Genomic DNA, 72,089 nt, shown 5'->3' with positions numbered 1-72,089 from the left:
AGGCAACTAGATGGCACAGAAGATAAAGCAATCAGCCCTGAAGTTAAGAGAACCTGAGTTCAAATCCAGCCTCAGACACTTAACACTTACTTCCTAGCTGTGTGACCCAGGGCAAGTCACAACCCCAATTGCCTAGCCAAAACAACATAGATGCAACATACTTTTTAGTCTAGTTTGCATTATTAACATTTCCTCCATCACTTTCCTAAGCCTAGAAAATCAACAAAACAATAGATCAAACCCTACTTTTTAGTGTTTGTTGATTTCTGAAGTGTAAATGTTTCCTGAATGTTTCTAATTCCATGGAATATGTATAGATCTCAGTCTGTAGTAACCATCCCATGGAGAATATGCTCAGTTGCCCAGTCTACTTCTGGGAAAATATGTGCTTACCTTTGACAATCAGTCATTTTGGAGTGATGTAGTAAACCCCTTATAATCCTTTGATCCCAAACCCTTGGAGGCCACATCAAAGTTATGCACGAAGACTAACTTATACAGTGGACTTTCAAAAAGAAGTGACTTCAGGGTTTAAAAGTTGTATTCCAAGGAACATGTATTAGAATAGGTTCACTGGGACCATTCCTGGAAGAGTATGCCAGAGTTTCCCTGTAAACTTCCAGGGACATAAGAAACAAGCATTCCTCACTCCTGAAGCGCCTTGTATTTTGAGTTGAAGAAACAATTCCCTTGCTGGCCACTGTGCAAGAAAAGCCTGATTCAATGGGTCTTTTAAAAAGACCCTCTTCCTTCTTTTCTCTTTCTATCAGCAAAACATCAGAATTATCTAAACTTCTTCCACAGGGGGTTGGGGTTGGGTTGGAGGTGATGTCATTACTCCATTTCAGCTACAAGATAGCCATGAGATCATGTCCTTTTTTTAAAAAATAAAACTTTTTATTTTCAAAACATATGCATAGATAATTTTCAACATTCACCCTTTCAAACCTTGTGTTCCAAATTTTTTACTTTCCTTCCTCTTCCCCCTCCCCTAGATGACAAGTAATCTAATATGTTAAACGTGCAATTCTTCTACACATATTTCCACAATTATCATGCTGCACAAGAAAAATCAGATCAAAAAGGAAAAAATTTGAGAAAGAAAACAAAATGCAAGCAAACAACAACAAAAAGAGTGAAAATACTATGTTGTGATCCACACTCAGTCCCCACAGTCCTCTCTCTGGGTGCAGATGGCTCTTTCCATCATAAGATCATTAGAAATGGCCTAAATCACCTTGCTGTTGAAGAGCCAAGTGCATCAGAATTGATGATTGTATAATCTTGTTGTTGCTGTGTACAGTGTTTTCTTGACTCTACTCATTTCACTTAGTATCAGTTCAGATTATGTCCTTCCTCAGCAAGCCTGAGATGAAAGTCCAAAGTCCTAGCTGCCTCCTCTACTTTTTGTTTCTTCGTTTAATCATGGATAGACCCATGCACAGATTCTGGAATGGACATTTTCATCCTTGAGAGACACTCTGTGAGGTTGAGAGGCAGAGAGATGCTTGGTCCTTGGATGGAGAGAAGTTCGAGGAGACAAACTTCTCTCCATCCACTAAGTCCTTCTGGGAGGAAAAGAGACAACCACTGACTCCATGAGCCCAAACCCTGTTCTGTCTTTCCAGGAGAAATGGGCCAGGAGAGAATTGTTTGGACAGTACAAAGTTGAAATGAAATATGCTCTATTTAGCAGTCTTGCAAACTTTTCATATTCTGATATTTCAGTCTCAGTCTCCCAGGAGAATATAATAGTTATGATATTGTGTCTTGTTTTACGTTTCTGTCAATTACTTTGTGCTTTTTAGCATTTTTTTGTGTAGAGAAAATAAATAAGCTGTTTTATACTAGAGTACCTCTTTATTTCCTCCTTTTCTGGGTAGCTCTAGACATGAGTCAACCTTAAGCTTTAAGTAATTTTTCTCTGGACTCCGGGGTGGAGGAACCACATCACAAGAGAAAAACATTAACCCTTCTTTTTGGATTTCAGATTCTCCCAGAACTGAACCTAGTCCATGTGAATGGATCCAAAGTTAAAATGGAGCACTTGGTAAAGAGAATGGCAGTGCTGGAGCCACTAGGTAACCCTGTAGTTGATGAGGTCCTGGATCACTAGGTGGGATTGGCAGAGAAAACTTGAAGCACTGATAAGATTATTCCCTGAGGCAAGCAGGGAAGAGCACTGATGGAGATCAGCTCAATCTTACAATCTCACCCCCTGTGGAGGTCTTGGGTAACTCCCTTGGGTAACTCTCTGATTAGATACAATATCTAATCAGAAAGTCAAGTTATATGAAACCCCTGAGGTTAAATTTTCCCTATAAATCTGTCCATTGCCCTTACCATCTTTGCTAAATCCCTTTTGATATGGCATTCTGCTTTGTAATATCTTTCTTCTCATCCCCTCTTCATAGTGTCATAGTGTCATCTTCTCCCCTTGTCTTTTTTATTCTTATAACTAATTCTTTTTTTTAAAAAATTATTGAAGTTTTTTATTTTTAAAACATTAGAAGGATAATTTTTCACCATTGACCCCTGAAAAACCTTGTGTTCCAATTCCTCCTCTTCCCCTTACCCCCTCCCCTAGATGACAAGTAATCCAATATATGTTAAACATGGTAAAAAAAAAATGTAAATCGAATATAGGCATACATATTTATACAATATTTTGCTGCACAAGAAAAAATCAGCTGAAAAAGGGAAAAAATGAGAAAGAAAATAAAATGCAAGCAAACAATAACAAAAGGAATGAAAATGTTATGTTGTGATCTACATTCAGCTCCCATGGATCTTTCTCTGGGTGTAAATGACTCTCATGATCATAAGATCATTGGAACTGGTCTGAATCATCTTATTTAACTAATTCTTTTAGGGGACTAACTACTCTATGGATTTAGCCTGCCCCTCTGATGAAGTATTCTCTTTCTCACAGTTAATTGTGAGTTCTGCTGGGGAGCTTGTCTTTTCCATTATTAATTGTTAAAATCACTTTCTTTGCTAATAATGTGCTATTTCAATTTATTTCATATTTACCACTGCTGATTTCTATTTTACCTCTTTATTCTGTCTGTATCTTTTTATCATAAATGAGCCTATCTTTTGCCAAAGAGAAAGGCCATTATGAATTTGTCACATAACCAAACCCCAACATTTGTACCGACTCCCCAAATTTGGTGCCAGTTACTCTCCTCAACTTCATTAGTAAGGAGAGCACAAGCCTTGGAGTTAGGAGGACCTGACGTGAGAGAGAAAGACAGACAGACAGACAGACAGACAGACAGGAGAGGTGGGATGGAGGGAGGGAGAAGGAGAGCAAGAGGCAAGGCAATGATTGTCTATGTTCCTTCTCCCTTTACTAAAAGACTGTGATCTCTATTTCTTAGAGTCTGTTTACCCTTCTATTTACTTGAGCTTTTAAGTTAGCAATTGAGATAAATTAAACACTTGTTTGGCTAACCTTGAGTGTATCATTGCTTAACTGCAGCAGAGGGGGCCAATCACTGAATGACTAGGAGAGAAAGAAAGATTTGAAATGAGAGTGCTATTTTGATAACAACCCACTGTCTGGGGGCTCAGAGCTGAAAACTAGAATTACCAATTCATTATACAATTTTCCACAGTAGTAAGAGAATCCAAGGCTCTCTAGATAGGCAAGGAAAGAGCCAATAATGGCTGGAGAAGGTGGGGTTGGATCTTCACTAGCTAGGCTGGTATGGACTGCTATTAGAGGTAAGGCCTTCACTATTTTTCTCTGAGGTTTTAAAAGGGGAGTGAGAAATCTCTTCTTCGGACTGGGATGGAACCAAGGGAGTGACTAGGAGAAAAAGTCATGCCCAAAGGGAAAATCTGAGATTCACAAAAGTGTGGGGCTCTGGAAGAGTGATTAATCTTCTCTCACTATTAAGCCACTGCTAGAAATATAAAGTAAATGCAAAACCATTTGAGGGCAGAGAATTACTAACTCTGGGAATCAAGTTATCCATATGAGGTGCTGCCTGAATGGGGTCTTGAAGAAAGACAAGGATTCCATGATGCAGAGTTGAGAAGAGAGGGCATCCTAGTTGTGAGAAATGGTCCATACAACCCCTGCTCAGAGGTTACGATTTAGACATTTTAAGCTTCCCTGTGGTTCACTCTCAGAGTCTGCTGGACCCATCTCAAGGAAACCCATCTTCTATGAGTTTTTAGGTTGTCTCCAGGAAAAACTGAATGGAGAAGTTGACCACTGGGGACTTAGGGAGAGTAGGGGGCATACCCAAATACCATATGATGGAAAGACTTATTGGCCTTAGAGAGCCAGAGTTGGCACTTGTGGTGAGACTCAGATAGCGAGGTACTGATTGCCTGGGCTCAGCAGCAAGAGTACCTGGGCCTTGCCCTCCCTGAGAAAGGGTTGTTTATCTGGGCACTGGCCCAGAGTAGAATGACCTCTTCTGTATAGGACAGGCTGGAAACATCTGAAGCCCAGACCAAGTCTATCTAGCTGGGGCTAGATAGCTGTCCTGTGGCTACCTGTAACTCTGTGGTAAGATTAATATCTGCTAAGGTTAGACCAGTTATTCCTTGAAAGGTGTTGAAACTTTCATTAAGACTTAATTGGGGGATGGGGCAGCTGGATAGCAGGTGGATAGAGCATTGGCCCTGGAGTCAGGAGGACCTAAGTTCAAATTCTACTACTTACTAGCAGTGTGACCCTAACCAAGACATTTAACCCCAACTGCCCCCTTCCAAATAGGCTCAGGAATTTAAGGATCCAGGTCAATGAGGTAGCTTCCTGGCAATTTAAGGTCTAAAAGATATAAAACCAGGAGTTGGCAGATTTTTCCTGCTACCAACATGGCTGGAAAGCCATAGCTAATTGAATCAATACTGTAACCTTGTTGAGTGTCCTTTCCCAGTTATTAGCTAAGTAGATCTCCTTTTGTTAATGGTTAGATGTTCTATAAGTATCTCATTTCATTGCACTCTTGACTCTGAATTACCAGACCTGTCTTAATTAAGTCTGCCCTACAACATACCTCAGCTACCCCTATCTGCAACTGCTTTCAGGGATTGATAAGCAAATCATTATAATCTTTATTACTGTGAATGGTTAGATAATCTAGTGCCTTACGGTTCTGATCACAATCCCTGTGATTCACAGTCATGAGCTACCAAGGCCAGATTTTCCTTTCCTGACCTCATCAAACCCCATCTCTCAGATGTCATTGTCCTGCTCTTACCTACCCTTCCATTCTACTTTCTGTTATTAACAAATTTCCCTTTATACTGGGCAGTGCTCTCTCTGAAAATATATTTTTTTTACATATTTTCTAATTTTGCATATATATATATATTTCTTTTCAACAGACTATAATCTCCTTGCAAGCATGTTTTATTTTATCTTTGTATTCTTACCATTCAGCAAAGTGCTTGTCACATAGTGCTTAATAAATGCTTGCTGAATTGTTTTCCTACTACCTTCTCAGATCTGCTCACTTCCCTATCACATCTTTGGGACATTTTCCCTGAAGTCTTCTGGAAGAGTTCAGCTGGATCTTACACTAAGCTCCAGTCTGATCTGTATGGAAAGGTTATGATATGATATATGATAGGTTGATCTCATTGCCCATTGAGTTGCTAAGGAAATGAAATTTGTCCCCTCTTGTCAGAACGTCTCTTCTCTTTCCTTCTCTCTCGTCCCCCGAGGCCCAACTGCCCTTTGCAATATATGTGGCTGATTCTAAATTCCTATCTGACAAATTCTCTATTATGCTGATGACATAGTGAATTTAGAACAATGGGCTTGGAGATAGGAAGACCTAAGTTCAAATGTGATCTCAAACATTTACTAGCTGTGTAACTGGGCAAATCACAATCTGTTTGTCTCAGTTCCCTTAATTTTAAAATGGGAATAATGAATCCTATTTCCTAGGGTTGTTGTGAGGAGCAAATGAAATAATATTTATTAAAAAACTATCAGGCACATAGTAGGCACTATATAAATGCATATTCCGTTTCCCTTCCTATTTCAGATTATTTTTGCACCAGCTGATCAGATTCTAACCAGTTGGTAGGGAAAGGATCTAAGAACTGAGAGAAAGAGAAGTAGAAGGTTCCATTTGGTTGGTAGAGTTTCCAAGGTAAGAGTGACTTATACAGGGGGAGAGATCAGGAACTTCTCCTTTGCTGAACTAAGGCATGTCCCCTGAAGCTAAAGAGGTACTGCAGTCTTTTGATGAGGGACATTTGCCTCCTAGGATACCATAGTACCATTCCTGCCTAATCCCATGCCTAAGGGATTGTATTGAAGATAATTAAACACCAAAAGTCAGGAGGATTGTCTGTAGCTCATATAATCTGTGGACTTGTCTCTACATTTTCTCTTTTGAGGATAGCACTTTTCTCCCTATGGACTTCCAATAAGGAGAGGTAGAACATTTCTCTCCCTTTCTCTTCCCAAACCACCTGCTTCCCTCAATAAACCTGAGTCCCTGGTCACTTGCTTCCTCTGTTTTTCTGTTCCACTTCTTAAGCACAGTTCATCAACTATAAATTCTGATAAATGAATATTTCTAGCTATTGCAGCTACTCTGTATATCTGAGAGATCTTGCTTTCCTGAGCTGGGAGTCAAATTCACATCACCACAGCAGCATATGCTTAAAGGAGAAAACAGGCTCCACTTTTCAGGAGGATTCTTCAGGTGAAAGATTAAAGAAAGCCATGCTAAGAGAGCTAGAGCTTGTGAACTTAGTGATTTTAATGCAGGTCCAGGACAAATGTGAATGCAGCATATCTGTTTAGTTTATTCTACAGACTTATTACCTTCCTTGGGAGTATAAGAAACATAATGGGCTATTTGAAATATAGTATGCTTCTGTACATTATATTTCTGTTTGTTGATTCATGTAATATCTACATAATACATATGTGGATATATGTACACATCTATATAACACACATGTGTATATATGTCTACACACATGAATATATCTTTTGCACCTCAAACATTTTCTATGGTGGAAGAAATATATAGATGGCTTATACCTGATATATATATTGATATATATATATATATATATTTCATTAAATATGTTTTTGAGAAAGGATCCTGTTATCCCTATTATGGGGAGATCCTAGATAAAAATCACATTTAAATTTTCTTTTAGAGACGGAGCAAGAGAGGGAGGGAGGAAAGGAAAAAGGGAGGGAGGGAGGGAAGGAGAGAAGAAAAGAGGGAGGAAGAGGGAAGAGAAAGAGAGAGAGGAAAGGGAGGGCAGGAGGGAGAGAGAGAAAGAAGAAGGGAGAGGGAAGGAGACAGAGGGAAGGGGAGTGGAGAAGGAGGGAGAAAGAGAGAGATGGAGAGGGAGAGAGAGGGAGGAGAGATTGGGAAGACTAAATTGCTCTCTTTCTGGTCAGATTCCCCTTCTCTCCTGCAAAATGAATCTGGTTCCTAGTGAATGAGTCTTCACTTTGACTGTCTTGTATATTTAATCAAGGAATATAAAACTCAAACCTGAAACTTGATCAGTTTTCCTTTCCAACTGACTCTATCCCACTCTGTTTGGATCCCAGAGCTCAGGAGTTCCTGGGCAAGGGCATGGGAAGGGCATTCATTAACATATAGCCAAATAGATTTCCTTCCAGCACTTCTCCCTCCTCTTTCTTCCCTCCTCCCTCCTCTCATCCCTTTCCCCTCAGCACAGAACATGTTTAAAATGGAGAATGGGTCCTTAATACAAGTCTGAAAAATGTTAGTCTTTTGGTGTATGTGTGGTTGTGGAGGGAGCCACATCTCTTCTGATCAGTCAACTAAAACCCCTAAGTCATATTTCACATGAATGACTATGAAGCCGTATTTTTCCCATCTTGAAGTTGGACTTCATACTTTATATCTAATATACTTAGAACAGGAAGGAACTTTAGAGGTCATTTAGTACATCATTATATTTTAGTAGACAAGCCAATGTACATATTCAGTGTATACGTAGCTAAGTAGCAGAAATGGTATTCAAGTCTAGTCTTCTGATTCCAGAAATAGTACCCTAAAGCCTGGCTCTGCTGCCTCCTACTTGTATAAACCTGAAAAAGTAACGTGATTTGTAAGCCTCAGTTCCCTCTTTTGTAAATGAAAGCGTTGGATAGATGACCTCTAATGGATTCCTCTTAATGTGTTGTTTAGTGTTTAGTCATCTCAGTGTTGTATGACTCTTAACCCTATTTGGAATTTTCTTGGCTCAGATAATGAAAGGATATGCCATTTCCTTGTCCAATTCATTTTACAGATGAGGAAATTGAGGCAAACAGGGTAAAATGACTTACCTAGGATCACACAATTAGTAGGTATCTGAGACCAGATTCTAGTCCCAACATTCTATCCTCTGTGACACCAGCTTCCCCTTGAAATGTGTAGTCCTTAATTTTAAGGAAAAACAAACATTTTGAAAGATTTAGGAATTCTGATCAATACAATGACCAACAATTCCAGAGGACTCTTGATGAAATACACTCCCTACCTCCTGATAGAAAGTTGGCAAATTCAAAGTATTTAGATATATATACACACATGTATGTGTTTATGCATGTATATACATACATGTACACATATACAGACATATGGGGTAGGGATATGACCGATGTAGGAATTCATTTTGCTTGACTACACACATCTGAAACAATTTTCGTTTTTGTTTTTTCTTTCTTATTTAGGAGTGGGATGAGAGGGAGAGAATGTAGATCTGAAAAACAAGTATGGTTTTTTATGTTCTCTTTAAATAGTTATACATATTAACTTGTGTCTTGTTAAATTGATTTCGTTGTTATAATCTGTCAAGATTTCTTTGGAATCTCATTCTGTCACTGAACATGTTAAACCATCCTTTCCAGCTTTAAAACAGTTGCAAATTTTATAAGCCTGTCTTTTAAGTTTTCATTTAAGTAATTGTTAAAAAACATCAAATAAAGACTAGACCACATATAGACCCCACCATTAGAGATTATTTATTTACCTCTTTCATGTTGACTTTGTTGTTCAGTTGTTTCAGTCATATCTGAGTCTTCATGACCCTATTTGGGATTTTTGGGGTTGAAATACTGAAATGATTTGTCATTTCCTTCTTTGGCTCATTTTCCAGATGAGGTAAATGAGAGTGAAGTGACTTGCCTAGGCTCATACAGTGGCTATCGGGGGCCAGATTTGAACTCAGGAAGCTAAGTCCACATTCAGCATAATATGCAGTGCATGCTGTGCTCCATGTTAACACTACTCCACTAATCATCCCCTTTGGATTATGTCTATAATGTAAGTCTTTATTAGTTGCAAATAAAAGTCAAACTCAAGTCATCCCCAATCCTCCACTTCCTACTGCTGGAGTTGTCAGGGCAGGGATTCAAAACTTAGCTCTGCCACTGAATTATCTAGACCAAGTTACTTAACTTTGATTGTTTTCGTCCTCTGTAAAATGAGGGACCTTTTAAACACACACACACACACACACACACACACACACACACACAATGCATGGATACATATAATACAAATATACTTGTATGTATCATACACATTCAGTTGGAAGGTGTCAGACACAGGACTTGACCCATTTCTTCCTGATATTGAGACTGGCTTTCTATCCAGTAACATTTTATATCTCTTAGTGTTATGCCAAAGTTCCCTTTTAATGTTGTGACCCAGTTTCTCTAATGGTCCTATTTAGTTATTCTGCCTTAGATTATAACCTTTCCCTCTTAATGTTTGAGATAAAGGTTTTATAGACATTTCTTCTTAATGTTTGACAAGATACAGGTTTATCCATTTTAGATGTCATTAGAATATCAGTAACCTCCCATTAGGTTATCCCCACCTAGGTACCTCCATTATGTTATTGTTTTTGTTATTCTATAAAAAACTTGCTGCCCCAATACTCGGGGCTAGACTCTGAGATGATAGTCTCGTCTAGCCCTGGGATCAACCATGGATGCATTGGTCCCAGTATTTCTCTCCATTTAATAAATTACTGAATTGGTCTCTAATCTCTTGTCTTGCTCAATTTCTTCGGCATTACATTTGTCTTTCTCTGTGTATCTCCCTACTCTCCCTCTCTCCTTCTCTCTCCTTTTTTTTCTCAACCTTTCTCTCCCTGTCTTCTCCTTTCTCTCCTTATTTATGCCTGTCTCTTGGCCTGGAAGATTGGAATGTATTTGTCTCTCCCTCTTTCCCTCCCCCCCTTTCTCTCACTTTCTTTCTCCTTCTCTTCCTTTTACTCTTTCCATCCCTCCTCTCTTTCCCTCCTTCCACCCCTCCTTGTCTCTTTCCCTCCTTCCCTCTCTTTCTCCTTGCCTCCCTCCCTCCCTCTCCTTCCCTCCCTTCTCTCTTTCTTCCCCACATACCCATCTACCCATGATCTTTCAATTTTTTGAATCTCTCATGTGTGTGTGTTTGTGAGTGTGTGAAGATTAGCAACTCACACAGACAGTATGCGATATTGTATAGTAGGCCAGACTTAAAACCAAAAAGACTAAGGTTTACTAATGAGATTGACTGAATGACTGTGATTTAATGAGCCTCGGTAAGTCACAACCTTCCAGAAACCCAGAAACTCAGACTCTAAATTATAAACAACTGAGTGACTGCTCTGGATCTCTTTATGAGTGGAGGGATTTTTTACACAAGAATTCCCTCATACTGCCTGCCATCTAGGGGAGGGGATGGAGGGAAGGAAGGGAAAAGTTGGAATAGAAGTGATTGCAAGGGTCAGTGTTGAAAAATTATCTATGCATATGTTCTGTGAATAAAAAGCTATATTTTAAAAAAATTCCCTCATGATGAAATCATTGGGCCAGAATCTTGACCCTCTCTCGCCCCACCAAAGAAGATACTATGCCCTATGGCATATTCCTATTATCTTTCATCTTCCCTCAACCCCTTCAAGTTAGCTATCTCTATCACCTATCTATCCCTGGGAGTGCTAAGTGGATGGAGAGGAATAGGAGAAAACAAGGAAAACAACAATCTTCAGAAAGCAATCTAATCTCTAATAGTCTGTAAGTCAGTGCAGATCATATGCAAACACTTGACGGCCTAGGAAACTGTCTGATCTTGCTGGGAAAACAATAAGTCTATCATGGGACTCCATGACTCCCCAGGCTGGCAGTGACTACTGGTGATGACACATTGGGGAGGTTGCTACAGGGATCTCAGAGTCCAATATGTATCCAGAATGAGAATTCAAACCAAGGACTGTTAACAGAGATGTAACTATCATTGGTTACATTGAGTCTCACTTTGTAACTTACTAACTTTGTGATACTAAGTAGTTCCAGTTCCACTCCCCCAACAAGACCTTCAGTTTCATCATCTATAAAATCAGAGGGCTATACTGGTTTATCTTTTAAGGTTTCTTCCAGCTAGCATTCTGGGAGCTTATCGATGTTATAGAATTGTAACCTCACTGAATGGGCAGCTGGGTAGTACCAAGCCCACTTGGTATCAGGAAAACTCCTCTTCCTAAATTCAAACCTGGCCTCAGATACTTACTAGCTGTATGATCCTAGACATGTCACTTAATTGTCTTTGCCTTGGTTCTCATCTATCAACTGAGAAGAAAATGGCAAATCACTCCAGTATCTTTGCCAATAAAATCCTAAATAGGGTCATAAAGAATCAGATATGATTGAACAACAACCTCACTAATGCTCAGCAATTCTGTCTTATTATATTGTTTCATTTTCCTCCACAAACTCTTCCAAACCTCCTCCTTTTGCCTCAATCCCCAATCTCTCAAAATTATAGCAGATGACCTAACCTCTTTTTTCAGTAAGAAGACTGAAGCCATCTCAAGAGACCTCTCCTATCTTCCTTCCACTCTTCAAAATATATCTCATCACCTCCTCTGCTTTCTTTCCCTCCTTTCTCAGAGAATAAACAATCCTATTCCTTTTTGTTACTCACAAACAGCACTCCATCTCCCTATTTGGGGCATTTTCACTGGTTGTCCTCCATGCCTGGAACTTTCTCCCTCCTCATCTCTATATCCTGGCTTCCTTGAAGTCTCAGCTTCTGAAAGAAGCCTTGTCAATAAGAAAAGGCTTATTTTGAAGAAAAATCAGAATGAGGTTAAAGGGCCGAGATAAGCTTTTAAAAAACGATTGGGGAGATCCTAACATGTACATGAGCTAATGGAATGGATCCAAAAGTCAAGAAAAGATAGGATATATGAAAAGAGGAATGAATTAACAAGGACTTGAAGGACATGGGACCAAGGGCATGGAGCGGGGTTTTCCCCCAGCAAGTTAAGCCAGCAACAAGCACTTATTTAGGACCTGCTCTGTGCCAGGAACTGTACTAAGCTTTCCTTGATTTTAGTATCTTTCCTTTGAGAATGTCTCCAATATATCCTGAATATGTCACTAGATGGGGTTGGCAGAGACAGCCTGGAGTATTGATAAAAGTACTTCCTGAGGCAAGCAGTGAAGGACACTGATGAGGAACAGTAATACCTCTGTGGAGGTCTTGGGTAGCCCCACCTTGCTGTGTTTGTTCAGTTAGAAATTCAAGTTATGTCAAACCCCAGAGGTTAAATTCCCCTTATAAATCTGTCCATGGCCCATACAATTTTTGCTGAATCCCTTTTGGAGTTAGCTAGCCTTGGTGTTTTGCCTTGAGGTATCTTTCTTCTTCCCCTTCTTTTTCCCATGCCATGTGGTATCTTTCTCCTTCTTATAGCTAACTCTTTTAGGGGGCTAAATCCCTCTTTGGATTTAGCCTGCTAGTCAATGGATTATTCCCACTTCATGGAAAATTCCTTTACTGTATTCTTCCCAACTACTTTCCTTGGTAATCCTATTGCTCTCTCAACTCTATTTCATATTTACCAGTCCTGGTATTTATTGCATCTCTTCATTTTGTCTGTAACTTCTCATAAATAAACCTACCTTTTGCCAAAGAGAATGACTATTCATTGTGAATTCTTCAAATGACCAAACCCCAACATTTGATGGCAGTACCCCAAATACATCATTTGTTTGTATGTAGTTGTTTGCCCATGTCTCCCTCATTAGATTGAGTTCCTTGAGAGCCCAAACTGGTTTTTGTTATTGTTTTGCCTTTCTTTGTATTTCCACAACTTACAATAGTTCCTAGCACAGAGTAAACCTAATAAAAAATATTTTTGCTGACTTGAATTTCTAGGAAAAATTCTCCACCCATGCTTTTGGCCCTCTGTCCTCCAGGTCCTTATTATGGTAATTATTCCTGCTTTCAAGCGTTTTATCTCTCCCTTTCCTTTGAATCCTTTCATCAGATTATATGTATGTATGTATGTATGTATGTATGTGTATATATTCTAGAGTCTCCCCAATCATTTTTAAAAAGCTTATCTCCTTCCTAATTTGCCTCAGGAAAAAAATAAAAACTTATCTCAACACTTCAAACTTAACCTGCTTTCTCTTCATCCTCCCTTTCTTATCAACAAACTTCTTGGAAAAGTGGTTTACATCTGATACTTTCAATTCCTCACCACTTTACAATCTGGTTTCTGTGTTTGTTATGCCATTGAAACCACTTTCTCTCCCAATCTAATCATCTTTTTCCAATTTTCTTCCTTCACCTTTACCTCTCTGTAGTATTTCACTCTGTCTAATATCCATTTCTCTATAACTACCTTCCCTTAGTTTCTGAGACCTAAATCTTTTTTTCTATCTTATGAACTATTTCTTCTTTGGTTTTTCTTCTCAACCCCTCAAAGTGGCTGCTCTCTAAGGTGGTATCCTCAGCTCTCTTCTCTTACTTAGAAAACTCATTTTATTACTACAATTTCAACTGTCACCTCTACAAAGATGACTCCCAAGCATATATATCTCTCATTTTGTCCCCAAAACATCAGATTTATATCTCTAGCTGCCTGAATAACATCTCTACATAGATATAGCACCAGCATTTTGAACTCATGTCCCCAACTAAGCTTATATATATACTCACAAACTTGACCTTCCTTCTGATCTTATTTTTCCTGTTAATGGTACCATCAATCACATACCTATCTTCACAATGATTTTTTTTCTGAGTGTTTCCCCTTTTTCTCAACTTTCATATTCAGATACCAGATCTGTTTTTCCTCTCTTCTCGCTTCCATCACCCTATATTAGGGTGCATTACCACATGCCATGAATATTTTTCAAAATTCCCTTTATAGGTCTTCTCATTATCATTCTATTCCCCCTTTGTTCTATTTTTCAGATTATCACAGACTAATCTTCCTTAAGCATTAATCTGGTTATGCTACTCCTCTGTGCAAAATTCTTAAATTCCCCCCCCCCCCCCTCCATTTCCTATTGGACAGAAGCCAGATGTCTAGCATTCAAGACACTCCACAATTGATCACTGCTACTTTCCTTGCTTTATCTCATATTATACTTTGTATTCCAACCAGCAAGAATCTTCAGTTTCCTGGTACTTCTGATCCCCCGTGCTTTTTTTCTTCTGTGCTATTGTTTTTATTGCTCCCTGTGCCTGACTTCCAATCTGTTCAATTTCTAACTTTCATTTAGAGTGCAATTCAAATACCTACTCTCTTCTCCATGGCTTTCCTATGGATAATGGCTCTATCCTCTTCTCAAACTTTGAGTAGCATCTATTTTATGTACTTAATAAGGACTATTTTATAGTTATTTGTGTGTCATATCTCCCCATGAGACTGACGTTGTGAGGGCAGGGATAATTTCTTATCTTAACATTATACTCCCTGAGTGCTTACCATAGTGCTCGGCACAATAGCTGTGTGGTTGAATTGAATAATGGAAAGGACGTGAACAAGCATTTATTAATATTAATATTGTGTTAAGTATTTTAGAAATATCTCATTTGATCCTCACAACCTTGTGGGGTAAGTGCTATTATTTCCATTTTGTAGTTGAGTAAACTCAAGCAGTCAGATTGCTACATCTAGCTCACATTCAGGTAGTGCTTTTCACACAAGCACCCTGTGGGATAGCTCATACAGATGATTATTATCCCCATCTTACAGATGAGAAATCTGAGGTTGCTCATGATTGCATGGCTATCATTACTACCATACAGTTGTGTCCAATTCATTGGCAAAGATCTTGGAATGTTTTGCTATTTCTTCTCCATTTCCATCTGCCATTTTACAGATGAGAAACTGAGATAAATAGGGTTAAGTGACCTTGCCTAGGATTACCCAGCTAATCAATGTCTGAGGTCAGATTTGAACTCAGGAGGCTGTCTTCCAACTCAATCTACTGCCACCTAGCTGTCTTCTTGCATAGCTAGCAAGGGATAAAACTGGGGCTCAAAGTCCAGCTATCTGACTTCAAGCCCAGCTCTTTTTACATTATTATCACCCTGCACAGGTGCTTGCTGTCCCTTCCCACTCCACTCACCATTTTAATATAGCAGCACAATGCAGTGAAGAATACTAGATTTGGAACTGAAGGACTTGGTTTTGAATTCCAGTTCTGCCATTTACTACTTGTATGGCTTTGGGTTAGCCCCCGGCTCAAGTAGGTGACTTCTCTACTTCTTCAAACTCAGATCTAGGATCCTATCATTTCTTCTGCTCCCTCCCCCAGCATATCCTTTGAACCACAATTCTGACCTCCCTGTAAAATATGGAATAAGACAGTAGACTTGGAAGTAAAGAGGTCCCTTGGGCATTAGAACTATCCCCAGCATCCTTAATCTTTCCCTACCCCAATACCCAGAGAAAACATGCTTGTTCTTGCCTCCCTCTTCTGAATCTCAGTCCCTGAGCCCACTCAAGGAGGATGAGGTCACAGCACTCTGGAGCTGGTGCAAATGCTCAATAATTCATGGGGCTGCTCTTAGAGGGGACAGGTTCCTGAAGGGCAGTGGTGGAGACAGCAGAGTAAGACAATCCAGTCGCGGGCATTCTTGCTTGACCTTGGCATAACCTCTCCCAAACTTTCATATTAATCATTCTTGGGAATGTACCCTTCCTGGCTTCCACTCACAGATAGGACTCCACTCACTTACCAAGACGTTTTGCAGATGATGGAGTCTGTCGTGGAGACATCATTGCTGTCAAAAAATCTTTAGATGAGATTGAGGTGATGGGGGTGAGAAATGGAAAAGAGGCAATAAAGAGATGGTCAACTCTTTACTGGGGAAACCTAACATGTAGTTGTCTGAGTTGTGTCTGACTTTTGGAATTTTCTTGGCAATACTAGTGGTTTGCCCCATCTTTCTCCATCTCATTTTACTGATGAGAAAATGGAGACAAACAGGGCTAAATGACTTGCCCAGAATCATACAGCTAAGTGTCTGAGGTCAGCTTTGATGTCTTTCCAACTCCATGCACTGTGGTGCTACCTAGCAGCCAACCTATGAGTCAAAAGGATTCATTCAGTATGTTAACTTTGGACAAGCTATTTTACTCCTCTGGGTCTGTCTTTTTTTGCTAGAACATCCTAATTTACCTGTGTGACTTTAGACAAGTCATCCTCTAAGCCTTAAATCCCTCATCTTTAAATGAGATTGGTCTATATGAGGTCTGTAAAGTTTTAAAATGTTATTTTTACATAACACACACACACACACAACTGTACTTCAATATAGTGTGCTTCCTTTGTAAACTTACATATTTTATTTTACAAATTTAAACATCTGAATAGTCCAAAGGCTTTATCAGACTATTAAGGGGTCCAAGGACAGAAAAGGTTGGTAACCCATGGTCAAGATAAGTCATGTCAAATTCAAATAGAAATTGTTCAATCTGTATACAAGTCTTCAACCTGGGATTTTCTTGCCAAAGATATTGGAATAGTTTGCCATTTCCTTCTAACCAGCTCATTTTTCAGATGAGGAAACTGAGGCAGAATTAAATGACTCATCCAGAGTCACATAGCTAATGTCTGAGGCTGTATTTCAACTCAAATTTTCTTAACTCTAGGGTTGGTTCCACTGAGATTATCAATCGGTACAAAGGGATCCTTGTAGCTGCTTGACTTAGTCAAAAATGTTATCTATGTTTTATTGTATTAATTTATTTTGTTAAATATTTTCCAGTTACATTTTAATCTGATTCAGAGTGTGCTAGGGAATTTTCTATGGCCTTACACCATGACTGATACCTCTGGTCTACATAACCTCTGAGGTCCCTGGTGACTCTATATGGATGATCTTCCCATTCCAGTCTTATCTCAAAGTTGTTGTGAAGATAATAGGTGGGGAAATGCTTTAATTTTTCTTAAAACCCTGGGGACAAATGCAGCTCCACAGCTCTCATTCTGTTCCCAGAGAACTATTTCCAATCTTATTCTGTAAGCAACAATAGCCTCTGGGGTACTGTTGGTTAAGAGCTCAGCCAACAATGGAGGCCATGACCTCTAGAAATCATCAACCAAGAACCAAGAACTATACCTGAACAAAGCTAGACTGCATTATTAGTAAGCAGGACACTGCTGTTCTAACTCTGTGACCCCATTTGGGGTTTTCTTGGCAAATACTGGAATGGCCCAGCTCATATGATAAGTAGGGAAACTGAGGCAAACAGGGTGACCTGACCAGGGTCACATACTAAATGTCTGAAGTCAGATTTGAACTCACAAAAATCAATCTCCCTATCTGGCACTTAATTCCTACTATACCAGGCCCAATGAATGGTCATCCAAACTATGTTGGAAAAACTCCAGTCAGGATCAACTCACTAATTCCTAAGACAGCCAGCCCATTTTACTTCTAGGCCTACTTGGTAGAGAGCTTAGCACAGTGTTTGGAACATAGTAAGTGTTCAATAAATGCTTGTTGACTGAGGGCATTCTTTTCTTGATGTCAAAAGCCTTAACTGGCCTCTTAAAACATTTCACTTATTGTTCTTTAATTCAATTCTCTGGGACTCAGAACATGGCCAGTCCCTATCCCACCATATACCCTTCAAATATTTGAAGACAGATTACATCATGTTTCCTCAACCAATCCTCATCTAGCATGATCTCTGTACTGGTGAGACCACAAAGTACTTTGGGCCATTCTGGGCATAATTTTTTGAAGAGGAACATTAGTAAGCTAGAATGCTTCAGAGGGAGACCAAAGCAGACAATGAAAGGTCTAGAAACCATTTTATTTAAGGAGTGGCTAAAGACTGATTGTGTTTAACTTGGAGATTTACATAATAGTCTCAAACATCTAGAGAGGTTGTATAGAACAAGTAATAGATTTGTTCTGTGTTGATTATAATGGAACCAATTAGTGAAAGTCAACAAGACTTTATTAAATATGTGGTAACCACTGTGCTAAGTGCTGGTTTCAAAACAGCAGATTTCAATTCACCATAATTACTAGACCTGTCCGTTTGTGACATACTTTACTACAGAGCAAATAATGACAATTAAACAGATCATAAGTTCATTGGGGGCTAGCATGGTATTAATTTTGTAATCAAAGGTTCAAACCTTAGCTCTGCCACCTGGGCAAATTACTTGGTCTCTCTGGAGCTACAAAGAGGGGAGTAAGGCCTTTAATGTCCAATTCTAAAACTATGACCCCAAGCATTTTTACATTGTAGTTTTTTCTCTGTGCAGCCAAGGTCTACCATCAAGAGTGTCTTTCTCTTTCTTCTCAAAGAGTAACTTCATTTTCTCCGTTTGCTCAAACTGTCTTGTCTAAAGTATTTATGAACCCAGAGCAGGTGATTTGGGTTACATATACTGTCAATCACATCCCACCTGTTGACATATCCCAGGCAATCATTCTGAGACCCTCCAGGAGAGCTATATCCCCAACCCAGCCTTGTGGCTAGTGAACCCATCTACTCTGCCAAAATGTCAGATACAAACATGAATTATACAAAACATAGTAAAACTTTATTCACTCAAGGGGATCTTTGGGCCACTAACCAAGATCAAGGAAAATTTAGGGATGGATGGGGCTTTCAAACCCACATCTACCCCTTCCTATAGAGAAGAATTAATACTTGGGTCCACCTATATATAAAACCCAGGGTACAGGTAAAATAAAGGGGTGAAGGGAGAGTGGGTCACATCCAGCAGACAAAGATTCAATACACAGACTTCTTCTTGTGTTCTTGATCCATCCACCCTTCCCCCACCTCCCTGATCCCCTTCTCCATATATTAGAGTTCTTTAAGCTAGCCCCAGAAAAATACTGTTTGCAAAGAAAAGCACTTAAGTGCTGGAGGCAAGAGAATATAATGTGGAGATATTCACTGTACCTAGTAGGATAGCTGAATCTCAATGTGGGCACCTGAGGCCTAGTGGGGGTAGGGGACCTACGGATACAAACTCCTTAGGTTTCACAGGAAAACCTTTACCAGCAGCAAGAACCAGCTGCCAGGGAGCAAGGATCACTCCTTCCTTATTTTTGGATTGATGATACCATTTCCTAGGTGACCAGATGACAGTAAGCTCCCCACCCCACTCATTTTTCTAGGTGGATCCTATTTGAGAAGTTATTCCTTTTACTTCAAAATAACTGGCTCCTTCCTATTCCCCCAGTGGAGACTCAACCCAGAGAAAAGTTGAAAAGGGTATGGACCTTTGATATCTGACAAGTAAGAAGTAACAAAGTGTATTCCCAGACTTTACAAGTACAAAGAGTCCATGCCCTAAGCCCGAGTTCTGATTCCTCTCCTGCCTTTGTCCAGAGAATATATTTAATTCATTCTCCCATCTTGTGTGTATTTACAGACCCTTTTAGTCTTAGCCCGAGATGTCCAATCATTCAAGCCTTCCTACTGCTTCCTGTCCCATGTGTTCCAGTTGGAGCTGGCCACTTATACTGACCAGGATTCCAGAAGAAAGTGAAGAGGGGCATATGGGAATAGACTTCACAGGAAAAAAACTGAGCCTCCAAACAGCAGCTCTGCATCTCCCAAGTAGCCAAGCCCTGCAAATTTCCTACCCCTCTTGGCCAAGTTTCTCACGAAGAACGAGAGGGGGCTGCTTCCAAGTAAGACAGTCCATGTCGTCAACACCTTCTGATGGAGCAGAGAGCAGAGGGCCAGACAGTACAAAAGCCTCATGGCCCAGGGGTGTGAATCTGATCCAGAAGACTAGTGGCAAAGGAAGATGGGGGAGTGAACGAAGCGGTGAAGTGGCTCAGATCCAGGAACCATGGCTCAGGGAGCATCAATGTGAATCTTACAGTAGAAGCTGTTACTTTTCCAGAAGAATGTTAGCTATGAGCCCTTGCTTCCTGCCCATCATCCCTGGTCATTTGCTTCCTTCCCTTCAAATGACAACCATTCACCCTCATTGAGTACACTAAACCCAGGGGAGCAGGGTTGGAACTATTTGCCTGGAGGGTCACTCCCAGTTCAAATCAGTTCCAGAAGCCTAACACTGCCCTCCCCACTCCCACTCCCCAGAGAAAACAAATGAAAGAAAGGAATTACACGGTTTGTTGAAGGGGAGAGGGTTGGAGTGGGCAGCCAGGGACATGATTACATTAATAAGGTCCCATGATATTGGCTAAAGAACAATGAGGCACCTGAGATGTCAGCTCACAGTGGATAAGGTAACCTAGAGGAAAACACAACCACAGGAACCCTTCCTTCATCCTGAAGAGCTGGGGATGGCTCCAGAAGGTGTTTTTTGGATGGGAGAGGGAAGACATCAGGTTGGATGGGTAGGAACTGATCCTTATGTCCCCCAGCTTCCTGAGAGACAGAAAAGCTCAGGGACAGGTAAAAAAAGGGTTCAAGGGAAGGTGAGTCCTGCTCTTCCCAGATTAGACATCCATTGCAGGCAGGCAATCTGCCTAAGTCCACTGCTTCAGATCTGCTGAATCCGGGTTCCCTCATAGTTTGCATTACAATGCCTGGAAAGGTGTTGGGTTCTGCACAGCCTGTGTAAGGAGAATTGAGGACATCAGAGTGGCTTGCAGTCCAGGGGAAGGAGGGAGTCTACCATCTTGTTTTATTGTAGGGGGAGTGATCCTAAAGTAACCGAAAGAAAGAACAATAATCAAAGGGGGCCAATCTGAATCACCCTGGCTCTTACCCCTAATCCCTAAGGGGGGAAAAATTAAAAAAAGAAAGGCCCCATGAGATTTGTGCAATCTCACAATCACAAGAAAATACAAGATGTTTTGGAAAAGTTTCCTTATTTACTTCCCTGATCTTTCCCACACTTTTAATCAAAACATTTCCCTGGAAATGAATGCCAGAACCACACAGCATTTTGCTAGCAAGGAAGGGACATTTCTAAGTATAGGGTGACATGGCTTGCCTCAAGCAGATGGAACAAATATCCAGGATAGGATACCAGCCAGACCCCCAGCTAGAATCTTGAGGCAGCTCTGGCTATTCCTACCCTTCATGTGTAAATGACTTGAAGAAAGGCACTTCCACACTGTGGGTCCATTTCCTTCTCTATAATGAAGATACTGAATCACATAATAATTGCTTTTATTAATTTCTTTTAAGCTCTGACATTCTATGTTATATTCTCAGTGTTAAAAAGACTGGGATCACAGAACAGGTAATCAGATCAAAGGCCAGCTATTTCCCTAAGAGTCCCACCTTTCTCAGGAATTTTCAGAAATTATTTCAGGAATGAAATAAAGTAGAAACTAATTTTTTAAAAATCCAGCTAGCTTTATTTTCTCCCAAACCCCAGGAGCTGTAAGAAATGATTTCCTTTATGTTTTGAGCCTTCATCCCCCATAAATTAAATGTCTGATCTCCAGTTCCAATGTTATCCCAGAAGATTTTTATCACAAGCTTTTCTCAAAGAGAAGTTACACTCAATCACTTTTTAACAGATACTTTGCTTTGGACTACCTGTCTATTATCTTCTTCAAATCCCTTCAGCATTTAGAGTTTACTGTGAGGGGTCCTGTGTATATAAAGAGATGAATGTAGATAGGGAAATAGCAGCTGCTCCCTCCAAGAAGCTCAGATCAGGGGTTCGATAATACACAGTGTACTATTGTATGTGTAAGTTTTATTCTTAGGAAATTCTCCCAGGGGGCAACTGGGCTTTGATTCCAATCAACTGTGCAATGACCCCAATGGGTTTTTTTTTTTTTTTAACACAACTGTAGAATGTCAAAGCTAAAGAGACCAACCATAGCGATTACCTGATCCAATCCCCTCATTTTAGAAAGAGGGATGCTGAGACCCAACTAGAAGTTACTTGCTCAAAGTCAAATCCTTTTGGGTGTCTTTGGGGAAGAGAAACAGAAATAACCCTTCAAGCTGTAATACATAGTATTGTTAAAACTAATTAAATTTTCTCTAAGATGTGTAAGCTACTTCTGCTACATGGTAGTGCAGACTAAAAGGGGGGATCATATCTCCAAAGAGTGAACCTTAAACACTGTACAACTTCAAACAGATTTAAATGAGCCGGGAGGGAGCCGATGCCAAGCTGCTGAGCAAACCATTTGACTTCTGTAAAATGAGTAAAGAAATCCTAAGGTTCCTTTTGGCTCTCAATCTAAGATCCTATGATCAGAAGCACAATTTAGAAGAGAAAGTATGGTGGTAGAGAGGGAACTGGTGATACAAGTGTATAAGAAAGGGAAAGGGATGGTGTAGAGGAAAGAAAATGAAAAGAGTTAGGGTCTCCAGAAACAACATGGCCAGAAGAAGGAATAATAAAGCAGAGATATATTTATTAGATGCCCTTGTTCCTCACAGAGGAGCAAGGAATGGGACAGAAGTGTTCATAAAAGCTCCTGAGCCTACAGGGATCTCTCTAAGCAGATCCAAAAAATGGGAGGCCCAAATCCAGCGGCCAAACAATGAAAGAATACTATATGGCTGGCACACAGGCTTGGCTCTTCTATTCTCCAAACACTGATGAGGTGGGTGAGAGGTGCAGGGGAAAACCAAATCAATCTTGGCAGGAGGGTCAGGAGGGAGCTGAGTCAGAGGTTGCCTGCTCAGTCAGTGGTGGGGAGAGGGCTTCCTTCATAATCCCCACTTGAGAGCCCCAAGTCAGAGGGCACATCTGCCCACTCCCCTTTCTAAAACTTTCCCATCCCTTCGGTTATGGGGCTCAATCCCACAAATAGGGGTTTCTAAAGACCTGCGCGTTCTTGCCATCCTTCTGTGATGCTGCCTGATGGCTCTGGGTGGCGTACATATCTTCAGCTCGCAGAGTTGAGTTGGCACTGCCCATCACCTGACTGCTATTGGCAGTGGCGCGTGGGAGGATGACATCATAGGGCCCTTCAGACTGGAGGGAAAAGAACAAAAGACCTCATGGTCAGGGATAAAGAATGATCATAGAAGTGAACGAAATAGGACTTGGGTTCCCACTGGGCAAAAGGATCTGTGTTAGTCAGACCCTTTTTGCTTATTGCAAGGATATACCAGAATGGCCAGCCCACAACCTGACAAGATTGCAATTTATTTCTAGATTGATTTGAAAGAAAGGAACTGACTTCTGGACCCCTATTCTTGGACTAGATCACTGGAGCCTGTGATATGATGGCTGGCTTTTTCTGAACTAGTTGAGGGGATGGTACAAGTCTTTTCAGAGTATTTATCTGAAAACTACCTCAGAGGGACAAATAGATTTCCAAGAAAGCCCATAATTCCAGGATAAGCTCAAAGGCAAGCCATCGGAGGATGATACTGTTTGTCTGCCTGCCACCTCTCATCCCCAGCTTCAGAGCCTCCTGAGAGTCACCAGAACATTCTCAGTTACCATAAACCATCCCCGATGATTACACATTATCTTGAGACTCCCACTTCCTCATTATGTGTACACCTGTCCCTTGCCTCTGGGTTGGTCCTGGGCTTTCAGTGATTTCAATATTTACAAGCAATTGTGTACTCTATAATGATTTATTGTTTGGTCGTTTCAGCTGTGAGAACCGAGACAGTATTATTATAATGTCTTTAGAGGACTATGTAAATGTACCTGTAAGCATATTTACCAGGGTCCTCAGAACAGCTAATTCAAGTGTCTTGCCAACAATGCAAGCCTTGGACCAAGGAGAAGAAGTGTAGATAAAGGTGATCACTTAAGGAAAGGATTGTGATGTCCTATTTCCATGGAGGATAAGAAGTAGCACTGTGGCTAGAGTGAAAGACTCGACTTTAAATTCAGCTTCATACTTACTAGCTGTGTGACCCTGATCAAACCACTTTATCCTCTGTGTACCTCTGTTTCCTCATCTGTAAAATTAAGATAATAATAGTACCCACCTCCTAAGAGGGCTGTGAGAATCAAATGAGATATCTGTAAAGCTTTTAGCATAGTACCTGGCACATAGCAGGCATTTCATAAATGTTTGTTCCCTTCTTTTTTATTTTTTTAGTTGTTGTTCATCTGTTTTACTCATGTGTGACTCTTCAAAGTGACTCATGTGTGACCTCTTTGGGGTTTTCTTGGCAGACATACTGGAATTGCTTGCCATTTCCTTCTCTAACTCATTTGATAGATGAATAAACTGAGGTAAACAAAGTGAAATGACTTGTCCAGGGTCACACAGCTAGTAAGTGTGACTGAATTTAAACTCAGTTTTTCCTGACTCCAGGATCAGTGTTTTATTCACTTGTACCACCAAACTGCCCTCCCTTCCTTCCTGTCCTTAGGGGGGAGGGGGGGTTCCTCAAACTTTTATTCTCAGTGGATTTATACTATTAAAAATTATTGAGGAATTGTCCAAAGAGATTTTGTTTATGTGGTTTCTGATAAGACTAATTTTAAATTTGTACACCCTCTAAAATGGTTTCAGAGACACCTGCCTCCAACCTCCCCCCCCCCAAAAAAAAAATTTCTCTGGACTCCATTTTTGAGAACCACTGCTTTAGACTAGGGTATGGGGAAGATAGGCTTGGGGAATGAAAGGAAAGGAGAAGTGAAAGTACAAGAAGGGAAAGCTGTTTTGGTATGAGGCATTCTCCAAAGTCCCCTTTTTCATCCTTCCTCCCAACACAGGGACTGAAAAGAAGGTGAGCTTAACCGGAGGAACCTCCCTTTGCTTCCTGTTCTGAGTTTTCTGCCAAAGCAGGTCACTGACCTTTCCTTACAGATTCTGCCAACTCTAGGAAGAGCTGAACCTCCACAGTTTGTGGGAACCAAATCCACTTCAGTCTTTTGCCCCATTCCTCTGCCCCCCACTCAGCTGGTCTACGGGACAATCTTTTGGGCTATAAGCAGTAAGTCTGAAGACTATAGGAGGAAGAGTGTCTCTGGAACCTTTTTGGGGCAACTATTGCTAAAGAGCAACAACGCTGAAATCCTGAGAGTTGTTCCCATTAATGTTTGCCCTTTTCCTGGATACTTAGATACTATAGAAGAGCAGAAAAGGTGTTAGATAATTGGTTGTGACCCTTTCCTGGCACTATAACCTGGTCAGGATATTGCTATAGAGCTACTAAGAGCAAAGGATCTGCAATTTGGAGACCTGGATTCAAATCCTGGCTTTCACACAATGCTGTATTACCAAGGAGAATAAAGGCACTTCTTTGTTTTTTTTTTTTTTTTTTTTTAATTTAATAGCCTTTTATTTACAGGATATATACATGGGTAACTTTACAGCATTAACAATTGTAAAGGCACTTCTTTGAGGCATATTTTTAAATCTATCAAATAGGGATAGTAATACCCTTTCAGTGGATTTCTATGAAAGAAGCAGTTTATATTCTTCAGGCATATATCAAATTAAGTTGTTATGATACCACCTGTGTCACTGGGTTTTTGGAAGGCTCAAAAGAGCTGATTTACATAAAGTATTTTACAAACTTTAAAATGCTATTTAAATGAAATGAAACTTCTTCTAATTAGTATTAGAGCTGGCTACCTGGATACAACTTACTTGTGAGGGATTTTCTTTGCCCACAGCATATGCCCTATCTTTCCCAGTACTGTCAACATCTCTACCAAAGATTACATTAGTGGAGATGACTATCATGGGTTACTCCAAAAGAATAATATACATTCTCACCCTCCCCCCAGTGCAGTGGGATTCATTCAGGCCCAACAGTTCATGAAGCCAAAGGGTATTAATACATCATTGCTGGAAAGAGGAAATTTCAGGATGAGAGGAATGTGTTAGGAATGTTAATTTCCCAAACTGAATTTACTGTTTAAGGAAGAGAACTCAATCCATCCCATTCCCACCCTTACTCCTCAAAGATCCCACCCTGCCTGTATAAAGTCCAAGCATGCAGGTTTTATATGGGAGAGGGTTTTCCACAACAAGCAATAGTGTCTCCCTTTAGAAGTCTGAAAAAGAAGGAGGAGGAATGTGTTAGGAATGTTAATTTCCCAAATTGAATTTACTGTTTAAGGAAGCGTATTTAATCCATCCCAGCCCTACCCTCACTCCTCAAAGATCCCACCCTGCCTATATAAAGTCCAAGTACTCAGGTTTTATATGGGAGAGGGTTTCCCAGAACAGGCAATACTGTCTCCCTTTATTAGTCTGAAAAAGAAGGAAGAGGAAAGTTAAAGAATTGATTTGAAATTTCAGGCAAGGTGGAACTTTGTTTTGCTCGATTATTCAACAACAACCTTTATGAGGCCCTGGAACCAGTCCCAAGGAACATCACTCACCAAGCCTTTGTGCATCAGGGCCATCTCAGTGGGCTGGTACACACTCGTCAGCAGCTGACCATTGTACCCGCTGTATGGTGACACAGGTCTTTTGGCTGCCAGAGAGAAATGAAGAGGGTAGGTGAAGAATCAATGAGTGAAGTTCCTCTATCTTCTTAGGGATCAAGTGGGAGTGCCCTGAAGGCAGGGGGTGAACTTGGAGGACAGCTTGGGTGAGATGCAGAATGCTCTCAGAAAAAACTGGAAAATCCTCCATGAATTCTAACAAAATGAAATGTAACACAGTAATAGCACAATTGTGCTAAAAATGTGTGAATTGATTTTGTTATTCTCAGCAATACAATGGTCCACGACGACTCGGAAGGACTTAGGATGAAAAATGCTATCCAGACCCGGAAAAAGAATTGATTATGTCTGAATACATATTCAAGAATAGTCTTTTTTTTTTTTTTTTTTTAACTTTATCTTTCTTGAGGTTTTTTTTTGGGGGGGAGGGGAAATCTATGTTTTTTTTCCACACAAAAAAAACTTTTATAGAAATGTTTTACATAACTTCACATATACATTTTTAAAGGGGGTGGGAGTGGGGAGGAAAGGAGAGAATCTAGAATTCAAAGTTTTAAAAACAAGTGTGAAAAAAAATTTTTATATATAACTGGAAAAAAATAAAAACATTAAATACAAATACCTGATTTAAGGGGGAAAAAAAAGACGAGCCTTTCAATCAGTAAAAATACTGAAAAATCACAATGTGAGTGGGTAATAGCATAGGGACACATGAATGTATCTTATGGTAGATTTCCACTTTTTCTGGAGCTAGGGATATTCTTCTAACCTCTTTGTTATCTCTCTCTGGAGGTTCTGTGGCAATTTCATGCAACACTGTTTATCAGTGGTTCACTTTGCTTCCCATTAGCCCCACAGCCCAGATGGCTATCTCCTGCAGGGGCTATTTATCCACAAAGAGCCCCTGGGATTCCATTTCTCTAAAGCCACCTCCTTTGTCCCCTCAGTAACAATGGCTGAGAAGAGGAAATGGGCTGATTTCCATTTGCAGCTTTCTTACCATCTGCCAATCCAATAAAATATCCCCTGGCCCAGAAGTAAGGGCTAACTAAACTTATATGTGTGGACCCAAGAGATTTGTCAATAATGAATAGAACACTAGCAGACCTGAGTTCAAATCCTATCTCATATACTTAGCCACAGTACTCTGGACAATTTACTTAAACCATTCTCTGTGTCTCCATTTCTTGATTTCTGGTATTGTAAGGATCAAATAAGACTTAACAAATATAAAGTGCTTTGCAAACCTGTAGAGCATTATTATATTTGCCTTCTAGTCCAAAGCCCTTTGGCAAGTCTCTGGCATTGCATTCAAGCATAAGAATGCTTCTCTCTGCCAGTGGGAGTTGGTTGCCCTGGTTTCCCTTGCCCCAAGTTGGACATTTACCTGTTTGTTTGGGTAGGAAGGCTCAGAAACCCCTGGAGCTTTACAAGAGACTGTGTTGAAAGGCCCACAGCTCAGATGGCTGGCTCCTGAGAGAACTGTCTGTCCACAGGACGAGGGACCACAACCTATATATGGCTTCCTAAGTGCTAGGCTCAGTCTATTGATTTTTCCATTTTGAAAAACAAACATATGCACAAAACCCCAACAAGCTTCATTTCCTGAAGTGTTTACTTTGGGAGAACAAAAGCACAGAGCTATTTAGCCTTGGCAAACAGGTACAGGGGCTGAACGTGGGAGTACTGGAAGGGCCAGAGGCTCTTCTCTAATCACTCCATAGCATTTCCCATCATTCCTGCCAACTTCCAATCACCAACTTTATCTATTCCACATTCTACATTCAAAGCTGAGACACATGAACTTCCCAAGAGCCTGTACAGCAGCCTAAGGAAACAAGGGTTAAAGATCAAATAGTGGACATGATGGATCAAGGATTATTCCTTTTGCCAATTATAGAAAATGATAGGTGAAGGGGCAGAAAAGATCTATGAAATTTGGGCTTTCTTCTGTCCATTACTCTAACCTTCAGGAATTCATAAGAGGTCCTTTGGCCAAAAAAGGCAGTGCTAATTGTAAGGATATATAGTAAGGAAGTTCAATCTTTGGGTCTCAAGGGCTATTCCATTTGGCTTTCTTGGGGCAAAAGGTTAAAACTATATGAGGTAAATCAAGCTCACTCTTTTTTGGGGGAGGAACCCTTCCTGATCAAGTCTCTAAGAAGATACTGCCTACCCCTTACCTACCAAGAACTTGATTGGGATTTGCTGGATCTCCTTTATTCTCCCCAAACTCTTCTAAACTCTAATCTCTCCCTCCTCTCCTTACAAACTAGTAGAAACCCAGTGTGAACAAAGAACTTTAGGGATTGATCAGGGATAATGGCCAGCGTGGACAAAAGATGGGCCACCATTTTTTCCTTAACTGAATTGATTTATTTTTAATTTATGTTTAAAAGGAAGTAAAATACCAAACAAATTCTGTCTCTACAGTCCCAAAGTTGGAATGTTAGATGTCTAGGCTTTAGATCTACATTTCTTTCTTCTCCCATAAAATAGCATCATAGGTATGGGAAGTATACAGCCACAGGGATTTTATTCTTTAATAGGCCTATTAATTAATAGACTTATTCTTTAAGAGTCCAGTACCCCAAATCTGTTGGGAGTGATTAACCCCACCACCGCTATGGCTTATAACAACAACAAAACAAAAAACAAAACAAGCAAGCACTAACTAAAAAGGAGAATGCACTTCTCCATTTCATTTTTGTATGCCTTGTATCTACAGGCACACTGCTTGCCAAGTAGCCAGCAATATACTGAATTACACAGAATTTCTTATTTTCAGCAAAGCAGTATACTCAGTTTGTCTTACTCACACGCATACACCATTTCCTTCCTCCCTCCAATGATAGGTGCTAATCAAAAGGAAATATCCTCCCTACCTACCTGAGGATGGCTCATCCATAGAGAAAGCCTTGTTTTCCACAAACATGCTCTGTCCCTTCTTCTCCTTCAGGATGGTTTCGTAGCCCACACCCCGGGTAGGATAGATGTCCCCCTGGTAGCTCTGCTCTGGGCTGGCCTTGGTCACCTGGGAGGCTTCAGGGATTATGTAAAAAAGGACAAAAGCCCAAGCATTGGCAGCCAAGGCTATGGCCAGGGTGGGGTCATCCCAGGTAGGGCTGTTCTGCTGCTCATTACCATAGGTGTACATAACAATCCATACTACCCAAATGGCAATGGAGGTAGCTGTCGTAAGCAGGACAAAGATCCCATGTTTCTGCCAACGCTTGAATCGGCCACACAAGATGGGCCAGGCTCCCACAAAGGCAGCCACTAGCAAGAGCATGACATAAATGAGGGCCATGACGAAGTCCATGTTGGCAATGGCACAGGGGGCCATTTCCCAGCTGGCACTGCTGTTGCCATTAAGACCACCCCATTCTCCATGCTTGCCCCTGACCAGTGTGATGATCAGCCACTCTGTATTGATGATGACCTCTACTAGAGCCAAGAGCAGGGCCACAGTAAATATGACCCAGCCCCGAGGAGCCTGGTTCTTCCGGGCCAAGAAGTTGAGGGCAAAGACATGGGCACTCAGACAGGAGAAACAGATGCCAAAAAGCACCCCAAAGAGAAAACGCCGTGAGGCACAGGTGGAGAAGTCAGGCTTGACCACACAAGCAAATACAAGGCAGAAGAGACCAAGTGTCCCCAGCAGGAAAAACACTTGGGTCCCTAACAGACTCCGCTTCTTGCTGTCCTGTACAAAAGGAAGGCTGGCCACCAGGATGATGGTGAGGACGAAGGTAGAGATAACACCAGCCCCAGCCAAAGCCTCCAAGACAATGCCCCAAGCCCCTGAGCGATCACACAAATTGTAGTAGAGGGGGTTGAGATCTGGGCTGCATCCAGGTGGAGCATGGATCTGGGCCTGATTCCTAGGGATGAGTAGCAGTAGGATGCCCAGGCAGGTCAGGAGGGCCTGGGGAATAGTCATGTTGGCTCCAGAGCCAGTCCAGTCTGGGTTCCTGAAGGAGCCTAGAAAGGGAAGAAAGAATAAATTTCTCAAAGGTCATTGACATATACATTCATATATATGTAGAATTAATCACGTTTATGGGCAATTTTTTGCCCATATACCTACTTCTTTACAAGGGTCTCCATCTCCCTACCCCCAGGGGAGAGATAAGGAAGGAGAGAAAATAGATTTCTTCTTTTGTCAGGCAGGTTGATAACAGTGGACAGAGCACTGGCCCTTTGGGGATGATAACCTGAATTCAAATCAGATCTCAGATACTTATTAGTTGTGTGACCCTAGGTGAGCCACTTAATCCAGACTGTCTCAAAACCCTCCAAAAACCCCCAAAGAAAACCACACAACCCACAAAAATAAATGCTTGTAAACTGGTATTAATTTTTTTTAAAATAAAAGATATACATAAAACAACATAGTAGCTCCTAATAGGTAATGAACTAAACAACTTATTATTCCCTACATTCAATGTAAAAAAATTGCAAAAACAATAAACAAAAATTGTCTTCTATTTCCACTCAGCAGAAAGTTTTCAATTTAAATTTATTTCCATTAAAAAAAATTCCCTAAGGCTGGATATAGTTTCCAAGTCAGTAGTCAAACTTTTTTGATCAATATACTTCTATCTAGAAAAAAGTTTTGAGTATACACTCCCCAAAAAGGAACATTCATATGAAGTTTATGCATGAGCTCTTGTACTAACATAATATGTATGTAATATGCAATTGTCCTACTAACAGTATATAAACCATATGCAAAAGAAACTAGAATGTGAATGATGAAATTTATGTATTTTAATATAAATTTTCATTTTATTTTAGTGATACAAAAATGCTTTCACTGAAAATATCATGCTGAGGCAGCTAGTTGGTGCAGTGGATGGAGAACCAGCCCTGAAGTCAGGAGGACCTGAGTTCAAATCTGAACTCAGACACTTAACACTTCCTAGCTGTGTGCCCCTGGGCAAGTCACTTAACCCCAATTGCCTCAGCAAAAAAAAAAAAAAAAAAAAAGAAAAAGAACATGCTATATGTCTTAATGAGAGTAATGTGATTGAATAGACTTCATTTTTTTTTTTCTGAAACTCTTGGTTTAGTGCCTAATAATAAAGAATACAGTGACTTTGAAGATCTGGATCTGAGTCCAAATTACTGCAAAGCTTCAAAACTTCTAGAGAAAAGAGGTTTCTCATGAAAATATAGGATCCAAATGGAAGAAGCTAAAGGGCACAATGGAGAAAGTGCTGTCGGGATAATTTTGGGCTTGAAGTTAGGAAGATCTTAATTCAAATCTAGACTCAGACACTTACTAGCTGTGTGACCCTGGCAAATGATGTAACTGGTCTGTCTTTGTTTCCTCAACTGTATAATGGAGGTAGTAATAGCACTTACATCTCAGGATTGTTGTGAGGATCAAATGAGATCAAATTTGTAAAGCATTTAGCACAGTGTATGACATATGGTAGGTGTTATATGTAAGTTGTTATTATTATTATAATGGCAAAGCACTCCAGTATCTTTACAAAGAAAACCCCAAATAAGCTCATAAAGCACCCAACATGACTGAACAATAATTATTGGTCTTATTTAAAAGATTATCAGGGCAACAAGATAATTTAGTGGATAGAGCACTGGCTCTGGAGTTAGGAGGACCTGAGTTGAAATCCAGCCTTAGAAACTAAACACTTGCTAGCTGTGTGACTCTGGATAAGTCACTCAAATCCCTATTGCCTCTCTCTTGCCCAATAAATAAATAAAGATAAAAAGATTATTACAATATCACCCACCAATTTTTTGTTGAAATTCACCAAGCCTAGGGATTCTTAGGTTTTTTTTTAAATATTGTGATCCCCGTTGGCATCTACCCTTGATCCTATCAGGCTTCTTGCCATCTATTTCTCCTCCCCTTTCCTCTTCCATTCCCCACCCCGCATTTTACAATGGTTTGAACCTTCCCTGTTTTCTTGTTAAAGATTCTGTTCAGGCCCAGGGCATTTTCCTCACTTTCTGGCTACCTGGACTCATAGAATCTCTCTTTATTCATTATGATGTATCCCCTCCTGTCCCAGATAATCCCATCTATCTCAGACAAAGTGCCTTGCCTAGAATTAAGTGCTATATAAATGTTAGTTATTATTTTTTACCATCATCATTATCACCACCACCACCCTCTACAGGTGAAGCCCGGGAAAGGAGTCCCTGCTTTTGGGAAAGCAGGATCTGCTTCTTTCCATGAAAGTCTTGAGCATCCTGGGTATCCCAGCAATATACAGAACTTGCTACTGGCTTTGGTTTTAGCTGCATTGGGGGTGGGGCAGCAAAGACAGGGGCATTCAGTGAATGCAATTCTCCTTCCCTCTTCCCTGCTCAAGTGGGAGCCATCATTGCTGATCACATAGTACAGCCCAGACTAGATGCAGATTCACTAACCTCAGTCAAGCTGGAGACATTATCGACAACCAAATTGTTCACTCAGCATTTTTTCTTTCCACTCAGATTCTTTCAGAGAACTCCTTTGGCACTAGTACTAAGAACTACCCTAAACCCCCTTCCTGTAAAGCCTTCAACCTATAAGCAATCATTCTTCAAATATTTATTAAGCAATTATAGTGGGCAAAAATGGGGTCAGGCTATAGAGAAATCCTATTAGACAAGATGGTCTTTACTGGCCCCCTTAGCATCTCCTTTTGGATGCCTGTCACCTTCCTAGGCATCTAATATTCTTACATTCTCACTATCAATTACAGAATGTATGGAATAAATCAATTCACACTGAGATATTGATGACTTTGTGGAAGATGCTTAGAGGGCAGCATGGGATTGTGGAAAAAGCCCTGGCTTTAAAGTCCTAGGACTAGAATTTGAATCCTAATTCTCACTTATTACTAAGTATGACCTTGGTCAAATCACAGTTTTTGTTTCGTCATCTACATAATGACAGGTGTGCAGAACCTCTAGGCTTTAGTTTCCTTAGCTATAAAATGAGAGGGCTACTTAACCTCTCTGGGCTAGCATTTTCTTCTCCAGGATGACAGGGCTCCATTAGATGATCCAATGTATGTGACAACTCTAACAGGAGAATTTCAGACAGGATAGAATATTAGTGAAATATTTTTCAGGCCTTCTTAGCAAACAGCCTCACTCTCAAATTAAATTATTCTACCATGTATCTGGCCAGCTTTGTGTTCAGTACTGTCTAATGTGGCTACAATGACATAGAACAAAAAATAATTCAAATACAAAATACTTTTTTTTGACATTTACACTGAGGCCACACTATTTGACATTAATAGACACAAGAAATCAAGCCTTGGGAATTCAACTAGAAAACTTACAGTCTAATTAGGGAAACAGAACCCACACATAGAAAAGATTTAAGCATAATCACAATGCAACATAAAATTTCTAATAAACTTTCTTTGGGCATGAACAATCTACCTTGCAAACAACCCCCAAAATGAATGATGAGATCAGTTGCATATTGCCTCACCTTTAAACCCTCACCATTACTAAGGGGACTCTGCTCAATGCCTCCCCACAAAAATCTCTTCACTTACCCATTCTAGAGAACACCTAAACAGCCCTGGACAGCTCTGGTTTCCCATCTCAACCAGTCCTTCTTTCTCAGTATTCTTTGCTGGGTCTTTTTTCTGACCCCTAACTATGGACATGCCTTCAAGGTTTTCCCTTGGGCCCTCTTCTCTTTATCTCTGTTTTGATGACCTCATCAATCCCCCTTGGGTTCATTTATCACATCTCTGCAGATGAGTCCCAAATCTGTATGTTTAGTCCTAATCTCTCTAGGACCTATGTTATTATCAACTCCTCCCTGGCTATCAGTACTAGGATGTATCACAGGCACTTCAAACTCAACATTTTTTAAAGTGAACTCTGATCTTCCAAACTTCCAAAATCCTTTCAAACTTTGGTTTCTGTTTAGGGTACCAAATTTTGTCAATCTTCCACTTTCTCAACCTCAGACTTATCCTTGACTTTCCCTTGTTCTACACTCACCACATCCAATCAGTTACCAAGTTGTGTCAACTTTGTATTTGTGCTCTTCTCTTCGCCTTCACTAGACATGTGATCCTGGGCAAGTCACTTAATCAATTTTGCCTCAAGTTTTCTCATCAGTAAAATGAGCTAGAGAAAGAAATGGTGAACCTCTCTAGTATCTTTGTGAAGAAAATTCCAAATGGGATCATGAAACTCATTTCTCACAGCTTTTACCTTAAGCTATTCCCATTTTTCCTTTCTTCTAAACCAATGGTTCTAAATGTTATTTGTTACAGAAATTCTTTTCAATAATGACAAAATGTGTTGTAAACCTTCACGAAAACTTAGTATACTACTCATAATATTCTGTAATGAGCTACTGCTTAAAATTCATTCAGAGAATTTATAGGGTGAACCCCTTGGACTATGGCTGCATTAAATGGGAATAACTGACCTAAACTATTGCAAAAGCTTCCTAATTGGTTCCCAACCCAGTTCCACACTCAGCAAGTTAGTATTTCTCAAACATAGATTGACTCAAACATCTGCAGTGAACACTTACACCTGTTACTTATTAAACACAAAATCTTCAGTCTGACATTTAAAGCCATCTCCAATCCACCCAGGTCTCTAGTCTTTTCAGAGAACTCCCTTTCTTGCACTCTCCTCTCTAATCAAAATGTTGTATTCACGATGTACAACATTAAAGCTTAAAGTCTTTGCAGAGCTAATCACCTACATTTGAAATACATTACTTTCTTACTTCCTTCCACATCTCATAACTCTAAGCTTCCTCCAACGCATTGTTTAGTGATGCTTCCTACATAAGACCCTTCCTGATTTATGACACAAGTTAGCTGGGTCTCCTCGAAATTCCATTGTATATATCTATCCTATCCACAAAATGTTAAAAGATTTAGCAGGACTTTGGCAGTCTCAGATAGAATACTTAAGGGAGAACACATAGATAATAAATAGCTGCACATAATGAAAAGCTGTGATCTAGGATCATGGAGGGAGAGAATCCACAGTGATGGACTAACAGCCAACAAAGTAAGTTTATTACTAGCACTGCTAAACTGTTATCTATACACGTACACTATTTAACTACACTGTTGTTGTTTGTCCTTTGTTTATGAAGAGAACCATCCCACATCATGGGATGTCATGTCTTGAGTGAATTGGATTTAAGTGAAGTAGAGTTGCACAAAGTCAGTCTCACTCTCTGTTCCAGAGTCACTGCAAATTCAGCAGTAAGACAAAAATCAAGATACCTGGTGATGGGTGGGAATGCAGTGAATGACCTTGACATCTTCCATGCCATAAGCACTCCACAGTGCTGCTTTAGCCACTTTGTGGCCACTGGAACAAATTGTTTCCTTCTGTTCATTCCATTGGGGGAAGTCTTCACATGTTTGGAATAGATCCCCAAACTAACCAGTTAGCTGCATTACAAGATAAATGGAGGTAGTGTGATGTATTGGCTAGAAACTTGTACTCTGTAACAGAAAGAATTGGATTCAAATTGTGCTTCTGAGATCCAAAAAAAAGGAAAAGAATCCATGTGTGTACAAAAATATTTAGAGCGGATCTTTTGGTGGTGGCAAAGAATTAGAAATTGATGGGGATACCCATCAACTGGAGAATGGTTAAACCAATTGTGGTATCTGAATGTAATGGAATACTGCTGGTCTAAAAGAAATGATGAGCAGGCAGATTTCAGAAAACCTGGAAAAACTAACATAATGCTAAGTGAAGTGAGCAGAACCAGGAGAACATTGTGCATAGCGTGAGCAACATATGATCAACCTATAATAGACTTAATTCTTTTCAGCAATGAAATGATTTAAGATAATTCCAAACGAATTATGATGAAAAAAAGCTATCCATCTTCAGAAAAAGGAAGTATGGAGTCTGAATGCAGATGGAAGCACACTATTTTCACCTTTTTTCCCCCCTTTCTCATGGTTTTTCCCTTTTGCTCCAAGTCTTCTTTCACAACATGACTAATGTGGAAATATGTGTAATAGGACTGTACATGTATAACCTAAATCAGATTGCTGGATGTCTTGAGGAGAGGGGAGGGAAGGGAGAAAGGGAGAAAAATTTAGAGCTCAAAATCTTACAAAGATAAATACTTAAAACTATCTTTACATGTAATCTGGGAAAAAAATACTATTAATTAAAAATAAACCAATTGTGCCTTTGACAATTACAAACTGTGATCACAGATAAAGCATTCAATGTATTAAACCTTAGGAAACTAAAATAATAAGTTAAAAATAGTGCTGTTGGGGGCAACTAAATGGCACAGCCCTGAAGTCAGGAGGACCTGAGTTCAAATTGAGTCTCAGACATTTAATACTTATTAGCTGTGTGACCCCAGACAAGTCACTTAACCCCAATGATTTTGTCAAAAAAAAAAAAAAAAAAAAAAAGAATAGTGCTGTTTAGTTATTTCAGTCCTGTCAGATTCTTCACAATGCTATCTGGGGTTTTCTGGGGAACAGGAGTCTTCCTGACTAAGTATATCTATAAAGAACAGTGGTAACTAACCTTCATATAGGTACCTACAGAGTCCCATCAGTCAAGAAGCATTTATTAAACAATTCTCATATACCAGGCATTGTGGGAAATATTAAGGGCCAAGTACACAAAGGGAAAAACAGTCCCTGTCCTCAGGGATTTTACTTTCTAATAAAGGGAAACAAACAGGTACTTTAAGTAACAGTAAAAAGCCACAGATAGAACATAACTACAAGTATATAATAATTATGATAACTCAGATTTATCCAGAGTTTAAGGATTTACAAAGTGCTTTCCTTGTGATTGAGATCCGATATTCCCATTTTACAAGTGAGGAAACTAAATCTCAGAGCTAGTCAAATGTCAAAACTTATTCTCAAATATAAGTTTCTAGACTTCCAGTCCAGTGCTCAGTCTACTCAACCAAATCATGGGAAAATATACTTCGAGTTTCAGCCAATAAGATACAAGATATTTACTGTTCAGTTGTATCCAACTCTTTGTGACCCCACTTAGGATTTTCTTGGCAAAAAAACAGGGTAGCTTGCCATTTCCTATTCCAGCTCATCTGACAGATGAGGAAACTGAGGCGAATAGGGATTAAGTGATTTGTCAAGTGTAACACATACATTAAGTACATGAGGACATATCTGAGCCAGGAAGATGAGTCTTCCAGACTCCAGGCCAGACACTATCTTCTGTACCCCCTCGTTATAAAGTAGGGACTTTCTACAGAGAATAAATCAATATAGTCCAAATTAAGATTGAATAAAAAGTTATCTGGGTGAAGGTAATGTGTAAAGGAGTCACCATTAATCAATACTGGACTAATAATCCAAGGATTCCTTATGTTATAAGATACAAGATTTGTGCAAGAATATATAGCTAAAAATTAACTGAATGGATGAAAAGATGAGGATGATGAGCTCTGATCTACAGTCATGAAGGGAGAATCCCCCATAGACCGATAACATTGTATTTATATTTATAATAAAGTTACTTGTAGATTTCTTTATAGCTATCTCTAACAGAGGCTTTTATGAGCAACAGGGAATAGATACCAAGATAGATCTGGGGAAGGTGAGGGGCATGTCAGAAAATGCTACCCTTCCCCACCACATAAAATCTCTGACTGTCTAAATACCTTTATCAATTCTCTCCCACTCCCAGCTTTCTTTGAATATATGGAGTCAGATCACGTCATTCTTTTCTCAATAATGATGAAAGAACTATATTTTAAAAAAGATAATCCGTTCTTTCCTTTTTGTCTTGATGAACCCTTCAGGAAAATACCTGATCGGACCTCAATTCAAGTCTATTTTCTTAACTGCCTGTTGTCAGGTAACCCTTCTGGTCCTCCCTTGACCCTTCTTCCTCTCTATAGGTCTAAGAGCCTTCCCAATCATCTCTCTATTATCTATGGGAGTTTCCAAGAAAGCATAAAGAATAGGGCCATTAAGAAGCACATCAATGTGCTCACCATATCAACTCTATCTTAAGCCTCAGATCAAAAAACTGCCTTGTAACACTGAAATACCTGTTTGGTGAAGACAGGTAGAATGACCAAGGAGAGTTGGCCCTTTTCACAAGCACAAAGAATGAAGGTTTTCTAAGTTCCTATGCTCTAGTTATGCTTGTCTAGAACAGGGGACAGCCTGAAGCTCACGTGCAAATCTGGAAGCTACACATCCCAGACTTCAAGTCTTATTTGTGGTATAAGAGATTGGAATTCAAATTCAGACCTGGCTAACTTATTATCCCTCTCAATAAGAGGTTAAAGGTTGGAGTTTGGGAAAAGAGACCAAAGCAGGCTGTACTCTGCTATCCAAACTGAGGTAGAAGGTGCTTGTTTTCTTTTTATTACGGGCACAATCTGTCTCATCTGTATTATGAAGAGTTTCCAAAGGCTTGATCCTAGAGCTGGTATTCTTAACCATGGTGACAGGGGTTCTGTGAAGTCGGAGGGGGTAAAAATTACATCTTCACAGGCTCCAAGGGACTTCCAGAAGAGCCCAATAGACCAAAAAAGGGGCTAGGAACCCCTACTCTTGAACTGTTGTTTTAGGACTCAGAAAAAAAATACTAGGATTGGCCAATTCAGCTGTCAGAGGAGAAAAGAACAGAAGAAATCTCTTTTGTTCTTCTTTATATCTCCTCCTATTATAGTGTTGAACTAGGATTCCTTCACAAAAACCACTTTTTGTGTCTGTGGCTCCTGACTAACCAAAGTGTTTTTAATCACTTTTAAAATCAAGCTAAACCCAGGCCAAGCCACCTAGCTCCCAGACACTGGTCCTGGTTAGGCCAGTCCAGTCTAGTTCCTTTCTTCCTCTTCTGCTCTCACCTTTCTTGAGGAAAGTAAATGGTCCCAGCAGGGAAATTGGGAGGAGGGTTGGGGGAAGCTGTAATAAAGGAGATGAGAGTCATCTCAAGACTCAAAACCAGACCTGAGCAGCTTAGTTGAGCCATTTTTAGCCTATGAGCTGCAAAGGACACCCACTGTCTTCACTATTCCCTCTTATCACCAATCTTTGGAATTCACAGTACCTACTCATTGGTTCTCAAAGTTTAAGGCATGAGGCATGTGTTATTACACATGCGTCATACTTTAAACTTTGAGAACCAATGGACAAAAGCTGCTATCAGGAACACTAGTCTTTACATAGACCCTAAAGGGGATAGCATGGTATACAGTACTAAAAAATGTTAGATCTGAACTTTGGAGATCCCCAAGTTGGAATCCTGTTTCTTGAAACTGTGTGATTATAAGGAAGTCGCTTAATTTCTCTGTGCTTATTTCCTCATCAAATGATATATGGTACATTACTTCTCACTTTATCTTAATAGCTTAAAATTAAAATTCCAGAGGCAACCCCCAATGCATCAACTCACCCTTTTCCCAAACACAAAAGGGAAAGTGAAGGAAGGGTCTATAAAAACTGGAGGTAAAGCAACCTCCTTCTCCCCTCCAGTCTACTTTTTCCCATTCCTTCTCCCTTTCCTGCACCTCTTAAACAGCCAATCAAATCTATAGATATATCGATGGCTTTGCATTTCCTCCTACTCAAATCCCATTTGTTCTATTGTCTTCCTGTCCCTGGGGTAACCTTTAGGTCCACTTCTCATTCAGGAGGCTTCCAGAGGCTTGTAATGGGTTTTGTAATTGTTTCTCAATACTTCTCCCCCTACCCCAGTAAAAAGCAAAACTAAAAAGGGGCAATCTAGTCAAAAGGAAACATTAATCAGTCTTCAAAGATGGGCATCTAATATTCTCAGAAACGGTTCCCAAACTTTTGAAACCCGCATACTTTTTGCACAGAGCTAGGGAAGTACTAGTTCCTGATATTCTAGCTATTTTGAAGGAAAAGGTTCCGTTCTGTGCCAGTAGTTCCCTGGACAAAGTTGGAAGTGTCTTATTTTGTTTTTGTGTGACTCCTAAATACAAATGTTCGGGGTCAAGAAGATTAAGGGATGGTGGCTGGTGAGGGAATTTGGGAAGCAAAGGCATCAAGGGCTGAGAGAGGAAGGTAGGAAGAAGGTGAAGGCGGATAGCCAGAAAACAAAAAGCCAAATGGCTAGAAGGGCGGTCGGGTGAGGCATACTAGGGTCTGCACCCCAAAGTCTTCCTTGAAGTTAGACACTCCCCCGTCCCTCTGGCTTCTAGCGTCCACTCCTACAGTTCTTAAATTGGAAGTGCTACTGTGTGGCAGCCAGATTTTTCGGGTAGTTCTTTAGCCACGGCAATCTGCCCTTGCCCCAACCCCCTCCGGTAGCGGGCAGCTCGGAGGAATCCGACCCGCAAGAGTCAATATTGACTGAGAGGCTCCCTAGGAGAAGCAGCCAGGGGAGCCGCTGGGAGCGCCTCCCACCCCCCGATGTACCGTAAGAAGGAATCTCCCCTTCTCTCCCTGACCATCCCCTCCTTGGCCCTTCCAACAGACTGCCAGGACTCCAGGAAAATCCTCCAACGAACTTGACTAAACCTCGGGAGAAGGAGTGCCAGCGCCGTCCCACCCGGATTTCTTCCCAGACTCTGCCACCTTCACCCCCTGCCCCGGACTCCCAAGCTGCCCGCCTTCCCTCCTCGCTCCTCTCCAGAAGAGGCTAACTGAAAGGAAGCCATACTTACCTGGGACGCCTCTGCCTCCGGGACGGCAGCGGAGAAATCGGGGGCAGCCGCGGCCCCGGGCTAGGCGCAAGTGTGAAGACTGGAGAGAGGGAGGGGAAGGAGGAGGGACTCCTGGTTGGGCGTGGGCGCAGGTCCCAGCACCGGATCCCCGGGCGGGCAGACCCTGGGGATTTGGGAGGAGGGTGCAGGGCTGGGACGCGTGGGGGTCAGGGTAACTAACCCTTTTTAACCCAGGCCCAGACAGAAAGAAACAGAGAGAGGGGCCGGCTTATCTCCTTCCCTCCCGCTTCCAAGTCTGCCCCACTGCCTTTCTTTCTCTTCCTAGAGGGTGGGCCGGCTTCTGCATCAGCGTGACATCACCTCCATTCAGGGCCCTTATCGAGCACTCCGCAGCGCTCCCAGGTATGTGCAATCAGTTTACGACTAAACCAAACCTCCCTGGAGGGCCCCCCACCTCCTGAATTCATTTCCACTTCTTCCAGTGGTTAGCTTTCGGGCCGATGGGGGGAAATTTGAGTTTCTGGAAAAGCTAGTTTCTGGGTTGTTACAGTTCCCAACCCTCCTTTCTCTCCGCCCCCTCCCCCACCAACACGTGGGCAAACACTATATACTTCCTAGCTGGCACGAGTATTTGTGTATTGGAAGCCCACCCGACCTAGTAAAAGATCTGATCTTCCTTCAGTTACAGTGTCACTAGTGGACACACCTTTTGTCTTCCCTTTAAAGACAGTCTTTGGCTCACATACACCTACTTTTTTTTTTTTTCCAGCAGCTGCACATAAAGGTTTTCTTTGTCGCTTCTGCGAGTCTCTCATCCCACACGCGCCCAAACACTGTCCCCTAGTCTATCCCTTTTCGTCCAGACACCGCTTTCTGAGGAAAGGCTAGAGAAAGCCTAGGTGTTCGCTCCAAACTCGGTGTTTTGCATACGTAGTGATTATGCGTAGGTTTTTTTTTTTTTCCTCAGTCTGAGCTGTTTATCTCCCAAGTTCCTTAGGGTTACTTCTGAAATAAGTCGTAGAGCTCCTCCAATCTCTTTCCTTACTCTTCCCTGTAAAATGGGCTAGATGTCTATCTCGTCCTCAGTTGTTTCCCTTTCTTATCATTCTCATCTGGATTGACTTGCCCTAATGTCTTTATTTATTTATTGCTAAGGTTCTTTTAAAGGGGCCTTCCGAATATTTCAAGGACTTTCTTTGACTCCTTACACCTCTCCCCCTTCCCCTTTGAGCTCGAATATTTTCTCCTGATCCTCCCAGGCACTTTCCCAGAAGTGAGGGGCTTTGGAGGGCGTTTACAAGACACACTCTTCAGGAACCATAGAAAACTAGAGGAAAGGGGAAACGAAATCAAGAGCCAGCCTTCAATTCCACCCTCTTGGACATGTAAACAAGGGGAGATTTTTCCGGCTGCCTTCCCCCATGGAGCTTTGGGGCCCGGCCAGGGAAAGGTGTAGGACACGCAGCCAGTGACGGCGCAAGGAGACCTTGTTAATAAGGAATGAACGACCCAGAGGAGCCCAACTGGTGCTGAGAGGGGAGATGGTGCCGGGACCCATGGGGACAAAAAGGGAACTGGGAGCGGGGAGAGGTCTCTGGGGCGCCAGTTCTCCAGACTCCTGGTTACCCCGGGAATCGCCAGCAAAGCGCGCTAGGAGCCAAAGGGCTGGTGGGGCGTGTTTGCTCAACTCTGACCGCAGGCATAGGGGGAGGGGAGAAAGCAGCTGGTAGCGGGCTGGGGCGGGGAGGGGGGGGGGGACACCAGGAGGGGAGGAGAATGAAGCTGGGGTAAGGAGGTGGAGGAGGGGACGGGGAAGGAGAAGGGTAAGGGGATAGTGTGGCAGCTTGTTTGTTTGCTTGCCCCTATCTATGACAACCAGGAGTCAAAACTCAAATGAATCACTCGGGTTGCCGGAGCGATAAACCTCAGCCCGGCCTCTTCTTTGCACAACCACGTAAGAACTGCTTTGCTGTCTCCTGGAGAGAGGGAATGTTTGCTCAGCGGCCAGAGCCGGGAATAAGGGGCCCAGCCTCCCCAAACCCTATATTGCCCCCAAATTGAATCCTAAAGCAAAGATGGGAAAAAGAAGTTTAGGGGTTTCGGTGGACACTGAATCGTTTTGAAGTTCTTTCTAATCTCCTGGGGGGCGAGGGGATGGAGAGGAATCGTTTCTTTTGCAAAGTGTACTTTAGTCTCTCTATCACATTTGCCCACAAACTGGGGTTCATTATATATGCATGCAAGTATGCACTTTTCTAAACACCCCCAGGAACAGCTGCGTGTATGCAAAAGCAGGCCATACCTACTTACCAATGGAAGAACAGGTAGCAGCTTTAAAAATAATTTGCCCAGTCGAAACAACCCTGAGATTTGACGTCACATCCAGTAAATTGGCAAAGATGTCAAAAGATGAAACTGTTTGGAGGGATTGTGGGAAGATAGGCACAGTAGTGCATTGTTGGAGCAGTGCATCAATAAACCTTTTTTGGAAGGCAATTTGAAATTATTCAAATAAAATGTGTAAAATGTCAATACCCTTTAACTCAGAGATTCTACTACTGGCATTTATCCATACCTCATAGAGGTCGTTGAAAAGAAAAAAATCCCAAATATTTTTGCTTTTTTTTTTTTTTTTTTTTTTTTATGGTAGCAAAAAACTGGTAACAAAGTAGAAGTACATGGTTTGGGGGAATGGCCAAACAAACTTGTGTTTACAGGAATGTAATGGAATATTATTGTACTTTAAGGAAGCAAAGAATTGGAAGGCTGAGAAGCTTGGAGAGTGTTCACAAGCCTTCTGACCTGATGAAATGTGAAGTAAGCAGAGCCAAGCAAACAGTATGCACAATAACTACAACAATGTAAATGGAAAGAACCAACAGAAAACAAATGAAAATGATTGTTGAAAAATTACTAAGAACAAATATGAACTCCAAGGAACTATGAGAAGAATTCTTCATTACTTTCTTTACATTACACATTCTTCATTACTTTGCAGAAGTAGGAGACTCATAGGTTTGGAACATTGTATATATTTTTAGACGTTTTGATGTATTGATTGGTTCCCTCTGCTTCCTTAAAAAAATAAATAAATAAAACTTTGTTAAAGAATTGTTCTTTGAGAAGGGAAAAGGGAGGGATACTAGAAATTTAGGTGTTATATAGCACAAAGCATCAATAAAATTTATTTTAAAAAGTAAATTATCAGGGGAAAAAACTAATTGTGCACTCTGGTCATAGGATTTAGACCCAAAAAGAACTTTGAAGGTAATCTAATCCAACTTCCTTTGATAGATGGAAGGCCAGAGAGGGAAGTAAGTGGCACTATTGAGAAGTAAGGAACAGAGATTATAAAGAAGGGAAAGGGACCTGTATGTGCACGAATGTTTGTGGCAGCCCTTTTTGTAGTGGCTAGAAACTGGAAACTGAATGGATGTCCATCAGTTGGAGAATGGCTGAATAAATTGTGGTATATGAAAATTATGGAATATTACTGTTCTGTAAGAAATGACCAACAGGATGATTTCAGAAAGGCCTGGAGAGACTTACACGAACTGATGCTGAGTGAAATGAGCAGGACCAGGAGATCATTATATACTTCAACAACAATACTAGATGATGACCAGTTCTGATGGACCAGGCCATCCTCAGCAACGAGATCAACCAAATCATTTCTAATGGAGCAGTAATGAACTGAACTAGCTATACCCAGAAAAAGAACTCTGGGAGATGACTAAAAACCATTACATTGAATTCCCAATCCCTATATTTATGCACACCTGCATTTTTGATTTCCTTCACAAGCTAATTGTACAATATTTCAGAGTCTGATTCTTTTTGTACAGCAAAATAACGTTTTGGTCATGTATACTTATTGTGTATCTAATTTATATTTTAATATATTTAACATCTACTGGTCATCCTGCCATTTAGGGGAGGGGGTGGGGGGGTAAGAGGTGAAAAATTGGAACAAGAGGTTTGGCAATTGTTAATGCTGTAAAGTTACCCATGTATATATCCTGTAAATAAAAGGCTATTAAATTAAAAAAAAAAAAAAAAAAAAAAAAAAAGAAGGAATTTTTCACATGGGGCAGCTAGCTGGCCCAGTGGATAGAGTACTGGCCCTAGAGTCAGGAGGACCTGAATTAAAATTTGACCTCAGATAATTACTGTATTGTTAGAATCCTAGTGTTAACTTAGTGGAATTGATACAATGCTTATTGGTTCACACATTAGAGCAAATCCTTACAAGGTGTTAAGTCACTAGTATTGATAGAAACAATACTTAACACCTTTGAGAGTTCACACATTAGCTCACACATTAGTTCATATTTGGGAGATTTCAGGGTTCAGTATGAGATATCCAAATTCACACCTCCCATAATCCCACTCTCAGAGGAGGAATCAACCTTTGAGTTTACACCTCTAAAAGAGCATAAAAACAGCTAAGCTCAGTCAGGTGAGTTCAGTTGAAAAAGGTTGAGAGGGGAGCGTCAGATGGAGATTGAGAAGCCACGAGTTGGAGCTGAGCTAGAGGTAGAAGATGGATGAGCTAAAAGACAAGCTACAAGAGCTCTTGGAACCAAGGAAGGAGAGAGGCCTGTAAGAAAGCTACTCGGGCCCAAGGAAATAGATAAGACTTGGAAGGAGAAAATAAACATTTGGATTTTATCAGCTGGCTGCATTTGAAGTGATTATTACTCTGAACTGAAATTAAGGATGCCTCCAGAAAACCTCCCCAAGAAACCTGCTCCCAAAGAACCATCATATTATACAAAAGAAGAACACCACACTGTGTAACCCTGGGTAAGTCACTTCACCCTGGTTCCCTAAAAAAAATCCCTCACATGTTTTAGAATCCAGCTTAGTTGTTACCATCTACCTGCATGAAACCTTTCCTGATTTTTCTCTCTTGAGAATACTTAGTTTCTTTTTCTTTTTTCTTTCTTTCTTTCTTTTTTTTTTTTTTTTTAACTTGCAATGAGGGCTAAATGACTTGCCTAGTATCATACAACTATTAAGTGTCTGAGACTGGATTTTAACTAAGGCTCTTAATTCCAGGGCAGATATGCTCTATTCACTTTTCCATCTAGCTGATCCATTTGACTATTTTTCTTGAGTAAGCAGAGAATGTGTGGAATAGGGTATAGGGAGCCAGTATTGGAGCCAGGAAGACTTATCTTATGTGTTGCTTCTGACACATACTGCCAGGGCAAATCATTCTTAGTGCTCAAGGGCAACAACTGTTTCAGATTGTGTAAATTGCAGAAAAGGAGCCAATTGGAAACAACTGGAAATCCCTATGCCAATAAAATCACAAGTAAAACTCTTTTGGTACTTCACCACTAGTTCTATCAACTCATTAGAATCTAATCACCTTGAAGGAATTTTTTTTTTTTTTTTGTCTTTATGTCCTCAGTGCTTAATACAGCACCTGGCACATACATAGTAGGTACTTAATAAATACTTACTGAACTGTTAAATTCAAGATCTGGCCTTTTGGAGCTCTGGAATAAGGGAGGAGGATGGGAAGTGGAGTATAAGATTCTTGAGAACATGGATTGTTCCTTTTCTTTATATGCCCCATGCCCAGAATGCTCAGCAAGGCCCTGCACATAGTAGTCTTTAATCAATGTTTACTGAATTAAAGAATCAACTCTTTTTGCTCTGCTCAACTTCTCGGCAGATTCTTGTGAAGTGAACCACAGAAAAATAAGGTAGATGATGATAATAGTTACTTCTTCCTGTTTCTCATCCCTAATTCCACAATTTACTATATCACTTTTGAAAAAGGATTCTGGGGGGTAGCTAGGTGGTGCAGTGGATAGAGCACTAGCCCTGAAGTCAGGAAGACCTGAGTTTAAATCTGGTCTAAGACACTTAACACTTCCTAGCTGTGTGACCCTGGACAAGTTATTTAACCTCAAATGTCTCAGCAAAACAAAACAAAAAACTAAAAGAAAGAAAAAGGATTCTCTTCCAATACAACCATAATCCTTCAATCAGGTCACCTTGAAAGTCTCCATTCTGTTCCTACCCGTTTGACTCATGGCTCAATCAGAATTGAGAATTTAGTGTTTAGAAAATATATTATTGTTATCTATGGGTTTTCTTGGCAAAGATAATTGATTTGCTGTTTCCTTCTCCAGTAGATCCTTTTGCCAGGCAATCAAAGGTTTAAAAGTTGCCCAAAATTAGAAAGTATAAAAAATATTAAAAATGCCATAGTAGGAAGATATATGTTTTCTCTAGCTCTGGACAGATTCTACCAGTGAAATCAAGGGAAATTTCACAAGGACATTTTTATTTTCCTTGATATTGCCTTATAGTTAGGGATATGTTTCCCAAATCTCTAATTTTCTCTCACTAGCTCATTATGAATTTTTCATCCTTAAACTTGCTTAATAATTCTTGAACCAATATCACTTTGTAGGGTTATGAATGTTTGCTAATTTGTTATCCAAAGAAATTCTTCATTGCAAGCAAATATCCTTTTCCTCCTTTCATCCTTCTACTATGTCTACTGTTGGGCCAACTAAGCATTTGGTTCTCCAACCTTTATATGAGGAAACTGAGAATCTAAGCTAAGAAGTGATTTACCTAAGATCTGCTAGTAAGTAATATAGTCAGGAGTCTGCCTTCAGAATTCTGAACAGGAATGTGGTTTTCAAATCCAGCAGACTCTCTGCTTCTACCACGGTGCCTTAGTAATTCACTGTTGGGCTTTTCTTATCTCCTTGGACCTTGCTTTCCTCTGTAAAAAGAGATGCCCAGGCCATGTTTAACATATATTGGACTACTTGTCATGTAGGGGAGGGCATGGCGAAAGGGTGGGGATTGGAACACAAGGTTTTGCAAGGGCTAATGTTGAAGAATTGTGCACGCATATGTTTTGAAAAATAAAAAGTTTTAATAAAAAAAAAGAGAGAGAGAGAGAGAGACCCAGGGACAACTGGTTATGCAATAGATTGAGCACTAGGGCTAGAGTTAGAAGGCCTGTGTTCAATCAAATTTGACTTCATATACTAACTAGCTATATGACCCTGGGAAAGTTCTTAGCCACTATTTGCTTCAATTTCCTCACATTTGAATGAGGAATATAAAATCATCTGATGTGAGAATCAAATGAGATAGTTTTTTTTTGTTTGTTTTTTTAGTGATAAGCACAAAGTGAAATGAACAGAACCAAGAGAACATTGCACATAGCAACAAGATTATGTGATGATCAACTGTGATGGACCTAACTCTTTTCAACAACGAGATGATTCAAGACAGTTCCAATAGACTTGTGACAGAAAGTGCCATACATATCCAGAGAGAAAACTATGGAGTGTGAATGTGGAACAAAGCATAGTATTTCATCTTTTTGTTGTTGTTTGTTTGCTTGCTTTTTTTCCTCATTTTTTTTCCATTTAATCTTGCATAGCATGACAAATATGGAAATATGTTTAGAAGAAGTGTATATGTTTAATCTATATTAAATTGCTCACTGTATTGAGGAGCAGAGGAGGTGGAAAGAGGGAGAAAAAATTGGAACATAAAGTTTTGCAATGGTGAATGTTGAAAACTATCTTTGTATGTATGTGGAAACATAAAACATTATTTAAAAATAAAATAAAAGTGATTACCACAGTGCCTGGTATATAATAAATGCTATAAAAATGTTTATCCTCTTCCTTCCCTTCCTTCCCCCATTATGATGATTGCTACAGATCTTTTTCTATTGCTACCTTCCAGGATTCTATGATTTTAGAATTTAGAAATCCAGGCTTCCTGCTGCTGACTATTAGATGCCCTGGAAGTTAGATTCCACCTGAAAAAAGGTGATAATCTAGTTGGGAGACAAGAATCCTAGGTTACAGTCTCTATTGTGTCACTGATTTCTTGCATAGCTTTATAGATTTCAAATCAGAAGGGACCTTATTATCTTCAGCTAATTCCTCTGTTAAGGGAAGAAACTCTTCTCTGGTGGAGTCCAGGCACTCTAAGTACAGCACTGGCTCAGATACTGACTGACACTGTTGAGCTGAACTGACTAAGCCTGCAGTTCCCAGATACCTTGCTGGACAGCTTGGAACTTTGTGCCAAGCTAAAGCTAAGAGCTGGTCTGGTAAACAGATTTTGCATTTGACCTCTCCTGGCTCCTAGTCACCTGCCTTATCAGCCTTAACCTGTTACTGTCTGGGCTACAGTGCCCTACATAAATAAATGTCCTTGTCCTTAGGCATCACATAACTCTAGGGGCCAGCAAGACTCTTTGAAAGGAGGAACCAGGCCCCGGGCCAACAATAGGAACCTACCTCCTTGGTGTTTACTACCTCCTGGGTGTTCAGCTATTAAGGTGGGCCTTGGCCCCTTAAGAACCAGGAAACCAGGTACCAGGGGCGATTCCAGTTAAACATACATTCAGTTCAGTCGGCAGCCCATGGCCCATACCTTTGGAAATATACTCCAGGGGAGGGTGCTGGGCAGAGCCTGCAAGGAATGTCACCTGATGAGCAGAGCTGAAACCTTTGGCAGAGGCTGTACACTTTCTCCCCTCCTCTCCACTCCAAGCCTCCCCCCCCCCTCCCCCCTTATCTTTCCACCCTTCTGTGCCCACAGCTACAATACATTAAATTATCCCAGGCCACTGGCAATGCAGAGGCAAGAAACTAAACCATTTTGGGTGGAGAGAACCGGGCTTTCCCCCAGATGGCCAGGCTGAAGCTTATTTGGGTGACCTCCATCAAATTGGGCAGGCAGTTCCGTAAGATTCCAGGGCATTGAGAAAAGCATCTGTTAATGTTCATATTATTGCTGCCCTTTCCCTCTTTAGAACAGTATACAACTCATCCTCTTCTCTGGGGCACTTACGTGTCAGGGTGACAAATGTTTTATGTGTAGAACACTGTGATGAGTGATAGTAGTAGAGACAAAGATGGGGAGAAATGGCACAATCCCTGCCCTCTAGCAGTTTATAATCTGTTACAGGGATAAAATGTATCCAAATAAGTAACTTGTTAGAATGTTACTATAGCCAACTTCTTGCCTTTTCTTCCTGGCTTTAGAAAAACTCTAAGATTCTAGGACATAACAGTCTGGGTCTCCCTTGACCTTGCCTTGAGCCTGAGCCTTGACAGTAGAGACATAGCAATTGAATTGACAACTTGAAGGGCTAAGGTTGAAAAGTTCAATATTTTTTCAATCTCCTACCTTTATCTGTAGTATACATTGTTACTCTGCCTAGATTTATTCCCAAATGGTAATTTATTCCTCATCTCAATGATACCACATATAAAACTTGTACCAAAGGATACTCCATTCCCCTAATTCCTCACAAGCTTGGGAAAGCTTTTTTCTGATAAGGGTCATTTATATATATATACATATACACATATGTAAATGTCATTCTTGGGATTATATATATAAAACATCATTCTTGGCCATATAAAATTATCAACTTGTGGAATTCAAGTAGTGGGAGGTTGTTGTACCTAGCTTTTACCTCATCATAGCCTGTGGTTGATTATGCAAATAATGAGGTTCCCTACTCTTCTGCTAAGGGATTTAAGAGTACTAATATAGCCTGGGGAAAAACTGAGGGGTGCCAGCATTGTTGGTCACAGTGAGGACAAAGAACAGTTTTAAAAGAGTAAAGCATAGCAAGAGATAGATTGATAAAAGGTTTTGTTGTACAGTCTTGTCCAACTCTTTGTGACCCCACGGACCGTAGCATGTTAGGACCTTCTGTCCTCCACTATCTCTCAAAGCCTGACCAAGTTGATGTACTATCTACCCATCTCATCCTTTGCTATCTCCTTTTGCCTTCATGAGGGACTTTTCCAATGAGTCCTGGTTTCTCATTATGTGACCAAAATATTTAAGCTTCAGTTTCAATTTTGATCTTCCATTGATCTTAGTTTGAATTCATTTCTTTAAATATTGATTGATTTGATCTCCTTTCTGTCCAAAGGATACCTAAAATTCTCCTCCACCAGTATGATTCCAAACAGATTCCATGATTCTGTGCACTCTGCTTTCCTTATAATCCAACTCTCACAGCCATACATTGCTACTGGGAAAACCATAGCTTTGATTATTCAGAACTTTGTCAGCAAGGTGATGTCTCTGCTTTTTAGTATGCTGTCCAAATTAACCATGGATTTCCTCCCAAGGAGCAAGTGTCTTTTCAATTTCATGGCAGTAGTCAACATCTGCAGTGATCTTTGAGCCCAAGAATATAAAATCTAACATCATTTCCATTAAAATTTCAGAGGTCTTTAAATATTAAAGTGGAACACTTATTTGTGATGGCAAAATTAATGATGTATCCCATGCATGTGGTTGAAGTAGAATGGTAGAGTAGGTAAAAGGCAGTAATATTCCTTCGTGCCTATTTCCTAGAATCTTCCCCCCCCCCCCGTTACTATCCCATTCTAGGTCTTCAGTGTTTGTACCACTGTGTTCTCTGCAACTTCCATTTTATAATGAATAAAGTATTTTTTGTTTCTTCCATTTTCTGGCACTCATGAGACTTGGTACCCCTCAGTCAAGTCCAGCATTTGTATCCCTGCCAGTCCTTTCTAGAAAAGGTAAAACCTTTTCTATTCTTGTTTGGGAACGCCAAAATACTTCTTGCTTCCCATTGTCACATCTAGGCTCTTCTACTACCACCACTCATCATCTCCTTTATCCATATTTATTATCATATCTAGATCATCCTAGCAGTTAGCATCTACCAATCTCCAGGACTTTATCTATCCTTTCTCTGAATTCAGTGTCTGACAGCTCTCCCTCTCCATCTTAACCCCTGGTCTTAGAACAGGAGGCTTCAACATACATAGTGATGTTTTCTCAGATACATATTCAACTCCAGCTACCTCCTGGTCATACACTTGATCTTGTCATCATGGCCAGAACTGAGCAGAGCAAGCCAGGGACAGAAGAACCAGGGAGTAAACAGAGGTTTAATTAATTTTAGAGTAAGAAAAACACTTGCAAGCTGAATCTCCCACCTCCTGAGAAGAGAGCTTTATATGCTGTGACAAAGACAGGAGTATATACCTAAAAAAACCACAAGTAGGCTGGACCATGACACAATCATTCTTAGGTCTTGAGTAACAGCAGGTTCATGTAGGAAAAAAAACGACATTTCTAGGTCTTATGAGAACAGTCTTTAAGCTAATTGTCTTCCGGATCATTGAGTCTTGTGATTGTTCAGTGGGGTATAGAATCAGAATTAGCTTGCTGGGAACAGGAGTACAGTATCTGCTTTGGTTTACTTGGCAACTACAAGAAAAGAATTGTTAGCATGTCAAGAGATGTGATAGATGATTCTTGGGTCCCTGGGAAATAGTGGAAGCTCCAACAAATCTAAGCAGGAATTGAATAAAAGGAAAATCACAAATCTCTCAGTGAATACCTGGTTCTGGTCAAAGCAATATACTTTGCCAAAGGGTGAGATCATTCAGAGCCTCACAGATGGTTGTTAGGCCAAGCTCAAGGGCTAGACTGTTTGTTGAGCCTTAGCTCTAGGAATAATCCTAATAAAATAATCAAATATTTTGACACCCACAAGTGTTCATCAAGTGTTCAACACTTGTGGGTGTTCATCTTCACAAACTCAGAAATTCTTTTATCCAATAATAATATTTTATCATTCCCTCTCTTCTTATATTTTACTCCTAAATCTTTTTTTTTTTTTTTTACCCACTGTATTCTCTAATCCTGCACCTTCCTAGGCGATCACACTGACTCTGGCTATACTTTTCTGTACTTTTTAAAAAAATTATTTTCGAAATTTTTCTGGTTATACATGCACATTAATTTTTTAAATACACATTTCTTTATGAATCATGTTGGGAGAGAAAAATCAGAACAAAAGGGAAAAACCACAAGAGAAGAAAAATAGCAGAAGAAAAAGGGGAAAAAAGAATATATATAGCATGTATTGATTTATATCCATTCTCCATAGTTCTCTCTAGGTGCAGATGGTTTTCTATCCAAAGTTTATTGGCATTGTCTTGGATCACTGACTTGCTGAGAAGAACCAGTCTTCATAGTTGATCACTGTACAAACTTTCTGTTACCGTGTACAATGCATTCCTGGTTATACTTATTTTGCTCAGCATCAGTTCCTGTAAATCTTTCCATTTCCTTTACTCTTAAATCTTGTGCATTCTTCCCTATTGTCACTCACATTTTACCAAATTTCAGCCTTAAGATTACTTCTATCCTCTATCTCCTTTGTTCCCATTCATATATGCTGAATAGAATTAGAAGTTAAGAAATGTAACTGACGGTATCCAATACAAATTTATGTTTTCTAATCTCAAGTGGATCTTCCCTGCAGAAAGACAATCTTTCTATTCTTCCTAAATTTCTCTATTCTACTCAGAAACATGGCTCTTCTAAATCTTTTCTTCAACTCTCAAGACTCCTACTCACCTCTTTACTTAAAGAAAAATGAAGGTCTTTCACTTTGAATTTCCCCTTCTTCACTTCTCATCTCATATACTTATGATATTAACCCCCTCTACTTCCTCCTTCATCTCTGTCTCACATGAAGAGGTGGCCTTTTTCCTTCTTTTCCAAGACCCAATACCTCTACATGTTGATCCTGTCTATATTCCCTCCTCTCTTACCCAACAGGTCATTCCATTATGATCTGTCCACTTCTAAACTTCAGTCTATCTTTCTATTATTCCCTTCCCTCCTTTCTACAGTCTTGAATCAGCCATTCTTAAAACAACCCTCCTTGGATCCCTTCATCTCCTTTTAACTATCATTCTACATCTCTCCTCTCTTTCTTAGCTAAATTCTTTGAAAAAAAATTAAATTTGTCTGTTCTCTCATCCCTTTTAAACAGCACAAAGTCTGACTTCTAACCTCATCCTTCAGCTACAACTATACTTTACAAAGTTACCAGGGATCTGAGTTACTGAGTTGAGTGGCCTTTTCTCAATCCTCATCCAGTTCAGCCTCTCAACATTTGCCACTGTTGACCAACTTCTCCTTTTGAACTCACTCTTCTTTCTGGATTTTAGTGACAGTGTGCTCTCTTGCTTCTCCTAGTAATCTGATCATTCCTTCACACTCTCCATTGCTGAATCATCAGCTATGACACACTCACTAACTGTGAGTGCCTCTCAATGCTCTTTCTTACTCCTCTTTTCCCTCTAAACTTTCTCACATGATAATCTTATGCACTCTCAAGAGGTAATATTGTTGAGGTCTGGACCACATGTTGAGGTGTAGACCACATGTTGAGGTCTACATTTTGGGTACCTAAATGAGATTAGGGTTTAGTTAAGGTCTAGTGGCAGGTTTGGGGTATAGGAAGTCAAACAGAGTTCCCCTGTAACCCCCTTGGATTCGGCGCAAGGATACGGCGGTAGTAGGCGGCGCAGAATTCCCAATAAAAGCATTTATTGGCCCAGAGAGCTAGATTAATAAAAGAGGTTTATTACTGAGTTTAGAAGCAGGAGATAGGTGAAAGGTAGAGATAAGGAGGGCACTGGACAGAGGGTCCAGTGGACGGAGGGTCCTCACATGGCGACCATGTTTGGAATCTCTGCAAAGAGGGGTTCCCAGTGTGGTCCTTTTAAGTCGGAGACTTAGCTCGAGGGGTTTTGGGGTGTAGCCCCAAAGTTGGCTCAGATCCGGGTGGGGCTGGCACAGGTCCGGACCTTCTATTGGAATTCAAAGGGACCAGGATTTGTGAGTCAAAGAGTAATTTACATTAGCTAGGGGGGTTGGGAATCAAAGATTGGAATCTTTCCTGCATCAATATCTCCATACAGATGATTCTTAGATCCGTATATCCAATTAGTCTCCCAAGTTCCAGGATTCCATCACCAGCTACCAATAGGTAGGTGGACATTTCTAACTGGTTTTCCATAGGCTTCTCAAACTCAACATGTCTAAAACGGAATGATTATCTTTCCTCTTAAACTCTCTTTGAACGTCCCTCGAGGGTAAATTGGATAGAATTCCAATCCTGAAGTCAGGAAACTTCCAGTGTTCAGATAAGGCTTCAATTCATTTATCATGGACAAGTCACTTAACCCTGTTCACCTCAGTTTCATTGGAAAATGAGCTAGAGAAGAAAATGATGAACCAGTCCAGAATCTCTGCCTAGAAAACCCTAAACAGGGTCATGAAAAATCAGACATGACTGAAACAACTAAACAACAGCATTACTCTTTAGTATAATACAATCTGTCATTTCTATCTCCAAGTCTCTCATATATATACTTTCTGATTTAGATCTGCTCCTCCTTTCGCCTGGCCTAATACAACAAACTCTTAATTGTCCTCTCTCCGTAGAGTCTCTCCTCACTCTAATTCAACTTTTACCCACAAACCAAGTGATTTTTCTAAGATCCAAGTCAACCATCTACTCAATAAACTCCAGGGCCCCCTTATTGCTTCCTGGATTATATAAACTCCTCTGTTTGGCATTTAAAGCCTGTCACAATCTGGCTCAAGCCTCCTTTTCCAGGCTTACTGTACAATATGTTCCGGTCATACTGGCTTACTTGCTATCCCTCACACAAGACATTCCACCTCTCCTTAGAGGCAGCTAGGCAGGCACAGTAGGTAGAGTGCTGGATCCGGAATCAGGAAGAAGGAATCCAAATCTGACCTCAGACTATGCTTATTAGCTGAATGACTCAGGGCAAAGTCTCCCATTCCCTTTATGCCTCCTTTTCCTCAATTGTAAAACAGGATAACAATAGCACCTATCAGGGTTGCTGTGAAAATAGAATGAGATAACACCAGTCCTCTCTAAGTCCCAGCTATGATTATGGTTGTTTTTTGTGTTTTTGTTAGTATGGGTTTCATTTAGTGCTTTTTTCCCCCTGTCTCCTAAAGCTTAGGGAAAGTGCCCTGGCTTCCTTCAAGACTTGTTCTAGTACCCTGTTCCATAGGAGATCCTTCAGAGTCCACCCAGTTGGTTGTTCTGTCCCCTCTAAGATTCCTTTTTAATCTGCTCTATGGGTACCTATTAAACAGGCATACATGTTCCAATTTGCTTTTCCATTGTGGGGGAGGGGTGGGAACAGGTCTTGTGATTTCATTGGCCTTGGAAATTGCTAGTGAGAAACTTCCTTTACCAATTACTGATAGAACATAACTAATGTGTGATGTTGATCTTCCTGATCTTTGAACCAGCTTTATATTCCCTATGTATAGGAGTCATTTAATAAATATTTCTTTAATTATGTGATGATCAATTGTGATAGACTTGGCTCTTTTCAACAATCAGGTGGCAATTTCAATAGACTTGTGATGGAAAGTACCATCTTCAGAGAGAGAACTATGAAGATCAAAGCATAGTATTCTCATTTTTTTTGTTGTTTGCTTGTCCTCCCCCGCCCCCCACACACACTTCCCCCCACCTCTGGCCGTGTTTTGTTTTGTTTTTTTTTTTTTTGATCTGATTTTTTATTTTTTTAAACGCTGGAATATTAAAATATGTTTAGACCTACATCAGATTGCTGGCTGTTTTGGGGAAGGGAGAGGGGAGTGAGAGGGAAAAAATTTTGGAACACAATGTTTTGCAAAGATGAATGTTGAAAACTATATTTGCCTGTATATGGAAAAATAAAATACTATTAAAATAAAAATAAACAATTTTTCTTGAATCTAGTATATGGGAGAGGCAGTATGATTGAGTGCAAAGAACAATATCTCTGACAGTGCTCGTGGGACTATGGAGAGGTCAATTAACTGCTCTGGGGTTCTAATTTGTAAAATATGAGGGTGGAACTAGATGAGATCTATAAGATCCCTTCCAGCTCTCTGTCCTGTGATCCCATGAATCCAGGGGTTGGATTTGTACTGACAGATGAATAGGATTATATAGCAGGTGTTGATGTGGGGGTGAGGCATTCTGGGTGGGGAATGGTGTAATCAAAAGCTATTCAGGAGGGGGGAATAGTTTGCTAGGCTACCAAAAAGGGAGTGGGGAGGTAAGGGAGAGAGAGAGGACTGGAAGCCAAAAGTCAGACAGGTTGGAATCAGATCTTGGAGAACCTTGGATGTCAGGCTGAGGAATTTTTACTTAATTCACAATGAGAAGCCAGGGAAGATTTTGGGGCCTTAGGGGAGGAAGAGGTGGGCAAGCATGGAATCATACAAATTGTCCTTTTAGGAAAATTAAGCTGGCAGCAGTATATAGGTTGGATTAGAAGGAAGGCAAGTATGAGAGAGGACTTGAACTAGAATGGTTTTGGAAGAAAGGAGAGGGGAAGAGGGATACAAGATGGATAAAATTAGTAATACTTGATAATTGAATATGGAGCAAAGGAGAAGATGATAGTTTTATTTTCATGTATATGTAGCTTGTCTCTTCAATTAGACTTTAAATCTCTGAAAGGCAAGAATTCTGTCTCATACTTCTCTCATCCTTATATTATAATAATAACTCACAATTATGTAGAATTTTTAGATTTACAAAGCACTTTTCTTACAACCAACCGGTGAAGGAGGTAGGACAATAATGATAAGAACTATAATTTACCTAGCATTTTGAGGCTTTTGGAGAGTGTTCATTTTCTCCCAACAGCCCTCTAAGGCTTAGACTTAGGGTCCTCAAACTTTTAAAATGGGGAGCCAGTTCACTGTCCCTCAGACTGTTGGAGGGCTGGACTATAATAAAAACAAAAACTTTGTGGGCCTTTAAATAAAAGAAATTTCATAGCTCTGGGTGAGGAGGATAATTGTCCTCAGCTGCCGAATCTGGCTTGCGGGCGGTAGTTTGAGGACCCCTGACCTTAGATGGTTTAATTTAGATTTAGAGTCACTCTAAAGTATATGCTATTACCATTTTACAGATAAGCTAATTGACTTGCCCAGGGTCACACAACGAAGTAAATCTCTGAGCCTGGATTTGAGTCTGTAATGAATCCCTATTTACTATAAGACACAACACAATACTTTACACATTCCTTCTGGAAGAGGACCTTGACATCAGACAGGTAATAGTCATTCAGTAAAGAAACGCATTGTTGGTTCAAATCCGACCTCAAATACTTAACCCCACTTAACCCCAATTGCCTCACCCAAAAACAAAAAGGTTTTGATTTAGAAGCAGATAGAATGCTAGGTTTTTCTAAGATGTAGAAGGAAGGTGAGTACTGTAGAGTAGAATCAGCATTTGATTTGGATTTAGATTTGCTGAGTTCAAATCCCAAGTGTGCTTAGAATTTTAGGGAAAAAATAATCTTTTGGGGTTTCATGTGCAAAATAAGGGTGCTAGCACAAGGGCAGCTAGGTGGTGCCTTGTGCACAAAGTGCCAGGTCTAGAGTCAGGAAGACTCACTTTCTGAGTTCAAATGTAGCTTCAGACGCTTCCTAGCTGTGTGACCCTCTTAAATCATTTCACCTGATTTGCCTTAGTTTCCTAATCTGTAAAGTGACCTGGAGAAGAAAATGGCAAACCATTCTAGTATCTTTGCCAAGAAAACCCCCAAATGGGGTCATGATGAGTCATACACCATTGAAATGACTGAACAACTTTTTAGACTCTAAATCCTGTGATGTGTTTTGGTTATTCTAGATTGGAGAGCAGAACTAACTTGACTAGAAATTTCAGGGATTGCTAAAAAGTATTTGGGGAATAGGGGAAGCAATGTGAATGTGGGATGGAGTTAAACCAGACCTACAACAAAACTTCATCCATAGGCAGACAAGCTTGAGTAAGTAATTGGTGTGGGTGTAGGTCCCTGGCTCTCTTGTCTATGCTCCCCCTCCTCCCTGCTCCTTAATTACAGAAGCTAAAAGAGGCAATTGTTGCACTGATTATGATTATCTCATATTTTTAAGCACTTTTTCACAGCAGTGTATATACTGTTATTCAGTTGTTTTCAGTTGTATCCTGCTCTTCTGACCCCATTTGGAATTTTCTTGGCAAAGATACTGGAGTGATTTGCAATTTCCTTCTCCAGTTCATTTTCCAGATAGGAAACTGAGGCAAACAAGGTGAGATACACATACAGCTAGAAAGTATCTGAGGCCAGATTTGAGCTCAAAAAGATGAGTATTCCTGACTTCAAGCTAGCCACTATTCACTGTGCCACCTTAGCTGATGTGTGTGCACACACACATATATGGTATATGTATATGTGTATAGATAGATACGTATTTACATATATGCACAGATACATGTATATTATTATTATTTTCTTTTTATAGATGAAGAAACCAAGATCCAAAGAATCACGCACTTAACTTTCCAGAATCATATTGATAGTGACATGGTTAGTTGGTCACCAATGGAGCTCAGGTTTTCATGTTCCTGGTCTGGTGTTCTTTCATTATACAAATTTGTGTGTACAAACCTGATTTCTGGCTCATAGCAATAGCCATATGGCTGCTCATTCCAGTTCTTCCTTCTTTGGCTTAATGGAGACTGGAGATGGACTCAATCTCAAGACAGGACAGTGCCAAAGTAAGACTGTATTTCTGTGATAATATAGAGCTCTTTCCTCCCTCCCCCTTCTTCTGCCGCCTAACAACCCTTAAGTCTGTAATATTCAGTTCTTCAGGGGCCACGTCTACAGCAGTCATATCCTTTCTGGCCCTGCCATCCCCTAAGGCAGTCATTTGATGACATCATTCTGCTCAGAGCCAGCTGTCTGGATGGTTTGGGGGCAGTGGACTTCACACTAGTACACGGTTTTGAGAAATGTCCTACCTCTAACACCCTGATCTCCGATTTGAACCCACGGGGTGCAATAGTACAACGGTGACAAAGAGAGGAGGCAAGTCCGGGGGTTGACACTCACCTCTGGGGGTCTGAATTCCTAGGGTTTCCAGCTTCAGCTGCTCCAGAAGCTACTTGGCCCAATTGGCGAGGCCAGATCCATCCTCTTCCCTCCAAGCCTTAGCAGCAGTATCAGGTGAAAGCTGGTGGAAATACAGCTATTCTGGGAACATGATGGAACTCCAGGAAGTCTGGCCCCAGCTGAAATTTCAAACCTTTTTTGCCCTCCCCGACACAATATAGACGAGTTCAGGTTATTCTGCAAAGCCAAAGAATTATAGATGGCAAGTTCGAAGGGCTGAAAAGCAGCTGTGATTGTGTCTGAGAAGCCACCTGGCAAAGGAGCTGGAGAGCTGATCTTGTAGCCAGGGGAATCTGGATTCAGGTCCTGCCTTGATTACATACTGGATGAGTAAGCTTACTTAAGCTGCTAGTCTGACAGCTAGCTCTCAGCCAGAGGTGTACAAGGGGATCATCCATCCGTTTGTCTGTCTGACGATCAGTCCTCAGCTACCATCTCATTTGTCTGTCACCAGTCTTTTTATCATCTGTCTATAATCATTCGCTCTCTCATCTGTTTATACATGTTTGTCACTTATCTTTCTATCAGTCTATCATCTGTCTATCACCTCTCTATTGAACTATATCTATCTATTAACCATCCATTGCCCCAGTGTTTTGTATTAGGCAGTTTCAAGTGGTTATTGGATGCATGTATTGAATATAGGGACCTGGCAACATCCATTTCTATCTTCCAACACTCATTCTCTGTGATCTTGTACTAAGAACTTACCTGCTCTGACCCTCCTTTTCTTTATCTCTAAAAGAACTTACCTGCTCCGGCCCGCCTTTTCTTTATCTCTAAAATGTAAGGATTGTACCAAAGGGGTTTCCAAGCCTAGATTCATAATCTTGAGCTTGTGATGTGATTATATAACTTGAGAAGAAAAAATGTTATAAATAATAAAAAATTATTTGAAAGTTTGACCGCTTAAATTTATTTTGTACTTATTGGGTTTTGTGAATTTTAAACAATATATTTTCATTTTAATATGCATTGATTGCATATGTGGCAATTTCTATATAATGCTTCGTCATGCTTGTTGATTGGTTAGAGGTCCTCTTTATTGGCCATGTCAGTTATTTCTTCTATCACTATTAAACTTTTCTTATGGATTCACATCAAAACTGTCATGTATGTATCAAAACCTTGTTCTTTTTTAAAATAATTTTTATTCATGTTTAGCTTAAATACAAAATGAGAAAAGAAAAAAAAGAATATTTCCATGTACACAGCAGAATACAGGAGAGGATTCAGTATAAAACAATAAATTTTCATTTCAAGAAAACATACATAATAAATACTCTACATTGTTTTCAAAGTTACCCAGCTTTTCTTTGCTTTCTTCCAGGTTTTTTTTTTTTTGTTGTTGTTGTTGTTGTTGTATATTTTTTACTTTATTTCTCCCCACTCCACCCTCTAGAAGACTACAAATAAATAGGGATATATGTGTGTGTACGCATTCATATACACACATGCATATATACATAGATATCTATAAACATCCATACATAAATACACTTATATATGCATATATATGTAAAATTATATTATGTATATTTCTCATGTCATCTCTTTTTCTGGAGCAAAGCCTTATTCTTTGATATTCTTTGATTTTAAGATTAGGATTTCAGATGTAATCCTTTCAGTCACTGAGCAGTAGCTAAGGAAAGTTTTCACAAAAATAAAAAAATCAACTGGATTAATGTATATATAGCACAAGATGGTGGTTATGTTGAATTATTGTTTTTTGTTTTTTTAATTTAATAGCCTTTTATTTACAGGATATATACATGGGTAACTTTACAGCATTAACAATTTGCCAAACCTCTTGTTCCAATTTTTCACCTCTTACCCCTCCACCCCCTCCCCTAGATGGCAGGATGACCAGTAGATGTTAAATATATTAAAATATAAATTAGATACACAATAAGTATACCTGACCAAAACGTTATTTTGCTGTAGAAAAAGAATCAGACTCTGAAATATTGTACAATTAGCTTGTGAAGGAAATCAAAAATGCAGGTGTGCATAAATATAGGGATTGGGAATTCAATGTAATGGTTTTTAGTCATCTCCCAGAGTTCTTTTTCTGGGCATAGCTAGTTCAGTTCATTACTGCTCCATTAGAAATGATTTGGTTGATCTCGTTGCTGAGGATGGCCTGATCCATCAGAACTGGTCATCATCTAGTATTGTTGTTGAAGTATATAATGATCTCCTGGTCCTGCTCATTTCACTCAGCATCAGTTCATGTAAGTCTCTCCAGGCCTTTCTGAAATTATCCTGTTGGTCATTTCTTACAGAACAGTAATATTCCATAATTTTCATATACCACAATTTATTCAACCATTCTCCAACTGATGGACATCCATTCAGTTTCCAGTTTTTAGCCACTACAAAAAGGGCTGCCACAAACATTCGTGCACATACAGGTCCCTTTCCCTTCTTTATAATCTCTTTGGGATATAATCCCAGTAGTAACACTGCTGGATCAAAGGGTATGCACAGTTTGATAACTTTTTGAGCATAGTTCCAAACTACTCTCCAAAATGGTTGGATTCGTTCACAACTCCACCAACAATGCATCAATGTCCCAGTTTTCCCGCATCCCCTCCATATGTTGAATTATTGTAAGAAACACTTCAATATGTAAACATTTTAAATTACATTTCAAAAAAATTTATTACTTTGTACCATTTATTAAAGCTTAAAACTCTACCAAGATTTTTGGGACATTGTGTGTGTATGTAAGATTTAGTTAAATACAAATATACATATGCATATAGAAATAAAAAGTTTTAAATATAATAGAAAGTTAGACATACATAAATAGATGGATAGACATATAAAGAGTTTATTAAATGCTTACTATGTATCAGGTAATATTCTAAACTTTGGGAATAAAATATAAGCAAGCAAGACAATTCCTGCCCCCAAAGGTTCTGTGTTTTGATAGGGGAAGACATTATATGGAAGTGAAGTAGAGGCTTGATTCTGGTGAAAGTAAGGGAAAAGTTTACCTATGAGTGCCCAGAGTGGTTCTGGGGGCCAATCCCAATCCAGGTTTTCAGGGAAGAGGAGAAGGGGGATGATGGCAAAAGAGAAATATTTTATAGTTCTTCTCTTCTAGACTATATGAGGACAGAGAGTGCATATTATGTTAATTTCTTAATTTTCCTAGCTGTAAATACAGTAGGTACTGAATGTTTATTAAATGAAGAATCACAAAGACATTAAGCACAATAATTCTTCCATAGGCTCATCTCTGTTCCTACCTGCCTGGTCACTTTAACTTTTTCCCACACAGGGAAGATAGGAAGGAAATAATCATTTATTAAGCACCAGCTATATTCCAGGCAGTATAAATGCTTTCCAAATATTAACTCATTTGATTATCACAACAACACTGTGATAAATATTATTATTATCTCCATTTAACAGATAAGGAAACTATGATAGAGGTTTAGCCAGAGTCATAAAGCTAGTAAATGTCTGACATGAGATTTGAATTCAAGTTATCACAATTCTCATTTTAATTCAATGGCAATGTTCCCTTTAATTTTTTTTTAAGTTGTGAAGATCTAGAATGGAAATGGATCTCAAAGGGCATTTACTGGAATGCCTCCATTTTATAGATAAGGAAATTGTGAATGAGGAAAGTTGAGTAACTTTCCCAAGATTCCTCAGGTGATAAGTACCAGAGATGAAATGTGAACCTTAGTCTTGATCTATAGTAGCCTTCTTACAGTATCACACTATTTTCCAGGATGATGGTATTTAGAAACAATAAAGTCTAATAATAGATGAATACTGGTTCATCTTATTACTCTATTATAATCAAATAAAAATAATGTCTTAAAATAAAATACTATATTAAACCGGTTGGTTGTTGTCTGTCATTCTCAAAGAGGACCAAAATGGAATCACTATGTTAAGGGTCATGATATATCAACTGTGGCTGATCAGACCAATACAAGCTTGGAAGGCTCTACCATAAATTGGGCACAAATAGTATGTGAACATTTGGAGTGGAAATGGCTCTAAATGTGCAAACCTCACATTTTTTTTGAGCTGCTACAATTCTGTTTTGCTCATTGAGCACAGTGCCTTTTTAGATGTGAGCACATCATGCTGGGATCTTCCATTTCCCAATCCATTCCTAAATTCTTCAGACAGATTTTCAGTATCTTGTACTACTTCTTCTGACCTCTGTGTGAGTACTTTCCTTGTCCAAGTTCTGCTGAGAATAAAATTCCAATGAGCTGGCCATGTTGTTTTAAATGCCCAATATACATTTGCCTAAAAGACTTCTATATTATATTATAATAAAATATTCTATCTTATACTATAGTATTATTATAATATAATACATTAATATAATGTTATATATAATATATGTGATATATTATATATTATAAACACATAAAACTTAAAGTTAATAATAAGACATATAATAGTAATCATTGTACTACTTGACCATTTGTTGTAAATTATAAATTACTTTTATTGGCTACATAAAATTAATATTAAGCAATAAATCTCTGGGCTTAAGAAAAGGGAAGGTATGGTGGAACTGAGAAAAGCAAGAAGCTAAAGTCTCTGAAGGTTTATGGTTTGAGGGATTTAGGATTTATTTTTTTTCCATTAAGGAGTATCTCTAACTTAACTGTTCCAGGATCTGGGAGCCATAAACTATTTTTTTCCTTTTAGTCTCCCCATCCAGGCAGATCATCAACCCCAAAGGGAGAGAGGGATCTGGAAAAATTGGTCACTATTCCACTTTCTCCCTTGAGTTTGAAATCAAGGCTGCCCCAATGAGATCTTTTAATAGATTGACAACTTTTACAGTTGAGTAGAGGCAGCTACTCTGCCTTTAGCAAAGCCTAGGATAAGGCTGGCCTGACTTCCAACATTTGGAGATGGCCAAATACCAAAGCTAGGGGCTCCTCATAAGCCCAGGATGGAGAAATAAGCATGCTTGACTATCTGGGTCTCTCTAGGTTATAGATTTATAGTCTTTATTAGCCCTAGAGTCAGGAATTCAGGAGGAGTCAAATTACCTCATCAGACACTGTTTGATAGTGGGCAAGTTACCCAACCTTTTTCTGCTTCAATTTCCTCATCTATAAAATTAGGATAATAATAGCATCTAGTTCCTGGAGTTGTTGTGAGGATCAATGAGATGCTATTTGTAAAATACTATGCAAATCTTTTAAAAAATTTGCAAAAATGCTAGTAATTAGTATTAGCAGCAGAAATTCTTAACCTTTTTCATGTGTTTATCATGCCTATGGACCCCTTCTCAGATTAATATTTTTAAATATGTAAAATAAAAATACATAGAATTACAAATAAAACCAATTACATTGAAATCCAGTTATGAACATATCCATCTATCTATCTATCTATCTATATATATATATTTAAAGTCAATCCCTAGTTAAGAACTCCTGCCTTAGAGGAATCTGAGAACAACCAATCATCTAGTTTTCATTTTTTTACCTAGCATAACTTCTCCTTTTCCCTTCCATGGTTGTCATTTGTCCTTCCTTCTTGAAGAGGACCCTGACATCAGGGAGAGGTACCCGTGATATGCAAATGAATTGGATTTAAATGAGAAGAGGCTGGACTAAGTCTCCAGGCTCACTTCCAGCTGGAGGCATCTGGATCCAGTGGGGAGACTTTGCCTGATGCAATGGGAGACCTCCACCTTTTTCATACAAAGCTGGAAGTCCTCAGACCTCGAACCCAACATTTCTCCTACATTACCTAAAATTATACTGATTGAAGATTCTTCATGCAAGCGTTAATGCTGAACATTAAGGGAGTTTTCATGGAGAGAAAAAAGAATGATAGTTTGGAGTTCAGAAGGCACTTGGGGCATGGCTGAGATGAGAGGAACCAGTTAATTGTTTGGACCTTTGGAAAATTCTGGGTGGGAGTAAGGTAAAAAGGTAGGAGGAGCCTAGAAACATTGCACATTTAAATTTATCCTGGGGCCTTCATGCCTTTACCCCAAAGGCCAAGTAAAGTTACTCTTTAACCTGAGTCTAGTCATACCTTCAATACACACAACTCACCCACTCTTAGTGTATTAGAGTGGTGAAATCAGGAAACCTATTGGTCTGATCTAACTCTCCTCACATGGAAACTTGGGCATCCAAGACTAGTCAACTGGAGTTTACAAGAGTAATCTCTGTGATCTGTTCACAGTTTTGCCTCACCAGGAACATGTCCTATGTATTCCTTAACATTTTCTGGAGAACTAAAATACCAATGTACAAAGGTAATTAGGAGGCTAATCATAATATTTGAAGGCTCTTTCCTTTAGTCAGTAAGCATTTATTGTTGTCATTTCAGTCTTGTCTGTGAAGAAAACCTCAAATGGAATATTCCATTTGGTGTTTTCTTGGGAGAGATACTAAAGGGACTTGTCATTTCCTTCTCTAACTCATTTTACAAATGAGGAAACTGAGGCAAATAAGGGTAAGTGACTTGTTGAGGGTCATATCTGTGGCCAGATTTAAACTCAGCAAGAATCTTTTTGATTCCAAGCCCAGTACTCTATTCACTGTGCCATCAAGTTGCCAGTAAGTATTTATTGAGTACCAACTATATACTAAGACCCTATGCTTAAAACCTGAGGATCCAAAGAAAAGCAAAAGGTCCCCACCCTCAAAGAGCTCACAATCTACTGGGGAAGACAATAAATAAACAAAATATGTATAAACAAACATACACAGAATAAATAGGAAATATTTGACAGACTTTCACTTCCTTTTCTCTTGTGGTTTGCATTAGAATATAAATTCTTTGGTATTTATACCAAAGGGTATATGCAGTCTTTCTGTTTGTATTTGAATCAGTGGATAGAATGCTAGGCTCAGAATTAGGAAGACTTTTTTTCATCTGGCCTCAAACACTAGCTGTTTGACCCTGAGCAAGTCACTTAACCTTGTTTGCCTCAGTTTCCTTATCTGTAAAACGAACTGAAGAAGAAATTAGCAAACTACTCCAGTATCTCTGCCAAGAAAATTCCAAATGGAGTCACTAAAAGTTGTACACACCTGAAAATGACTAAACAATAATACAGAACATGCAGGTGGAGATATCTGAAAAGGCATTTGGAGATAGCAAACTGAAGATCTCCCATGCATGTGATTTTCATAGTCTATTGCAATATATTCAAAGATAATTTTCAATTACAATTTTAATGCTATGCTAAACATCTTTATTTCTTGTTCCCTTTCTTTATTTTCAGTCATACTTCTTACCCAGTCATGCTGGAAGGTCATGTGCTTGGCAAGAGAGAAAGAGCCAGGCAGTTTCTGAAGAAATGAGGATAGGATAAGAGTACTGTGAAGATCTCACTTGTCTTTCCAGTCACAGTTTGTCAAAAGCATAATAATTCAGAGAAAAAGTCCACATTTGACAAGATTTTCTGAAAAAAAAATTTAGAAGGAAACAGGTTAGACCAATATCTAACATATAAACTATTATGAGCTAAAGATGAATGAATATTAACAATCATACTACAAAAGCAATCAGAAAAGAAACAGATTAAGTATTTTTCACAATTAGTGGAGAATGAGAATTTTTAACCAAACAAGGGATAGGGATGATCACAAAAGATAAAAATGATAATTTTGATTACATGAAAGATTTTACAAAAACAAAACCAATGCAACCAGAATTAGAAAAGAAGTGGTCATCTGGGGGGAAGGGGAGTATTTTCATAAAATATCTCTGATTACAGATCTGATATCCAAACTATATAGGAAACGAATATAAATATGTGAGACTTAAAGCCATTCTCCAACATATAATAAGAATTCAAAAGCTTATCCAACCAATTTGCTTCATGATTTCACTGTAGCCATTTTGCTATTTGCCCTATAGTTGGAACTTTATCCTTCAGCTGGACCTCTAAAAATCAGGCCTCCTCAGTCCCTAGAAAAATTAATTAAAGGGCTTTAGAACTCATACTCTGAGGCTGAGTTGTCATGATTGGTGAGTAAATAAATGCATTCACCTTTCTTCTACATCCAGCACCCCCGACCAGTCCATACTTCACATTCCATCTAGTCACCCACCTGAAGCCTAGTAGCTTTACAGAAAATTCCTCTCCCTCATTCTTCCTCCTGCTCTGGGCAGAATAATTAAATCAGTACTGTCATTTCTTCTGCAAATGTCAGTCAGTTGTCCTATGGACCAACTCATTCTCATCCTCATCACGGAAAAAATGGTCACTACCATGACCCAAACTCCCTTCCTTAACTGCCACTCCCTTATATGCATTTTTTACTCTAATAAAATGTAAATTCTTCATGAATCGGGATTGTTTCATTTTTTAAAACTGCATAATCCTGGCATTGCGCATAATTCCTAAATCATAATAAACTCTTCATAAATATTTTTTCATTTATTCATTCAAAGGATATAAACAAATAGATTTCAAAAATACAAAGTGTTAACTATATGAAAGATTACTCCAAATCATTTATAAGAGAAAAGCAAAGAAAAACACCTTGGGGTTTTACCCCAGGAGAATTTTAGTTCTTCAGAAAATGTTAAGGAATACCATAGGACATGTTCCTGGTGAGGCAAAACGGTGAATTTGCTCAGCAAATTGGCAGTGACAAAAATTGAGAATAATCAGTATTGAAAGGATTTGGAAACACAGACACATCAACACTATTGGAACAGGTGTGGATTGATCTAATTATTTTTAAAAGTATTATTATGGAATTATGCTAAGAAAATTACTAAAGTACCTGCATTTTTGACTCTGATATCCTACTCAGGCATAAGGCCCAAGAAGATCAATGATAAAACACAAGTTCCATGTACAACAAAATATTCATATGACCACTCTTTGTAGTAGGGAACTGGAAGAAAAATAAATGTCCACTAATTAAGAGGACGATTAAATTAATTACAAGACATGAATTATTGAAATACTTATTATTTTGCTATAAGAAAATAATGAATATGAAAACATAGAAAAACAGAAGGAGAGATGATGATACAAAATGAAGTAAACAGAACTAGGAAAACAATATACGAAATATAATAATATAGATGATGTAACTGGCAAGAACAATTAGCATCCTTAAAATGAATACTGTGAATTATAATAAATATGATTGGCCCCAAAGAAAAAATATGAGAATGGACCTTTCTCACTTACTGTGGAAAGATGTGTTTTTAGGTATTGAACACTGCATATAAAGTTTGATGTTTTGGTTACTTTTGCTGAGCTGTTTTTGTTTTTTAAATTCTTTGTTAAAAGGAATGACCTTTGGGAAGAGGAGGGAAAGGATATATTAGGAAATGGTGATATAAAAATAAAAGATATTAATAAAAATTTAAATTAAAAAAAATCCTTTCTTCTTTAATAGTGTATTACATTTCAAAAACAGTTCTCCTGTACTTTCCAAAGTCCAGATTTAAAACACCAGCCTATTCTGGGTTCTGGGTCTTATGCTGGGTGATGAAATATGACCCAGAGCAGGCTTTGCTCATAAAGATCTCCTGCCACTATGCAGGAGATCAGAAGTTTCTTCTTGAAAAACCACATTCCCAGTATCCATACTCTGTCACCTGAATCTGTCTTGGGGTATTTCTTCCCATCTCCAGCAAAATGTGTTAGTTGGATGTTTAAATTCCACAAATGATTTTGATTATTGTGCAAGGATTACACAAAACCAAATAAGAATTTGATAACTATATAGAAAGGCAGATAGGTGATACAATGAATCAGGAGGACCTGAATTCAAATATGACCTCAGACACTTACTAGCTATATCATCCTGGGCAAGTCATTTGATCCTGTTTGCAGTTTCTTCATCTGTAAAATGAATTGGAAAAGAAAATGGAGAAATACCTTAGGATCTTTATCAAGAAAATTCCAAATGAAATCACAAAGAGTTGGAAATGACTGAATAAAAATTTAGGTGTGTGGATACCTAGATAATATAGAGATTATTTAGTTTTTGGTTATTACCAATTTCCTTTCCCAGTTCAAAACAGAGTTCCTGACTCCCCCCACTCCCCACCCCTTATCCCCCCTTTTCTTCCCTTTTCCTTCTACTGCTGTGAAAACTTCAGAATCTGAGTCTTTTTTATAGGGAATTCTAATCTACACTTTGGTCCCCAGATTGAAAATGCTTCCTTTAACTTAAAAAGACTTATACGAACTGATGCAAAGTGTCATGAACAGAACTAGGAAAACATTGTACATAATATCGGCCACATTGTATGATGATCAGCTATGACTGACTCAGCTTTTCTCAGCAATTCAATGATCTATGACAGTGGTTCTCAAACTTTTGTTTTTAGGATCTTTATCCTATAAAAAATTATTGAGGATCTCTCCAAAGCGTTTTTTTAAAAATCTGGATTATATTTATAGACATTTACCATATTGGAAATAAAAACTATTTTTGAATTTGTAGACCCTCTAAAAGGGTTTTAGAGATCCCCAGGATTCTCTAGACCATACTTTGAGAACCACTGTCTTAGATTCTAAGACAAGTACATATCCAAATATGTGTCCATAACCAGACAAAGAACTGATGGACTCTGCATGCAGATTGAAGCAGATTTTTTTTCATTTGCTTTATTCTTTCTTATGTTCCCTCCCCACCTTTGATCTGTTTCTTCTTTCACAACTGTGACTAATATGAAAATATATTTATGTGGTTGCTTATGCATAAACTATATCAAACTGATTACCTTCATCGAAAGAGAGGAGGGGAGGGAAAAAAATTTAGAACTCAAAATCTTGTAAAAATGAATGCTAAAAATTTTCTGGTTGGGAGAAATGCTGTTGTTTTTTAATTTTTAAAATTTTATTATATCTTTTTATTTACAAATTATATGCATGGGTAATTTTACAGCATTGACAATTGCCAAACCTTTTGTTCCAATTTTCCCCCTCTTTCCCCCCACTTCCTTCCCCAGATGGCAGGATGACCAGTACATGTTAAATATGTTAAAGTATAAATTAAATACAATATAAGTATACATGTCCAAACAGTTATTTTGCTGTACAAAAAGAATCGGACTTTGAAATAGTGTACAATTAGCCTGTGAAGGAAATCAAAAATGCAGGCGAACAAAAATAGAGGGATTGGGAATTCTACATAGTGGTTCATAGTCATCTCCCAGAGTTCTTTCGCTGGGTGTAGCTGGTTCAATTCATTACAGCTCTATTGGAACTGATTTGGTTCATCTCATTGTTGAAGAGGGCCAAGTCCATCAGAATTGATCATCATATAGTATTGTTGTTGAAGTATATAATGATCTCCTGGTCCTGCTCATTTCACTCAGCATCAGTTCACATAAGTCAGGAGAAATGCTGTTAACAAAAAAAGACTAAAAAATTAATTGTATCCCCAGTGTTTAGTACACTGATTTAGTACACAACTTTACTCATAGTAGGTGCTTAATAAATGTTTATTGGATTAAAAAAAAAAAAGGAAGAAAAATGCTTCCCTTAAAGGCTATGCTATCAGAACTCTGAATTGGTAGTTTTACTGAATACTGGATTCTTTCTCCACTCTTCACTCCCCAACAAACTCATAACCACCCTAATTTTCCTGCATTAAATTAGCTGTTTTCATATTTTGAGCCAGAATGATCTTCCAAAGTGATCCAGTGTAATGCCTGTCATTCATTTCACAGATGTAGAAACTATTAGGGCTTAAGTGTCTTGAATATGTTCACATGGTATCCATTTCATTCAGTCGATGAGATAGATAATTTAAAAAGCCCAACAAACTCAATTCAGTGCTTTTACTAAATGCAAACATGAAATAAGAATATACAAATAAACACAGGAAGGCAATACAGGTGCAACTCTCTAGTTCAGGTCAGAGGGATCACACTAGGGTCCTAACAACAGCAGCTCTTAGAGGAATAAACAATCCTTTAGGTCCAAAGAGCTTCCTCCCTAGCTGATAGCTGAGTGTGTGGATATAAAATTCCAACAAAGGCATTCAGGCTATTTCAGTTCTGGATCTAAGACTAAGGGCTATGCATGTGCTTAAAATCATTAACACTAAATAGTCTAATCAGTCCC

The 72,089-nt window shown here is 39.5% G+C and overlaps 1 protein-coding gene and 1 long non-coding RNA gene across 3 annotated transcripts; one reads left to right on the top strand and one right to left on the bottom strand.

Annotated features, from left to right (window-relative positions):
• Window positions 1-18,795: 18,795 nt before the first annotated feature.
• Window positions 18,796-41,281, bottom strand: GPRC5C (G protein-coupled receptor class C group 5 member C). 2 transcript variants are annotated; one of them, XM_012548537.3, is made up of 5 exons: window positions 41,187-41,281; window positions 29,447-30,541; window positions 26,492-26,586; window positions 23,009-23,158; window positions 18,796-20,910 (listed from the first exon to the last, which is right to left on the bottom strand). In XM_012548537.3, the coding sequence occupies exons 2-5, from the start codon at window positions 30,498-30,500 to the stop codon at window positions 20,878-20,880; spliced, it is 1,332 nt and encodes a 443-aa protein (XP_012403991.1). In that variant the 5' UTR covers window positions 30,501-30,541; window positions 41,187-41,281; the 3' UTR covers window positions 18,796-20,877. The 2 variants fall into 2 exon arrangements, with proteins under 2 accessions (XP_012403991.1, XP_012403992.2); XM_012548538.3 differs by having other exon boundaries at window positions 18,796-20,819.
• Window positions 40,759-44,607, top strand: LOC116423272. The gene is made up of 3 exons (XR_004233812.1): window positions 40,759-41,256; window positions 41,512-41,588; window positions 42,446-44,607. It is a non-coding gene; the product is annotated as an uncharacterized LOC116423272 (long non-coding RNA).
• Window positions 44,608-72,089: the final 27,482 nt, after the last annotated feature.

The sequence above is a fragment of the Sarcophilus harrisii genome, chromosome 4 (genome assembly GCF_902635505.1).
Source record: "Sarcophilus harrisii chromosome 4, mSarHar1.11, whole genome shotgun sequence".
NCBI lineage: Eukaryota > Metazoa > Chordata > Mammalia > Dasyuromorphia > Dasyuridae > Sarcophilus > Sarcophilus harrisii.
Note: the sequence above shows the minus strand (reverse complement) of the source record. Positions and strands in the feature narration are given on the sequence as shown.

Bases quoted from the DNA above. Each gene is read 5' to 3' on its own strand.
- GPRC5C (XM_012548538.3), bottom strand. From the start codon at position 30,500: ATGACTATTCCCCAGGCCCTCCTGACCTGCCTGGGCATCCTACTGCTA. The intron at 26,587-29,446 runs GTAGGTAGGGAG...TCTCTCTGGCAG, and splicing joins TATGGATGAGCCATCCTCAG to CCAAAAGACCTGTGTCACCA. The intron at 23,159-26,491 runs GTGAGTGATGTT...TTTTCCCTCCAG, and splicing joins CCCTGATGCACAAAGGCTTG to TCTGAAGGGCCCTATGATGT.